This window comes from Hyla sarda, chromosome 4 (assembly GCF_029499605.1).
Source record: "Hyla sarda isolate aHylSar1 chromosome 4, aHylSar1.hap1, whole genome shotgun sequence".
Lineage (NCBI taxonomy): Eukaryota > Metazoa > Chordata > Amphibia > Anura > Hylidae > Hyla > Hyla sarda.
Genome location: NC_079192.1, coordinates 87,307,080 through 87,379,168, shown reverse-complemented (window position 1 = coordinate 87,379,168; position 72,089 = coordinate 87,307,080). Strand labels below are relative to the sequence as shown.

Below are 72,089 nucleotides of genomic sequence, written 5' to 3'. Positions count from 1 at the left end.
AGTGGTCAGGAGCTGCATAAAGCAAGTAACAGGACATTTCATCTGAATCGCTGCCCTGACTATGAAGATTCTCCTAAAAGCTGCAGTGCCCAGTCATTGTACCCCTCAGCCAGAACCAGAGATAGAGAACTAATAGAGTGAGATGGTGTGTAAAGAAAAGCTTGGTAAGTCTATAGCCGGGCTGCCATGTCTTGTGGAGGAGCAGATGATACTATCTATTCATAAGTAGGCACAGAAATGTGGGCAGAGAGGAGACAGACAAAGCTCCATAATGCAGGACGTCATGGCAGCAGTCATATTAGTTTGCAGGTATATATTATTATTAGAGATGAGCGAACTTACAGTAAATTCAATTCGTCACGAACTTCTCGGCTCGGCGGTTGCTGACTTTTCCTGCATAAATTAGTTCAGCTTTCCGGTGGGCTGGAAAAGGTGGATACAGTCCTAGGAAAGAGTCTCCTAGGACTGTATCCACCTTTTCCAGCCCACCGGAGCACCGGAAAGCTGAACTAATTTATGCAGGAAAAGTCATCAACTGCCGAGCTGAGAAGTTTGTGACGAATCGAATTTACTGTAAGTTCGCTCATCTCTAGCTGCTATCATTCACTTTATTATTATTAATGATTTTTGCAAAATCTTGCCAAAACAGTATTCTGTTCCGACTTGTCAAAAATGGTAAAACCCCACAATATGACTACAACCTGTAACTATACTCTCACTGATGAGATGACATGGGGGGCAAGAACACTGTTATTCAAGTATACCCGGCTGAGAACAGATACTACAGCACAACTATGATCACAAACTTAAGGCTCGTTCACATTACTGAGATTCCGAGCAACCTCCAACTGCTGCAAATGGGATTCCGCTCCACAGTTTACAAGTGGAAAGTTCCGCAGCAGAACTTCTGTCGCTGTATTGAATTCCACCAAAAGTTTGAACATGTTTATTCCTTTGGTGAAATCTGGAACTGCACTGCAGTCTGTGTGATAGCGCTTAAAGGGGTTATCCAGGAAAAAACTTTTTTTTACATATATCAACTGGCTCCAGAAAGTTAAACCGATTTGTAAATTACTTCTATTAAAAAATCTTAATCCTTCCAGTACTTATGAGCTTCTGAAATTAAGGTTGTTCTTTTCTGTCTGAGAGTTCTCTGATGACACCTGTCTTGGGAAACGCCCAGTTTAGAAGCAAATTCCCATAGCAAACCTCTTCTAAACTGGGCATTTCCCGAGACATGTGTCATCAGAGAACTCTCAGACAGGAAAGAACAGCCTTAACTTCAGAAGCTCCTAAGTACTGGAAGGATTAAGATTTTTTAATAGAAGTAATTTACAAATCTGTTTAACTTTCTGGAGCCAGTTGATATATAAAAAAAAAGTTTTTTCCTGGAATACCCCTTTAAAGGGGTACACCGGTGGAAAACAATGTTTTAAAATCATTTAAAACTGGAGCCAGAAAGTTAAACAGATTAGTAAATTACTTTTTAAAAATCTTAATCCTTCCAGTACTTATCAGCTGCTGTATACTACAGATCCACTTTTCTGTCTGACCACAGTACTCTCTGCTGACCCCTCTGTCCATGTCAGGAACTGTTTAGAGCAGTATAGGTTTGCTATGGGGATTTGCTCTTGCTCTGGACAGTTCCTGACATGGACAGAGTTGTCAGCAGAGAGCCCTGTGGTTAGAAAAGAAATTGAAAAGAACTTCTCCTGTAGTATACAGCAGCTGATAAGTACTGGAAGGATTAAGATTTTTAAATAGAAGTAATTTACAAATCTGTTTAACTTTCTAGCACCAGTTGATTTAAAGGGGTACTCCACTGCCCTGCTTCGGAAGCTCCGCTCCCCAGCGTCTGGAAGGTTATTGTTCCGAACGCTGTGTGCGGGCTTCCGTGTTCAGGGCCGCCCCTCGTGACGCCACGAGGGGCGGGCCTGAACACGGAAGCCTGCACGCAGCGTTTGGAACAATAAACTTCCGGACGCTGGGGAGTGGAGCTTCCGAAGCAGGGCAGCAAAGTTCCCCTTTAAAGGGGTACTCCGGTGGATAATAATTTTTTTTTAAAGGAGATATCCAGCCAAAAGCTCACCATGACTCCACAATGCATCCCAGCTGATTTGTTTCAAATGCAGACCCCATTGCTCCCATAAACAGCCTTTGAGAGTCAGCAAAAAAAAAAAAAAAAAAACAACTCTACACACTGGGCTTTTTTCCTGTGTGAGCTGCAGGGAGGGACTGCTGTGAGAGTGAGCAGGGAGGGGTGTGTGTTGCCCTCCAGCCAATCAGTGACACTCAAAGAGGGCACATTGAAGCGGTCAGCTCTCTTTTTTGGGGAGAAGGGAGTGTGAAGTGTAGTCTGCAGTAGAGCTAGTCATCAGTGTGATAAGGTCTCCTGGACTTCCTGCCTGGAGAGAAACAGGGTATGTGCTCAGTAAAGATTGCACTTCACATTGCAAAGTTATATAACTATCATTTGCAGCTATATAAAAGGTAATTTCATTTGGCTGGGGTTCTCCTTTAATATCATTAAGCGCCAGTTCCAAAAGTGGCAATTTTGGGTGAGCCATAGTGTCAACAAGCCCTAATGCTGAAAATTCCAGTACACAAATTTTTGTTGACACTGGAGAAGGTTTTTTTTTTTTTTTATTAACTGGTGCCACAAAGTTAAACAGATTTGTAAATGACTTCTATTAAAAAATCTTAATGCTTCCAGTACATATTAACTGCTGAATACTACAGAGGAAATTCTTTTATTTTTGGAACACGGAGCTCTCCGCTTAATCACGAGCACAGTGCTCTCTGCTGACCTCTCTGTCCATTTTAAGAACTGTCCAGAGTAGGAGAAAATACCCATAGCAAACATATGCTTCTCTGGACAGTTCCTAAAATGGAAAGAGATGTCAGCAGAGAGCACTGTGCTCGGGATGTTAGTAGAGAGCACTGTGTTTCAAAAAGAAAATAATTTCCTCTGCAGTATTCAGCAGCTAATAAGTACTGGAAGGATTAAGATTTTTTTAATAGAAGTAATTTACAAATCTAAAAAAAAATGGGGTATGTGCAGCTCACAATATAAATTAATCGAGGCTAAATGGAAAGTATTTACACCAAAAAATACCAGTACAAAATAATATATAAGGAAAAAAAGGGGGGGTACCAAATGCCTCTAGACTAATACCATAAAATGGTACATGATGATGAAATTACAGAAAAAATAATAAATGATAAATCGGACTGTGCTTCACTTTAAATGATGTACAAATTTAATATAAAAAAATACAAATAGGACATAAAATAAATAATACAAATCTAATACAAAAATGCCTCCTACCACAGGGCCCTTGTGGGGAGGTGAGATAATTAAATACAAAGCATATATTAAAAATATTTTTGTAAAAATTATAGCATGTGAATTACGTTCTACCGCTATCTCAATATATTGTAAACCGACATAGTATACTTTAGTGCGGTATACTCCGTTCCCATGTGATTTAGAACAGTTCACAAAGTGATATAGTTACCAACTCCTCAGGATGGTTTTGGCTGGACGTCCGAGAGATAAATATATGAGGACTGTATTCAGCGCTAGCGTGCGCTTACGGTGACGGGCCCGGATGCCACAGGCCAAAAAGGTCACCGGTCACGGAATAATGGCAGGCTCGATGGCAGATGCAATGGAGGCTTTATCCAGCGCTGGCATGCGCTTGCGATGACGGGCCCGGTTGCCGCAGGCCAAGGAGAAGTCACCGATCGCGGAGTGGCTCCGGAGATGTAGATATACTCGGAGATATATGGATCTTGCTCCGGAAACAGAGAAAGGAAAGCCTCGTGGAAGATCTCTCGGCGTCTGGTGGAATGGCGGATGGATTGTAGCCAGGTGTACAATCAGCAGGTGATGGAGTTGTATCGGAGATAGATGATGGCGGTTTGTAGATTGCGGTAGTCATGCAATAGGTATTTCTAATAGAAATACCTATTGCATGACTACCGCAATCTACAAACCGCCATCATCTATCTCCGATACAACTCCATCACCTGCTGATTGTACACCTGGCTACAATCCATCCGCCATTCCACCAGACGCCGAGAGATCTTCCACGAGGCTTTCCTTTCTCTGTTTCCGGAGCAAGATCCATATATCTCCGAGTATATCTACATCTCCGGAGCCACTCCGCGATCGGTGACTTCTCCTTGGCCTGCGGCAACCGGGCCCGTCATCGCAAGCGCATGCCAGCGCTGGATAAAGCCTCCATTGCATCTGCCATCGAGCCTGCCATTATTCCGTGACCGGTGACCTTTTTGGCCTGTGGCATCCGGGCCCGTCACCGTAAGCGCACGCTAGCGCTGAATACAGTCCTCATATATTTATCTCTCGGACGTCCAGCCAAAACCATCCTGAGGAGTTGGTAACTATATCACTTTGTGAACTGTTCTAAATCACATGGGAACGGAGTATACCGCACTAAAGTATACTATGTCGGTTTACAATATATTGAGATAGCGGTAGAACGTAATTCACATGCTATAATTTTTACAAAAATATTTTTAATATATGCTTTGTATTTAATTATCTCACCTCCCCACAAGGGCCCTGTGGTAGGAGGCATTTTTGTATTAGATTTGTATTATTTATTTTATGTCCTATTTGTATTTTTTTATATTAAATTTGTACATCATTTAAGCACAGTCCGATTTATCATTTATTATTTTTTCTGTAATTTCATCATCATGTACCATTTTATGGTATTAGTCTAGAGGCATTTGGTACCCCCCCTTTTTTTCCTAATTTACAAATCTGTTTAACTTTCTGGCACTAGTTGATTAAGAATATTTTTTTTCTTCCCCTGGAGTACCCCTTTAATTTTGTTGCCCCCTCCCACCCTGCTACCCCCTCTACATCTCCTTTGCTCTGTCCCCATCTTGCTGTTTTTACCCTGATTTACTATGATCAATCTTATCCCCATCTCTCCTGCTTTGTCCAAATGTCACCTTGTCCCCCATCCAGCATCCCCCACTTCCTTAGTGTATGTTGACATGGGACAGATTTGCCTTAGGTAAATAACTGTGGATTCTGCATCTAAAGATGAAAAAAAAAAAAAAAAAAAAAATATATCACTTTCACTTACATTATCATCGGATTAGTGGCAGATTGCCACATGGCCTTGGGAATATAGTAGTACCCATCAGTCACCTCTGGCTAGAGTTACTTTTTAAGATAGTGTTTCTCAACCAGTGTGCCTTCAGCTGTTGCAACACTACATCTCCCAGCATGCCCGGACAGCCTTTGGCTGTCCGGGCATGCTGGGAGTTGTAGTGTTGCAACAGCTGGAGGCACACTGGTTGAGAAACACTATCTTAAAGAGTATAGGCATGAGTCACAGTCATGGCCTTTACATGACAATGACATTTGGAGTGTATCAGTATTCACAGGTTCTGTATATTTAAAGGGGTACTCTGGTGGAAAACATTTATTTATTTAATCAACTGGTGCCAGAAAGTTAAACAGATTTGTAAATGACTTCTATTAAAAAATCTTTACCCTTCCAGTACTTTTTAGCAGTTGTATGCTACAGAGGAAATTCTTTTCTTTTTGAATTTCTTTTTTGTCTTGTCCACAGTGCTCTCTGCTGACACCTGATGCCCGTATCCGGAGCAGGAGAAAATCCCCATAGCAAATCTATGCTGCTCTGGACAGTTCCTGACACGGACAGATATGTCAGCAGAGAGCACTGTGGACAAGACAAAAAAGAAATTCAAAAATAAAAGAATTTCCTCTGTAGCATACAGCTGCTAAAAAGTACTGTAAGGGTAAAGATTTTTTAATAGAAGTAATTTACAAATCTGTTTAACTTTCTGGCACCAGTTGATAAAAAAAAAAAAAAAAATAAATATGTTTTTTCCACCGGAGTACCCCTCCGTACCTGAGCAGCTAATACTTACAAAAAAGTCTAAAGCCCCAAACCAATAAAAAAAATTATAAAAAAGGAGCAATACATCAGCCAAGAAATGGAGAACTGTGTATCCTCCTGTAAAACAGTAACAAGTCCAATAAACACTGCTGATCGAAGGGAGATTCCCATCTTAGGGTATGTTCACACTACGGAATATGAACGGAATCTCCGCTCGCAGAATTCCGCAAGCGGAGATTCCATTCTGGCGGCCGCCTCCGCAATACTTCGGCGGTAGGACCGCGCGGCACTGCGCCGTCACCATTGACAGCTATGCAGTGTTCGCGGACTTCCGCGCAAAGAATGAACGTGTTATTTCTTTGCACGGAACAATTTCAGCAGTGGAATTGTTCGCGGCTGAAATTCCGCAGTGTGAACGGGTCTCGCCGAAACACATTCACACTGATGATCATGTTCACAGCACCTGATTCTGTTCGCGGAATTCCACTGACGGAATTCCGCAGTGTGAACATATCCTTATACAGCAGTGACATATCACGTTATGATCAGTGGTGGCCCAACTTTTGAGAACCCAACCAATCATGAAAATAAAGGGGACTCGGTGTTGGTTTAGTGGCGCCCCCAGTCACCTTGCTTTGCAGGGAACACTGAGGGCCCATTCAGACGGGGGAATATCCGGCTGGACATTGCATGTGTGGCAAGTGCCGACTCAATCAGCCGGTGCTAGGACCGCTCGGACATGCGCCGTCTCCACTGACGGCAATGCATGTCATATTAGCGGAAAAATACTGCACAATGGGAGGCTGGTGCGCCACAACTTTCCACTGGATTCTGCTTGGAAATTGCGTTGTGTGAATGGGCCCCTACACATGACTCTTACAGTGCCCCGATACGGTCATTTGTCCTGGAAAAGAACAATTTGTCTTTCTAAAAACACATACAATACATACAATAGTTTTTATAGTTTAATATGATCCTTTGGTGGAGGAGACAACATCAACATGTGAGAAAATATATTATTCACATTAACTGAAATGGATGAGTGTTTCTGTAAGCGTCCCCTATTATGGGATACATCTATACACCAGCTGGATATTAGCAGCATTATATCTAATGCACGGAGTAGTGGATCATACAGGCTTCATTTATTTCTTGGAAGCCGGCTAGGTCATGGATTCCTTCCTTATACAATTGTCTAAATGTAAAACTTTAATCATAACATAAAACATAACATAAAAAAAAAAAAAAAAATCCTAAAAAGAAAAAATAACACTTCCCTTTGCAGCTTTTTGATTCTGTGTAGTTTTTGTGGCTGAAAGGGGAATTTGTACAGTACTGAGTGTTCTATTCTTCCCATGGCATCATGGTTCAAATTTTACCTCCTTTGGGTATATTTTGTAATAGTAACATTTTTGTAAAAACTGCAGCAAAAACTAAAAAGGAGACGCAAACCGTCAAAAAGACAAACATAAAAAACCAACATAAACCCCCTCCCCCAGAGAACAGTACAAGAATCTTAAAGGGGGTTATCCAGGAAAAAACTTTTTTTTATATATATCAACTGGCTCCAGAAAGTTAAACAGATTTGTAAATTACTTCTATAAAAAAAAAATCTTAATCCTTTCAGTACTTATAAGCCTCTGAAGTTGAGTTGTTCTTTTCTGTCTAAGTGCTCTCTGATGACACGTGTCTCGGGAACCGCCCAGTTTAGAAGAAAATCCCCATGGCAAACCTCTTCTAAACTGGGCGGTTCCCGAGACACGTGTGTCAGAGAACACTTAGACAGAAAAGAACAACTCAAATTTAGAAGCTCATAAGTACTGAAAGGATTAAGAATTTTTAATAGAAGTAATTTACAAATCTGTTTACCTTTCAGGAGCCAGTTGATATATATATATATATATATATATATATATATTAAAAAAAAGTTTTTTCCTGGATAACCCCTTTAACACATCACATGACACCTCAATACACATGCTAAATCCCAAGTCCATACAACACAATCCACTATCGGCAGGCATGCTCTCCTGGCGTTTATGGATAAGAACATTCAGCCGGCGGAGTCGTACATGTGCAGACTCATAGACGGCAACACATTCCGCTAAAAGTATGAATGACATACTCTCCATAGGCACAACTGTGCTGCGTAGATTCCACAGTCTGATTAGAGCAGAAGAATCCCATTGAAAACAACAGGATTTCCGCCAGGAGATGTCCACAGTGTGGATAAACCCTTAGGCTGGCGTTTCCCAACCGGGGGGCCTCCAGCTGTGGCCAAACTACAACTCCCAACATGCCCGGACAGCCAACGGCTGTCCGGGCATGCTGGGAGTTGTAGTTTGGCCACAGCTGGAGGCACCCTTGTTGGGAAACACTGCCTTAGGCTATGTTTACACACCAAAATTTCCTGAGCGGAATCTGACGGAAAGATTTCTTTTGGAAATTCCATTGCAGCAGCGGCCAATTTTTTTCTTCTGCACCGTGCACAAGGCTGAATTTCTGCAGTAGAAACATCTGCCGTGAACGTTGTGCGGGTGCCCTCTGTCTGCGGAACGTCCGCCCAGGTAGCCCTAGGCCTCATGCACATTGGGGGAGGTAAGGAGTAGAGTTGAGCGAACTTACAGTAAATTTGCTCGTAGCTAGAGAGGAGTGAACTTACGGTAAATTCGATTCGTCACGAACTTCTCGGCTCGGCAATTGATGACTTCTCCTGCATAAATTAGTTCAGCTTTCAGGTGCTCCGGTGGGCTGGAAAAGGTGGATACAGTCCTAAGAGACTCTTTCCTAGAAATGTATCCACCTTTTCCAGCCCACGGGAGCACCTGAAAGCTGAACAAATTTACGCAGGAAAAGTCATCAACTGCCGAGCCGAGAAGTTTGTGACGAATTGAATTTACTGTAAGTTCGCTCATCTCTACTCGTAGCGGACCTCGCAGCTCGGCTGTTGATTACTTTCGTCTGCATAAATTAGTTCAGCTTTACAAGGGCTCTGGTTGCCTGGAAAAGTCCAGGATGGCAGTCTTAGGTCTTCTAGGTGTGTATCCACCTTTTCCAGGCAACCGGAGCCCTTGGAAAGCTGAACTAATTTACGCAGACTGAAGTAATCAACAGCCGAGCTGCGAGGTCCGCTACGAGCCAATTTACTGTAAGTTCACGCAACTCTAGTAAGGAGGTAGATCCATAATAGAAGCGCTGCTGTATAGTACAGCCTTGTAGAAGGGGGTTATTTAAAGGAACATTTAACAATTGTAACTGAAATTACAATTGTTAATTGTTCAAATTCTGTAATTTGAAGACCAAAAGTGCCACATATGTCTATGGGTAATGTATTAAGAGTTGTGCATTGGTCATACTGTTACCTCTCAAATAAACGTAACATCAGGAAAAGTTGTAGTGTTATGTGGAAAGAAATATTAGTGACAGATAATGTTGGTGGCTCGCTATCAGCCCTAGCTTCAGTCACTATTAGAGATGAGCGAACTTACAGTAAATTCGATTCGTCACGAACTTCTCGGCTCGGCAGTTGATGACTTATCCTGCATAAATTAGTTCAGCTTTCAGGTGCTCCGGAAAAGGTGGATACATTCCTATGAAAGAGTCTCCTAGGACTGTATCCACCTTTTCCAGCCCTCGGGAGCACCGGAAAGCTGAACTAATTCATGCAAGATAAGTCATCAACTGCCGAGCCGAGAAGTTCGTTACGAATCAAATTTACTGTAAGTTTGCTCATCTCTAGTCACTATTCGTTCTCTTGCTTTCTGTCAGTCTCTGTTCACAGTTTTTACTATATTTCTAACGTTTTTCTTCTACCTTTCTTTATCCCTCTTAAAGGGGTACTCCACTGGAAAACATTTTTATGTTAAATCAACTGGTGCCAGAAGTTAAACAGATTTGTAAATTACTTGTATAAAAAAAAATGAATCCTTCCTGTACTTATCAGCTGCTGTTATGCTCCACAGGAAGTTCTTATCTTTTAGAATTTCCTTTCTGTCTGACCACAGTACCTCTGTCCATTTTAGGAACTGTCCAGAGCAGGAGAGGTTTACTATGGGGATTTTCTCCTACACTGGACAATTCCTAAAATGGACAGAGGTGTCAGCAGAGAGCATTGTGGTCAGACAGAAAGGAAATTCAAAAAGAAAAGAACTTCCTGTGGATCATAACAGCAGCTGATAAGTACTGGAAGGATTAAGATTTTTTAATAGAAGTAATTTACAAATCTGTTTAACTTTCTGGCACCAGTTGATTAAAAAATATATATATATGTTTTCCAATGGAGTACCCCTTTAAGGATAGAGCTGAAGAAGGCATGCGCTCCATTAATTTCTATGGGAGCACCGGAGATGGCCAAATACAGCATTTGAGTGTATTCAGCACTCCCATAAAAATGAATGGAGCGCACGCCGTCTGCAGTGCAGGACCTCTTTAGAGTGTTGGGGTCCCATTCATGAGATTGTGGGGGGATCCCAGCTGTAGGACTCCCACTGATCAGACACTAAAAGGGTGATGGGGGATAAGTTGTCTTTCACTGGACAATCCCTTTAAGGGCATTTTCTGGTTACAAGTTCTGCAAAGCTCAATCAGCCATTCACCTGTAACCAGCAGCACCTAATGCTGCACAATACTGTGGGACAAAAAAAAAAAAAAAGATTATCAATCTGCCAAAAACTGTTTGGCTTTCCCATAATAACCAATCATTGCACAGCAATTCTAAAAAGCTCTGATAAAAATGTAAGCAAAGCTGTGATCGGTTGCTATGGGAAAACCAGACAGTTTTTGTCTCAAGACAGATTGATAAATCTGGGCCATTGTTTTTAGTAAGTCATACGCAGATATTGCTACGCGCTTCGCCCTCTACATTGCAAAGAGTGCAGTCTGCTGTGAAAATGTGCTGCAAATCTGCAACATAAAGATGCTGCAGATATGAACGTCTGCAATGGAAATAATTCCTATTCATGAATAGGGCATTGGAAAACACAAAAAAAGTCTGAACATACTCCAAAAGGGATTCTACAGTGAAAACCTGTTGTATAGTAGTCACTAATGCAATATGGTCTCTATCAACAGAGCAGCTGAAATGTACACAACTTCGGGAATACTGAAAGGGGCACTGTCGCTTTAAATAACTTTTGACATGTTGTAGAGACAAGTCTAAATAAAGCTTTGTTCGGTCGGGGTCTGAGTGTTCAGACCGCATTCAATAGCTAGAACTAGTTGGGAGAAGAGCGCGCTAAGAGAGACAATCTTACAGTGTAAGTCTATGGGATTGTCTTGCTCAGCCATCGTTTTAACAATTGGTCAGGGTCTGAACACTCAGACCCTGACTGATCAAAACTCTGGATATATCTCTAGGACACGTGGCAGGTACACTTTAAAAAGGGGGTTGTCCCAAGATTATCCCACAGGATAGGTGACTTATCTGATGGGTAGGGGAAGTGGAATTCTGCAGCCCCATCAATCATAAAAACGGGAATCCTGAGACCCACAGAGTGCCATAAGGAGTGAATGGAGCAGTACCACTTAATTCACCTAGGGGATAAGGGACCTTTGTTCTCAGGATTGGTTGGGGTCCCAGCCGTCAATCCTCATGAATCTTGAGCTACATAGGCATCTGTGTCTCCAAGAGAACAAACCATACTTTATATGCAAGTCAGCGTTTCCCAATGAGGGTGCCTCCAGCTGTTGCAAAACTACAACTTCCAGCATGCCCGGACAGCCTTTGGCTGTCCGGGCATGCTGGAAGTTGTAGTTTTGCAACAGCTGGAGGCACCCTCATTGGGAAACACTGTTTCAAGTCATCAGACCCTCACGTAGGCCCAGAAAATTCAGTCACGTGAACCTAAACTCAATTTATGGATCCCTAGTAAGTACCCCAATGGACACTGATCCAAATATTGGACTTCTATTTCATTGTAGAACATTTTGGACTTCACAAAAAGGAAACGTATGTTGGTCCCTAATTCTATACTGTATTTTGCACATTGAGGAGGGAGATTTATCAAAACCTGTGCAGAGGAAAAGTGGCTGAGTTGCCCATAGCAACCAATCAGATCACTTCTTTCATTTTGCAGAGGCCTTTTCAAAAATGAAAGAAGCGATCTGATTGGTTGCTATGGGCAACTCGCCACTTTTCCTCTGGACAGGTTTTGATAAATCTCCCCCTGAGATTGTAAAATGACATCTGCCCATGTGCTGTAAAGACTTCATGGGATGCGCCAAAGTGCATCAGTCCGCGGTCAGCGACAGTGTGTTTTACTAATAGCGTCAGTAGATAGAAAAAAAAATCCACCAAGCGTCCTGAGGATCCAAATACTTAGTTACAAATACTTACATTCATATTGTGACCATAACAAAATGAAATCACCTAGAACACCTCAATGCTTATTTCTGAGGCTGCAAACCTATTATAAAAATCGGAAAAACCAAATAATATTTCTATCATTTTTCTTCTATTTTTTTTTTTTTTGTAAAAACAGATTTCTAATATCCTCACGATTCAGCTTCATCTGATGGTAAAACAGAGTCTTTAAGATGAAGGGGGTCTTCCAAGTGTAGGTCACCCGAATGGGTGTGGGTGTTTGTGGTGCTGTCCATAAACATGTTGGGGATTTCATTCCCGAAATAGATCTTACTGTTGGCAGCGATTGCTTGGTATTTCATAAGCTGGAGGTATTCAGGGGTTAATTTTACCTGCAAGAGAAATATAAATGAGTGAGATGGCAGGAAGGGAAAGGAAAGAACCAAGATAAAGGTTTAAAGTGTATCTGTTATTTAAAGGGGTACTCCACTGGAAAGCATTTGTAAAAAATCTTAGAGTAAGATCTAATGACACTGAGTGCCTGTCTTTTAGTTCTTAGGTGCACTAACATCCTGATCTATGCAGGTTCTTCTGGTTCTTATATTTACTGGATAGAAAAGATGTGCCAGGAAGCTGGCCACAGATATTAAAGGGGTTATCTGGATTCAAAAACATTTTTTTATAGCTCTGCAGGGTATAACAACTGTGTACGAATAATGTATTTAAGGCCTATGTGGATCTCCAGACTGAATTAAAGGGGTATTCCAGGCAAAAACTTATATATATATATATATATCAACTGGCTCCGGAAAGTTAAGCAGATTTGTAAATGACTTCTATTAAAAAATCTTAATCCTTCCAATAGTTATTAGCTTCTGAAGTTTTCTGTCTAACTGCTCAATGATGATGTCACGTCCCGGAAGCTGTGCATGATGGGAGAATATCCCCATAGGAGCTGGACAGCTCCCGGGACGCGAGTCATCAGAGAGCAGTTAGACAGAAAACAGCAACTCAACTTCAGAAGCTAATAACTATTGGAAGGATTAAGATTTTTTAATAGAAGTAATTTACAAATCTGTTTAACTTTCCGGAGCCAGTTGATATATAAAAAAAAGTTTTGGCCTGGAATACCCCTTTAAAGTTGCAGCGTGAAGTGAGGGGTAGGCTGGGGTGGCTGGAGATCCCCACTAATGCTATTATGGAATCGCCTGTCACTAATTCGGATTCTGCTGGGGTTATTTCATGGCTTTATGGGGAACGGTTACACTCTTCTCATAAGAACTTTACCTTGTTGGTCGGAGGTAAGTGGGAGGGTGACTTGGGGCCCTTGTTGCATGTGGAGTGGTACAATAATTTGTCCTATACTCCCCTGCTGTCCCTCTCTAGCTGCAGCTATTCCTTCTATACGGGGTGTACAAAGCGCTGGTGCTCCTGCATAGGATGGGTCTTAGATCTGACTCTTCAGGATTCGGCCAGTTGGGGGCTCATCTGTTTTACATGGTGTGGGAATGCCCCGTCTTGACTAGCTATGCTTCAGTCTCCACACCAGTGGAATCCGCCAGCCTAGCATCTTTTTACTGAAAACATAACTTCTGGGCTTAGCCTAATAAACTGGTTTAGGTCGCTTTTACACAAATGTAAAATGAGGGCAGTTCTGCGTACATACTACAAGTCTCTTTTATAACCTGAACTGACAGTATACATCTACCACAGTAGTGCACCTACATTTCTGTATAATAGGCATCACACACTTGGGTGACACCGGCTTCATTGTACAATAGGGGTAGATAGATAGCTATTGCAGGTCTACAACTATATACAGTACAGTTAAAGAAATAACCTCTTTAGTAGTAAAAAAACAAGATGCACACAGACAGTGCTGGAAACATAAGTTATGCAGAGATAACCAAGCAGATAGTGTAGGGGGAACTGATAAGGAGGAATGTCTTCATAGTACACTGAATAAGTATAGAAAGGAGAATTTAAAGGGGTACTCCAATGCTCAGCACAGCCGTCACGTCCCCTCCCATAGACTTGCATTGAGGGGGCGGGGTGTGACGTCATGAGGGGGGCGGGCTATGACGTCACAAGCTCCTGGTGCCGGCTCCAGCGTCCCAGAGCAGCGGAGTACCCCTTTAAGGAGTGCAAAATAATGTGATGTAAAGAATGAGAGTCTATACCAGTGTTGTTCAAACAACGGGTCTCCAGCTGTTGCAAAACTACAACTCCCAGCATGTCAAAGGCTGTCTGGGCTTGCTGGGAGTTGTGGTTTTGCAATTGCTGCAGACACACTGTTGGCAAACAATGGTCTAGACAAGTGTTTCTCCACTGGTATTCTACCAGCTAATAATACATTTTATTTATATAGCGCCAACAGATTCAGAAGCACTTTACAATATTGGGTACATATAAAGACAAGTATCAGACATCATATTACACACTAACTATTCCAACAGAAGGAGTGAGGGTCCTGCTCGTGAGAGATTACAGACTATGAGGAATGGGGATGAGACAGAAGGCAGAAAGTGTTTCATTGATACAATGGTCCAGCCATGTTTCATAAATAGGTTACATACAGGAGAGTGAACCAGTCTCTAGCTAATCTCTGAATGTCTAAAGTACATAGAGGGTAGGGGGAGACTGTCAAATATGAAGACAGATGAGGGAGGAGATGTAGTTGTTGCTTGGACAGCAGAATGCTGGGGAGTTTTAGTTCTGCAACAGCTGGAGGCACACTGGTTGGGAAACACTGGTCTGAAAAGATAAAATTTGCTACTTTTACCTTATTGGCATCTGCTAATCTCTGCGCTGTGTAAAATTCTGCATCGGCCTTCGCCTTCTCTCTAGCCAGAAAAGCAAAATCTGCAAAACAAGAACATTTTATAAGCTAAAGCGCTGTAACACTATCCGGCAACTGTTATTCAAACATTTTCCAGAATTACAATTCATGATATCAAAGTTTAGTAGTCATATGAATTAATACGCTGTCTTTATTTTTACCTTATTGGGCACTGCAGCAAAAAGTAACTTACCCCCTATATACAGGATAGGTGATAAGTGTCTGATCAAGGGAAGTCCAACCACTGGGACTCTCTAGGAGCGACGAAGAGACCGAGTGCTGTACTCAGGCATCTCCGGTGCTCCCATAGAGAATGAATGATGTGCGTGCACGATCAGACCCCAAAACATGCTCCTCTCAGAGAACCAGGGCCTGTTCAGGAGATCGCGGGGTGGTGGGGTCTTAGCAGTTGGACCCCTCACGATCTGATACTTATCCCCTCTCCTGTGGATAGGGAATAAATTACTTTTTGCTGCAGTCCTCCTTTAATCACTGCTCGGCACACTTGTATTTACAGTCATACAAAAATTATAATATATAGCATAGTCAACCATACAATATAACTCATATCATAAACAAAAACGAAAGAAGGCATGTACAGATCAATTTATAAAGCTTTATTGAGAAAACATTCATAAAAACATACATATTAAAAAAAGATGACCCATAGTTCACCATATGGTGGAGAACATGGAGTGGAGACACAGACAGGACACTGAAGATATGGCAGTGGGCACTCTATCAGCTTGAAATAACACAATGAATAAAAGACAAAGTGCGCATAAGATGTAACAATAATTAAAGTGCTGATATGCTGTAAATACAGTCCTGTACCAAAAGGCCTTAAACCTCTGGTCCAATGTAGAGACAAAGTGCATAAACATCACAGACATCAAGGCAAAGTGCATTACATAGTTACCAGACAGTACAGGAGAGCATATCCACACTGCCACAACCCGACGTTACGCCACGGAGGCTTTGTGGCGTAACGTCGGGTTGTGGCAGTGTGGATACGCTCTCCTGTCTTTTATACATTGTATTATTTCAAGTTGATAGAGTGCCCACTGCCATATCTTCAGTGTCCTGTCTGTGTCTCCACTCCATGTTCTCCACCATATGGTGAACTATGGGAAATCTTTTTTTAATATGTATGTTTTTATGAATGTTTTCTCAATAAAGCTTTATAAATTGATCTGTACACGCCTTCTTTAGTTTTTGTTTATGATTTGATTCAATGCGTGGGATTTTCTTCGTTATTTGGGGACCCCTGAGGTTTATTAAATATAACTCATATATGGTCTCACGGGATGCCTTCAAATGAAAAAAAAAAAAAAAAACCTTCTTTAATACTCAAGTAACATTGCCCGCGACGGTACACTACAAATCAATTAAGCAGTATGTAGTTGTATTGCACAATATTTCATTATAAGAGCCTGGATTCCATAAGAGAATTAAAGGGATAATCCGGCTTTATACATCTTATCCCCCATCCAAAGGATATAAGTTAATACACTGCCTACCACGCTCCTTCATTCATGTCTATGGGAGGGGGCGTGACGGCAGTCACGCTCCCTCCCATAGACATGAATGGAGGGGCGTGACATCACTAGTGGGCGTGGCTGTGACGTTTACTTCCCCATCTCGGGGGCAGCACCTGGAACAGAATGCTGGGGGCTGCACCGAGATCGCGGGGGTCCCCCGCGATCATACATCTTATCCCCTATCCTTTGGCTAGGGGATAAGATGTATAAAGCCGGAATACCCCTTTAAGCAAGGGCACAGATAAAGCTACGCATGGCCAAAGACATGGACCATATTACTAGACTATATACAGTGCACCACACCATGATCACATCGAATAGTCACCTTCAATCTCAGAAATCTTCTTCTCTGTTTCCTTCTCCATAATCTTCTGTCCAAATTTAATTTCTGCAACTTGGGCCACTTTCTCTGCCTCTGAGAGAGGAAGACAGGACAAGATGAACGATGTGTGAACATGCTGCAACGATTTCTAGGCACATTACTACATACAAATATACGTCATTAAGGAAGCAAATTATAGAGGTTCTTACATGTGGCGGTTCCACTTCCCTCTGCCCCATAGCAGGTAATAATAATTTAATCTCTTAAGGACACAGGGCGTACAGGTACGCCCTGACTTTCTGGTACTTAAGGACACAGGGCGTACCTGTATGCCTGTGGGAATTCCGGTCCCCACTGCTCTCCGGGCGGGGACCTGACTGGGATACCCGCTGAAATCATTCAGCAGGCACCCCATGTAAACCCCTGGGGGTCCCGAGACTCCCCATTCAGATCGGCGATTTGTGGCGATTCTGGGTCAATCGGGTCACCGGTGACCCGGAAAAAAGGGTAATAGGTGCTGTCCGAGACGGTACCTATCAATCTTTAGCAGGAGTGTGGTGGCACTGGTGCCACCACACGAACGTCCTAATTCGTCTGCCATTACCGGGTGAAGAATCAGGACTCCTTCTGTGGGGGTGTCCCTAACGGCACCCGCTCTGCCCCTGTTCCGGAGGGTGAGAGCAGGTGTGGGGAGTATGTACCTGAGGCTGGGGCCCCCCGATCCCCGGCGGCGGGATTGGGGCTCCAGGAGAGGAGTCCGCAGCGGTAGGCAGGAGGTAAGGCTGGCCTCCTGCTGTTGCTTAGCAACAGCTCCAAGCATGCACAAAAGGGCATGCTGGGAGTTGTTGTTTTGCAACAGCAGAAGGCACAACTACAACTCCCAGCATGCCCTTTGATAGTTTGTGCATGCTGGGGGTTGTAGTTATGCAACAGCTGGAGGCACATTTTTTCTATGAAAAAGTGTGCTTCAAGTTTTGCATAACTACAATCCCCAGCATGCACAAACTATCAAAGGGCATGCTGGGAGTTGTAGTAGTGTGCCTCCAGCTGTTGCATAACTACAAGTCCCAGCATGCCCTTCGGTTGTAAGAACATGCTGAGAGTTGTAGTTTTGCAACAGCTGTAGGCACACTGGTTGCAAACTCAGTGTTTCGCAACCAGTGTGCCTCCAGCTGTTGCAAACTACAACTCCCAGCATGCACTGAGAGACCGTACATGCTCGGAGTTCTAGATTTGCAACAGCTGGAGTCACACTGGTTGCGAAACACTGAGTTAAGTAAGAAACAAAAATGCAAGAACAGCCAAAGGGCATGCTGGGAGTTCTAATTTTGCAACAGCTCTACATATACCCCTACACAGTTAACACCCCCCCCACCCCAATAAAAATAAAATAAAAACAACATCTGGTATGGCACCGTTTCCAAAATGGAGCCTCCAGCTGTTGCAAAACAACAACTCCCAGTATTGTCAGACAGCCATTGACTGTCCAGGCATGCTGGGAGTTTTGCAACAGCTGGAGGCACCCTGTTTGGGAAACACTGTCGTTGGGTAGTTTTGGTATTGGAGGCAAGTGTAATTCTTGCATCGGGGTCCGTCCCTATGCAAATCCCTAATTTAGGCCTCAAAAGCGCATGGCACTCTCTCTCTTTGGAGCCCTTACGTATTTCAAGGCAACAGTTTAGGATCACATAAGGGGTATTTTCGTACTCGGGAGAAATTGCCTAACACATTTTGGGGGGCTTTTTCTCCTTTTACCCCTTATGAAAAGGTAAAGTTGCGGTCTACTCTTGCCTGTTATTGTAGAAAAAGTTAATTTTTTACACTAACATGCTGGTGTTGCCGCATACTTTTCATTTTCACAAGAGGTAAAAGGAAAAAAAAAAATAACCCCAAACGCAATTTCTCCAGAGTGCGGAAATACCCCATATGTGGACGTAAAATGCTCTGCGGGCGCACAACAAGGCTCAGGAGTGAGAGCGCACTATTTACATTTAAGGTGATTTGCACAGGGGTGGCTGATTGTTACAGCGGTTATGACAACCGCCAAAACTACACCCCTTATGGAACATAAGGGGTATAGTGAGCCTTCCCACCCAAGAGGTGTTTGAAGACTTTTTGTTAAATTTGGATGTGAAAATGAAAAATGCCCCCCCCATAATTAGTAACACCATTTCTTCTGAGTGTGGAAATGCCCCATGTGTGGAGGTAAAATGCTCTGCGGGCAAACTACAGGTCTCAGAAGAGAAGGAGCGCCATTGGGCTTTTGGAGAGAGAATTTGGCTGGAATTGAAGGCCATGTACATTTACAAAGCCCCCATGGTGCCTGAACAGTGGAACCCCCCCCCCCATGTGACCAATTTTGGAAACTACACCGCTCAGCAATTACATCCCACAGGTGTCTGACAGATATTTGAACAGTTGTCCATGAAAATGAAAAATTAAGAATTTTTAATTTGCACAGCCCACTGTTCCAAAAGTCTGCCAAACGCCATTGGGGTGTAAATACTTACTGCACCCCTTATTACATTCCGTGAGGGGTGTAGTTTCCGAAATAGGGTCACATGTAGTGATGGGTCACTGTTCTGGCACCACGGGGGGCTTTGTAAACGCACATGCCCCCCCCCCGACTTCCATTTCAAACAAATTCTCTCTCCAAAAGCCTAATGGCGCTCCTTCTCTTCTGAGCCCTGTAGTGCGCCAGCAGAGCACTTTACATCCACATATGGGGTATTTCCATACTCAGAAGAAATGGGGAAACAAATTTTGGGGGCATTTTCTCCTATTCCCTCTTGTAAAAATGGTAAATTTGTGGGGAAAAAACAGCATTTTAGTGAAAAAAAATAAATGTCATTTGCGCATCCGAATTTACCGAAAAGTCGTCAAACACATGAGGGGTGTTTAGGCTCACTGTACCCCTTATTACGTTTCTTGAGGGGTGTAGTTTCCAAAATAGTATGCCATGTGTTTTTTTTTGCTGTTCTGGCACCATAGGGGCTTCCTAAAAGTGACATGCCCCCCAAAAACCATTTCAGCAAATTTCACTCTCCAAAATCCCATTGTCACTCCTTTCCTTCTGAGCCCTCTACTGCACCCACAGAGCACTTTACGTTCACATATGAAGTATTTCCTTATTCGAGAGAACTTGGGTTACACATTTTTGGGGGCCTTTTCTCCTTTTACCCCTTGTAAAAATTCAAAAACTGGGTCTACAAGAACATGTTAGTGTAAAAAATTGAGATTTAGAATTTTCTCCTTCACCTTGCTGCTATTCCTGTGAAACACCTAAAGGGTTAATACACTTTCTATAATTTGAGGGGTACAATAATGGTGTAATTTATGGGGTATTTTTAATATGGAGGCCCCTCAAATCCACTTAAAAACTGAACTGGTCCCTGAAAAATTCAGATTTTGAAAATTTTGGAATTTTTCACCAAGAAAGGATGCAAGTATCGATGAATTGTACCACTATGTTAAAGAAGTATATATCACAAAAAAATTATCTCGGAATCAAATTCATAAGTAAAAGCATCCCAGAGTTATTAATGCATAAAGTGACAGTGGCCAGATGTGCAAAAAATGCTCTGGTCCTTAAAAAGGAGTAAGGATAGGGGATAAGATGTCTGATCCTGGAGGTTCCGCTGCTTGGGATCCCCGCGATCTCTCTGTGGCACCTGGTGTTCGTTTAGAGCTGTCAAGGCCACGCCCCGCTCGTGACGTCATGTATTTTTGTACATTATTTGCTAATTAAGATTAAAATTTCATTAAGAATATTGTTGTTACTGATAAGTGTCCGTTGCACTTTAGTATATCCACTTTTTCTAACTTTTGTGTATATTTTGTGGCTCAATTGGATTACAATTAATATGCAATTTATACAATTTTTCTATTGCTTTACCACAAAAAAAAATAAAAAAAGTCAAACTTTTTAAACAAAATCAGTATAGATATAAATCATTGGATTGCATTCCCTGTTTAATGTTATGCTATTGCATAGCATTGAACAGCCAGATCGTCTCCCCCTGCCAGGCTGCATCACTGGATTGCCGATCCGGCGTCTGGAGACTTGTAAGAGGACCACCGCTGCCAATTTAAGTCATCAGACCTCTCATATGATCGTGTATCGGGGGTTCGATACTGGCACTTGCATTTATTACCTTTAAAGGCCATGATCAGCATTGATCTCCATCTAAAGAGCTAATGACGGGCAGTGGCAGGATCTCAGCTGCCTGTCATAGTGGTGCCCGGATACTCACAATATGAACCTATTATGTGAGCACAGCTCCTTCGTTTGCTCCATAGTCACTTAACGCTCCAGGGTGTACATGTACATTCTGTGTCGCGAACACCCAGATGGCAACGGGTTAAAACTTCAGCTTTTGTATTTTAGGTGTCATATAAACACATAACAAAACAAAAACCTTTTGAAGCTATCAAGTTTATACTGCATACCAAGTAAAAGTTATGTTTTGCAGTCATGGTGGCACCCCTGAAATTTTTCTCACAGAAAAGGATTGCAGTAACACATGATTTGCTATACACATGTTTATTCCCTTCATGTGTATTGGAACTAAACCAAAAAAGGGAGGAGAAAAGCAAATTAGACATAATGTCACACCAAACTCCAAAAATGGGCTGGACAAAATTATTGGCACCCTTAACCCCTTCATGACCCAGCTAGTTTTGGCCTTCATGACCCAGTATGTTTTTTCAAATCTGACATGTGTCTCTTTAAGTGGTAATAACTCTGAAGTGCTTTTACCAGGCAAAGTGATTCAGAGATTCTTTTTTCGAGATATATTGTACTTTATATTAGTGGTAAATTTTTGTTGATACATGAAGCGATTTTTGTGAAAAACTGTAAAATATTGTGAAAAATTGGAAAAATTTTCATTTCTCTATGTTTGAAACTCTCTACTTGTAAGAGAAATAGTCATGCCAAATACATTTAGTTATTAATTCACATCAACAACATGTCTACTTTATGCTGGCATCATTTGTTAAACATTCCATTACTTTTTTACGACATTAGAAGGCTTATATTATCATGAGCATTTTTTAAATTTTCTACAAAAGTTAAAAATCTATTTTTTTTTGTGAACAATAAAATTTTTAATATATGTGTGTGATATACACACACTATATATATATATATATATATATATATATATATATATATATATATATCTCTATCTATATCAATATATATCTATATATCAAAATATATATCTATATCTATATATCCACGTGACACGTGTATGTATATAATCAGCAGCTCGGGAATGGTAAGGGACACCGGGGGAAGGGGGACAGGTAGAGGGTCACTGGGGTCTCCTAGCAGAGCAGTGTGTGTGTCCCGATCCCCGTGGGGTTCGGGGTAACTTGTTACGGCCGTAACAAAGATATTGTTTTCAACACAGGGTGCCTCCAGTTGTTTCACCACTACATCTCCCAGCATGCCCTGACAACCAATAGATGTCAGGGCAAGCTGGGAGTTGTAAAGGTGAAACAGCTGGAGGCACCTTGTATAGATGAACTAAGGGCGGAAGTGTCGGCCCCAGCAGGCATCAGTGATGTTGTGCCTGCTGGGGAAGTCTGCCTGGTAAGTGAGCTCACTACCAGGTAGACAAAAAGTCATTTTTAATATAGTAAAATAAAAATTAAAGGCAGGGAGGAGGTTAGGGATAGATGGGCAATAGGCAGGGACAAAAAAAAAATATATATATATGGTGGGAGCTACTCTAACTTTTTTTTCCTACTTTTATATATTTTTTGCAATGTTATAGCCCCCATAGGGGGTTAGAACACTGCACACACTGATCTCTTACACTGATCATTGGGCACAGCGTGGCCCTAAGTTATAGAAAGGGAGCGGACTCAGGACGTACAGGTATGCCCTTGGTCCTTAAGTGGTTAAATGTCAACGGATAGTTTGCACTGACAATGATGCTCCCTGAGCATGCAGAACAGCTTGAAGATCTTTGGAACTTGTTTGGGGCTGCTTATCCACCATCAGGACAATCCATCCACGCCCAGGGAGATTAGCTACAGTGCCATGGATTGCAAACTTATTGATAATGTTGCACACTGTGAACAAAGGCAAATCTAGATCTCTGGAGATGGACTTGTAACCTTGAGATTGTTGATATTTTTCTTCAATTTTGGTTCTCAAGTCCTCAGACAGTTCTCTTCTCTTTCTGTTGTCTATGCTTAGTGTGGCACACAATGCAAAGACTAAGTGAACTTCTCTTCTTTTTATCTGCTTTCAGGTGGGATTTTTATGTTGCCCACACCTGTTACTTGCCTCAGGTGAGTTTAAAGAACATCACACGCTTGAAACAATCTTATTTTTACACAATTTTGAAAGGGTGCCAATAATTTTGTCCAGTCCATTTTTGGAGTTTGGTGTGACATTATGTCCAATTTGCTTTTTTTCCTCCTTTTTTGTTTAGTTCCAATACACACAAAGGGAATAAACATGTGTATAGCAAAACATGTGTTACTGCAATCCTTTTCTGTGAGAAATACTTCATTTTCTTTAAAAAATTCAGGGGTGCCAACATTTACGGCCATGACTGTATATGACAAAGCTTTTTGTTGGATAATGTTGGCTTTTTTCTATCCTTTCCTTTATACTGTGATTTGGTCTTTTCTTGGCTTTGTATTTAATAATAATTACAATAACATAATCTGAATGTGTAAACACACCCTTATAATAGTACGTACACTGACAAGAAATGTCCTATACAATATCTGTGAGGAAAATAAATTGGGATAATAACTTTCGGGTTTCGTTTTGAATAGACATAGCCTGACTGGTTTATTCCATGTCCCTGATAACTAAGAACCACCCTTTACTGCAGGGATTTAGGTGACCCACCGATCACAGCCTTTTTCCTCTCAGTTTCCGCTTCCTTTTCCACCACCTTCTGTTTCTGTGCAGCAATGAGGAGCTTGGTCTTCTCACTCTCCCTGAAAATTTAAAGACATGTGCCACACGCTGACATGAGACAATCATTGCCAAATTTTACCTAGGTTCAGATATTACATGCACTTTTTAGGGGTTGCTTGAGGCTTCTGTAGGACATACAAAGGGTGTAAGGAACTTCTCAAAGTGCTACGCCGCTTCCAAAAGCTGGAGCTGGTGTCGGCAGCTCGTGATGTCATAGCCCCGCCCGCTTTATGATGACACGCCCGCCCCTCAATGCAAGTCTATGGGAGGGGGCGTGACGGATGCCACGCCCCCTCCCATAGACTTGCATTGAGGGGGCGGGGTGGGACACCGTGAGGGGGCGGGGCTATGGCGTCACGAGCTCCCGACGCAGGCTCCAGCGTTCAGAACAGCGAAGTACCTCTAATAAAGGTGTAATTTCTTCATGGTTTGGGGTTCGCAATTATAAATATAATGGGGAAGTGCCTAATATTTAACTTTTATTCGGTATAAATTAAAAACCACCAAATTGGTGGTTTTCAATTTATACAGAATAAAAGTTAAATATTAGGCACTTCCCCATTATATTTATAATTTTCTATTCTGGGAACTTTATTTGTTGACCTGGGTTGACGTAGAACCTATATCTATCTATGATTCTTGTTTGGGGTCGCAATGTCACAGGAAACGGGAAGAATCCAAGGACAGGGAGCTGATGAGACTGCAGCAGCGGAGGAGCTGGACAGGTAAGTATACTTTATTATTTTTATTTCATCCCCAGTCATTGGATATATCCCTGGTATGTCCTGCAGACGTCATATGGAGAACTGAAAACAACATGGATGATCTGCAATGGTGAGAATTACTTGTGATAACTAGATTACAGCAGATGCTGCAAGCGTAAGATGTCATTTTATTATCCACTGTGTATGACCTCGTGTTTGTACAGTTCTCATTTTCTTATGACCTATGTGCCTTAGGCAGGCAGAACTTACATGAGCTCATAGTTTCTGCGGATTGTTTCTGGGATATTTGGCTTTGTGACTCGGACAGCCTAGACAGAGAGGAGATAAAGAGGAGCATAGAAGATCAACAGCCACATCTATTATAACATGCAAACAAAGGTTTCATTCCTATTCTCAACCTTTAAAGGTTCCAGGAAAAAACTTTATATATATATATATATATATATATATATACATATACATATACATACATATATATATATATCCACTGGCTCCAGAAAGTTAAACAGATTTGTAAATTACTTCTATTAAAAAATCTTAATCCTTTCAGTACTTATGAGCTTCTGAAGTTAAGGTTGTTGTTTTCTGTCTAAGTGCTCTCTGATGACACGTGTCTCGGGAACCGCCCAGTTTAGGAGCAAATCCCCATAGCAAACCTCTTCTAAACTGGGCGTTTCCCTAGACAGGTGTCATCAGAGAGGACTTAGACAGAAAAGAACAACCTTAACTTCAGAAGCTCATAAGTACTGAAAGGATTAAGATTTTTTTAATAGAAGTAATTTACAAATCTGTTTAACTTTCTGGAGCCAGTTGATATATATAAAAAAGTTTTTTTCTGGAAAACCCCTTTAAGGTGTTGACATATCACTAAGCTATGCCATTACTTTATAGGAGTCCAACCTCTATTATTTTAACATTCTATTGGCATTTGGGCAAAGCTGGCTAAAGCTTTACTTCCACAACAAAGCACAAGGGGCCTCCATACTCATGATCGGTGGTGTCCCAACAGATTTTTAACTTTTTATATAGTTATCCCCTATCCTGTGGATCGGCAATGACTATTAATTTTGGGATAACCCCTATAAAACAAAGCATTTTCTAGAAAAACTAAACAAAAAAAAACAAGCTCTGCTCTGATAAGTCACTAGCTGACAATACCTGGATAATCAATCCTGGCGCCATCTCATTGAGGTCTTGCTGAAGCGCCAGCTTGAGGTTCTCATCTATCTGATCTGTGGAGAGGCCACATAAAATCACGTCAGAAACTAATCCCTTACACCGGCTAATCACGTGCAAAACTTGGGATCTATTTACACGGCAGAATTTTTGCTTGCGGAATTCCACCTCAAATTAAAGCCTATAGACTTCTATGGAATTCCGCACTCCCAATCACACTTCTGAATTTCCGCTTGCGGAAATTCAGAAGTGTGAATGGGAGTGCGGAATTCCATAGAAGTCTATGGGCTTTAAAGGGGTACTACGGTGGAAAACTTATTTATTTATTTTTATATCAATTGGTGCCAGAAAGTTAAACAGATATGTAAATTATTTCTCTAAAAAAAAATCTTAATCCTTCCAGTACTTATTAGCTGCTGAATAATACAGAGGAAATTATTTTCTTTTTGGAACACAGTGCTCTCTGCTGACATCATGAGCACAGTGCTCTCTGCTGACATCTCTGTCCATTTTAAGAACTGTCCAGAGTAAGAGAAAATCCCCATAGCAAACATATGCTGCTCTGGACAGTTCCTAAAATGGACAGAGATGTCAGCAGAGAGCACTATGGTCATGATGTCAGCAGAGAGCTCTGTGTTCCAAAAAGAAAATAATTTCCTTTGTAGTATTCAGCAGCTAATAAGTACTGGAAGGATTACATTTTTTTATTAAAGTAATTTACAAATCTGTTTAACTTTCTGGCACCAGTTGATTTAAAAAAAAAAATAATTTCTACCAGAGTACCCCTTTAATTTGAGACGGAATTTCTGCTGTATGAATAGACCCTTAGTTCTGATCGGTCAATATCTTCTGTCTCTACTATGGGCTACATGTTTAACCTCGGAAATGTGCCTAGAATTAAGTCTACTAGGAATTTTTAAGCTAAGAATTATTCTGAAATGATGACCAGGAAGAATCCAGGAGTCACATTATAGTCCCTCCTGTGTTTCGACGTGTATCAAAAAGCAACTCATAGACAAGCTCTCCCTACCTGATAACACAGGGTGGTCTCTCACTAACTACCCATACCATACAGTGCCAGTGGATAAGACTGTGAAACCTGTGATAGAGGTATCTGCGAGAGTCTTGTCAAGAGGCACGTCATCGCCAAATTCTATATACTCTCATATCCAGACAGGCCTTGCCGGTTACTATCTTTCCTGCTGAAGGCATCTCAGATTAAAGGGGTACTCCGGCGCTTAGACATCTTTTAAGATGCCTGATCGCGGGGGTCTCGCCGCTGGGGACCCCCGTGATTTTGCACCCCAGTTAAAATCAGTACCCGGAGCATGTACGCTCCGGGTCTGATTACCGGCGACCTCGGGGCAGGCGACGTGACACGACACGCCTCCGCCCCGGTGTGACGTCACGCTCCGCCCCTCAATGCAAGCCTATGGGAGGGGGCGTCACACGGGGGCGGAGGCGTGACGTCACACGCCGCCTGCCATGTGGTCGCCGGTAATTAGACCCGGAGCGAACATGCTCCGGGGACTGATTTTAACTGGGGTGCTGCATGCAAGATCACGGGCGTCCCCAGCGGCGGGATCCCCGCGATCAGGCATCTTATCCCCTATTCTTTGGATAGGGGATAAGATGTCTAAGTGTCGGAGTACCCCTTTAAGTCGCACAAGCTCTACATGTGGTTGGTTGGATAAAGCTTGAAAGTAGTCCACCTCCACATGGTGGTCTCTGAGTCACTTGATACACTACATCATCAAGTGGTCGAGAATCTGCATAAGAATGACTTTCTGCACAATTCAAGGCACATTTCCAATGTTAAATATGAAGCTCATAGTGAAGATAGAAGATGTTTACCGAATTTTGCATGCAAGTTACCCTTATGGGTGGCAAGTATTAGGATTCGTTCAGAGGAAAAACAAGCCACCCCAGTTTGTAACCCCATTTGCATATAAGTGATTTCTGATATCATTGCAGTAAGCAATAATCATTACAGATGTGTATTACCACAATGTTATCAAGACAAGCAAATTGTTATTATGTTTCCATAACCAATTATTCAGACAATTAACATGTGGTTTATTCCTAGTCGTTCAATGGCGTCCCCTACTTACACCAGAGGAATTGTCCAGGTTTTTAAATTTGGTAACAAATACTTAGGATAGGCCATCGATACAAGGTTGGTGGGGGCTCAACTCTCCGCGCCCCCAAAGATCAGCTGTTTGGACGAAGCTCTGTGAGAGCTTTATTGTTTACCTTTATCAATGTCGCACAACACCTTTTAGCAGCAACTGCGCTTGGTAATGCAGCCTTGTCCCATTAATGACCGGCAGAACCAGTCTGTGGGTGCTACTCACGATGATCACATGAAAAGGATGTGTAGGCAGGAAAACCCTGTCTAGTATGAGTACTTTTAACTCTTTATGAACATCTTACAGATGCTGTTCTTTAAAGCACCATTATTTGAGGACAGCAGCACTTTAACCTTGCTACTCATTTAGTAACCATTGCAGGATGTATATATGTACCTGTTGGGCTGGGGTCACACCGCTGTACATCCCAGCTATACCTCAGCATTCCTTCAAGAAAATGAATATCGATGTCTAGTACGGTGCATAGCAGCAGGTAAATGTACTTCTAGTGTACATGTTATTCTGTCATACTTTAAAGCAGATCATGCTATTGGGTCTAGCAAAAATATGTGTAGGTGCAGGAAGGGGCCCCAGCGTAGTCACTAGTGGACTGGGTTTGGGCCATTTAAGGGGTTATCCAGGAAAAAAAGTTTTTTCTATATACATCAACTGGCTCCAGAAAGTTAAACAGATTTGTAAATTACTTCTATTAAAAAAATCTTAATCCTTTCAGTACTTAAGAGCTTCTGAAGTTGAGTTGCTCTTTTCTAAGTGCTCTCTGATGACACGTGTCTCGGGAACTGTCCAGAGTAGAAGCAAATCCCCATAGCAAACCTCTTCTACTCAGTGCAGTTCCCGAAACTGAGAGAGGTGTCAGCAGAGAGCACTGTTGTCAGACAGAAAAGAGCAACTCAAGTTCAGCAGCTGATAAGTACTGGAAGGCTTAAGATTTTTTAATAGAAGTAATTTACAAATCTGTTTAACTTTCTGGAACCAGTTTATATTTATTTATTATATATATATATATATATATATATATATATATATATATATATATATATATTTATTATATATTTTTATTTTTTTTTTCCCTGGAATAACACTTTAAAGTGAATAGGCCTGCTGCTTTGTGCCACAGTATACATCTGTATCCCTTTTGCAACTGGATGCCAACACATAGCTGGGATGGACAGCATTTAAAGGGAACCAATCATCAGATTTTACCCTATATAATGCTTGGTAAAGCGTTATATATGGGGTAAAATTGTTGTCCTCACCATTCCCTGGGGACGCTCCTGCCTCCAGGGATGGTGAAGATATGAACTTATAAACTAGTCACCGCAACGGCCGTAATTAGTCCCCTGGGCGGGGAGCTCTTCTCACCTACTCCCGTTCTTCTGCTGGCAGCGACGCCCCCTCCGCTTGATTGACGGGCAGTGTCATTGTTCCGCTCACTGAACAGACAAAGCAGAGCGATGACGCGGCCCATCAATCAAGCGGAGGGGGCGTCGCTGCCGGCCGAAGAATGGGAGTAGGTGAGTGGAGCTCCCCGCCCAGGGGACTACTTACGGAGGCGGCGGTGACTAGTTTCTAACTTCATATCTTCACCATCCCTGGAGGGCAGGAGCGTCCCCCGGGAATGGTGAAAATAAAGATTTTACCCTATATAACGCTTTGCCAAGCGTTCTATAGGGTAAAATCTGATGATTGGTTCCCTTTAAAGGGTACTCCGGTGCTCCAGCGTTTTAGACATTTTGTTCAGAATTCTCAGAGCCGGAGGCCATGACACGCCCCCTCCCATAGACATGAATGGAGGGTTGTGTGGCGTGACATCATGAGGGGGCGTGGCTGTGACGTCAAGACCACTGCCGTAGGAACCCAGCAGTAGTTTAGGACGTCGGGTGCTGCTGCAGATCGCGGGGATACCAGCAGCAGGACCCCCACGATCAGACATCTTATCCCGTATCATTTATATAGAGGATAAGATGTCTAGCGGCAGAGCAACTTTTTAAAGCAGTGTGAACAGAGCCTTAGGTGAGTAAGTGATGCCATCTGTCCATAACTACCAATAAACACAGTATAAAAATTTACCTAACATATTTTCTAAATGTAATCTTTATTTGTTCCAAAATCCGTGATTTGGTTAACATGTGCCTTACCTGTGAATACATCTGGACCGCACACCCACTATTGCACGAGTGTAGGGTATAGATGTGAGAGGAGATACTTACCAAAGAGTTCTATATAGACCTCCTGTAGTGTGTGGACGCTGCAGAACTGGTTGAGCTCATGGTGGATCTTATTGAAGATCAGTGCCTTATCATAATCTGCAGTAAAGTTCTTCACTATATCATACACTAGAGAATGATGGAGAGAGAGAGAATGAATAGTGTTTTCTCTGGTGTTCACATCATCATGCTACACAATAAGTCATTTTTAGAAAATACAATTGGTGGTACACTTTAAAGGAAAATGAAGTTTTTATGTTAAACATTTTTTATGATGCTTTTTTTTCTCCTTATTTTCTAATTTACTAACTATAATTAATAATACTCCTGAAATCTTGCATTTTCAATTTTGGCCAAAAGGCCTTAAACTAAGCTGTTTATCAAACTTCCAGTTCTGATAATAAGGAGGAGACCCCTGGAAAGTTATCTGTAAGGAATTACAGTAAAAGGTCACACCAGTAGATAGAGAAGACAATAGGTAAATCTCACAGCCCAGCCTCCCCCTCCCTATGTAATGACCTCTTTAAAGGTCACATAGCATGCCCAGAAAGCTTTCTCATTCATGTAAATGGGACAGCTCCGGCCTATTGTTGCCTATGTCCATAGGGCTTGCTGTAAAGCATATTCCTAAATGCTGTTAAAACCAGGTCAAGCTGTATGGTTGCCATATAATAAATGTACACACTTAAATAAATAAAAAGTACAAATCAGAAAATAGACACAGATACGAAAAAAAAGAATGCTTCAGTATCTGTCAAATATCTAGGCAATACAGTCCCTTTCTTTGTAGTATCCAAAGAGTAAAATCAGGAGCTCTTTATTACGGATCAATGGATGCACACAGGAGCAATCACCAAAGCATTTCAATCAATTGGGATCCTTAATCATGGCATGATTAACCTGTTCAGGACCCAGGGCGTAATTTTACGCCCCGGCGCCCTTGTACTTAAGGACCCAGGACGTAAACTTACGCCCTGGCGGTTTCCGGTCCCTGCCGCGCGCCGGGCAGAGATCAGAAGCGGATGCCTGCTGAAATCCTTCAGCAGGCATCCAGGGCAAACGCCGAGGGGGGCCATGTAGGCCCCCCCATGTCGGCGATCGCCGCAAATCGCAAGGGAAATCGCCCTTGCGATCTGCGGCGATACCGGGCTGATCGGGTCTCTGGAACCCGACCGCCCGGTAATTGCGCATGATCCCGGCTGTCACAGACAGCCAGGACCATGCTGGAGCCTAGGAGCGAGGTGGCAAGCCTGCCACCTCCTCCGATCCCCTGCGATTCTTCGGTTAGGTAACCGACCAATCGCAGGGGGGGGTTACTTCCTACTGTCCTGCCCGGCCCCTTGAAGTCCGGAGAGGACGGGAGGAAGACCGGAGGACGTGGCGGGGGACGGGGGAGTGCTGGGGCCCGGCCCCGGTACTTACCTCGTCCCTGAAGACCCGGATCCAGACGATGAAGACGGCGGCGGCGACAGGTGAGTAGATCTTCAGCCGCGGTCGGGCCCTTTGCAGCAATGCACGTCGCCGTAAAGCGACATGCATTGCTGTAATGGGACCCTGTATACCACAACTCCCAGCATGCCCAGACAGCCCTTGGCGTCTGGGCATGCTGGGAGTTGCAGTTTTGCAACATCTGGAGGTCCACAGTTTGGAGACCACTGTGCCCTTCCAGATATTGCAAAACTACACATCCTCAGCATGCCCTTACTGTCCAGGCCCTTCAGATGTTGCAGAACTACAACTCCCAGCATGCCTGGACAGTTTTGGCATACTGGGAGTTGTAGTTTTGCAACATCTGGAAAGGCACAGATTGGGAACCACTGTATTAGTGGTCTGCAAACTGTAGTCCTCCAGATGTGGCAAAACTACGACTCCAAGCATGCTGGGAGTTGTAGTTCAGCAACATCTGGCTCTAAAGATGTTGCCGAACTACTACTTCCAGCATGCCTGAGAATGTTTGGGAGTAGTGGTTTTGCAACAACTGGAGGCACACTGGTTGGGAAACATTGTCTGTTTCCTAACTCAGTGTTTCCCAACCCGTGTGCCTCTAGCTGTTGCAAAACTATAACTACCAGCACGCACTGATAGACTGTGCATGCTGGGAGTTGTAGTTTTGCAACAGCTGGAGGTTCCCCCCTGTGAATGTACAGGGTAAATTCACATGGGCAGGGGGCTTACAGTGATTATCAGGCTGCAAGTTTGCGATGTAGCAAATTTTGCGCGGCAGCTCAAACTTGCAGCGGGAAACTCGCTGTAATCGCCCGCCCGTGTGACTGTACCCTAAAAACACTACACTACCCTAAAATAAAAAGTAAAAAACACTACATATACACATACCCCTACACAGCCCCCCTCCCCTCCCCAATAAAAATGAATAACGTCTGGTACGCCACTGTTTCCAAAATGGAGCCTCCAGCTGTTGCAAAACAACAACTCCCAGTATTGCCGGACAGCCGTTGACTGTCCAAGCATGCTGGGAGTTTTGCAACAGCTTGAGGCACCCTGTTTGGGAATAACTGGCGTAGAATACCCCTATGCCCACCCCTATGCAAATCCCTAATTCAGGCCTCAAATGGGCATGGCGCTCTCACTTTGGAGCCCTGTCGTATTTCAAGGCAACAGTTTAGGGCCACATATGGGGTATCGCCGTACTCGGGAGAAATTGCCTAACAAATTTTGGGGGGCTTTTTCTTCTTTCACCCCTTATGAAAAGGGGAAGTTGGGGTCTACACCAGCATGTTAGTGTAAAAAAATTAATTTTTTACACCAACATGCTGGTGTTGCCCTATACTTTTCATTTTGACAAGAGGTAAAAGGGAAAAAAGCCCCCCAAAATTTGTAAAGCAATTTCTCCCGACTACGGAGATACCCCATATGTGGGCGTAAAGTCCTCTGGGGGCGCACAACAAGGCCCAGAAGGGAGAGTGCACCATGTACATTTGAGGTGATTTGCACAGGGGTGGCTGATTGTTACAGCGGTTTTGACAAATGCAAAAAAAAAAAAAAACACATGTGACCCCATTTCGGAAACTACACCCCTCACGGAATGTAATGAGGGGTGCAGTGAGAATTTACACCCCACTGGTGTCTGACAGAGCTTTGGAACAGTGGGCTGTGCAAATAAAACATTTTGAACAGCCCACTGTTTCAAAGATCTGACAGACACCAGTGGGGGGTAAATGCTCACTGTACCCCTTGTTACGTTCTTCAAGGGGTCTCGTTTCCAAATGGTATGCCATGTGGGGGTTATTTTGCTGTCCTGGCACCATAGGGGCTTCCTAAATGCGACATGCCCCCGAGCAAAATTTGCTCTCAAAAAGCCAAATATGACTCCTCCTCTTCCGAGCATTGTAGTTCGCCCGTAGTGCACTTCAGGTCAACTTATGGGGTACCTCCATACTCAGAAGAGATGGGGTTACAAATTTTGGGGGGTATTTTGCTATTAATCCTTGCAAAAATTTGAAATTTGGGGGGAAACACACATTTTAGTGAAAAAAATTATATATTTTTTTACATATGCAAAAGTCGTGAAACACCTGTGGGGTATTAAGGTTCACTTTATTCCTTGTTACGTTCCTCAAGGGGTCTAGTTTCCAAAATGGTATGCCATGTGGGGGGGTTTTGCTGTTCTGGCACCATAGGGGCTTCCTAAATGCAACATGCCCCCCAAAAACCATTTCAGAAAAACGTACTCTCCAAAATCCCCTTGTCGCTCCTTCGCTTCTGAGCCCTCTACTGAGCCCGCCAAACACTTTACATAGACATATGAGGTATGTGCTTACTCGAGAGAAATTGGGCTACAAAAATAACAATCCATTTTCTCCTTTTACCCCTTGTAAAAATTCAAACATTTGGTCTACAAGAACATGAGAGTGTAAAAAATGAAGATTGTGAATTTTCTCCTTCACTTTGCTGCTATTCCTGTGAAACACCTAAAGGGTTAAAATGCTGACTCAATGTCATTTTGAATACTTTGGGGGTGCAGTTTTTATAATGGGGTCATTTGTGGGGTATTTCTAAGATGAAGACCCTTCAAATCCACTGCAAACCTGAACTGGTCCCTGAAAAATTGTGATTTTGGAAATTTTGCGAAAAATTGGAAAATTGCTGCTGAACTTTGAAGCCCTCTTCCAAAAGTAAAAACATGTCAATTTTATGATGCAAACATTAAGTAGACATATTGTATATGTGAATAAAAAAAAATTATTTGGAATATCCATTTTCCTTACAAGCAGAGAGCTTCAAAGTTAGAAAAATGCAAAATTTTCAAATTTTTCATAAAATTTTGGGATTTTTCACCAAGAAAGGCTGCAAGTTACCACAAAATGTTACCACTATGTTAAAGTAGAATATGTCACGAAAAAACAATCTCGGAATCAGAATGATAACTAAAAGCATTCCAGAGTTATTAATGTTTAAAGTGACAGTGGTCAGATGTGCAAAAAATGGCCGGGTCCTAAGGTGTAAAATGGCTGGGTCCTTAAGGGGTTAAGGATCCCATCTGATCCGAAACGCGTTGGCGATTGTTCCTGCGTGCATCCATTGATCCGTAATTAAGCGCTCCTGATTTTTTCCCATATACTGCGCTGGACATTTTGTTGGATCCTGCTTGCTTGGTCCGGGGATGCTGCTGGCCAGTAGGAGCACAGATGATTGTAGTCAGCATTGGTGAGCTGTCGTCCATACCTTGTTGTGCTTCCTTTCTTTGTAGTAGTTTCCCACATAATCACTAACTGGCCAAAATGTGATGTTTATAGCTGGTCACCTAGGGTTATTATAGGTGTTGTGCCTTAGCTTGCCGGTTGCACATGCTTAGTTGCAGCACTAGGTGTTATAGGAGGGAGAGCTGTCCGGATATAAATCAGCAGACGATGGGAACTAGGAACTAATGTGGGTGGCTCAGTAGTGGGGGAGCACAGTATGAAGTGTCTAAGAGGCTGGAGACTTGCTCTTCAGCAGCCAGGGGAGTACAGCCTGCAATACATGTTAGCAATGCATGATGGGAGATGTAGTCTGTTACCACCATTGGCTGCTGCTGAAGCTTGCCCACTCTTGCTACACTGAGAAAGAACACATAGGGAGCAAATGTGTGACTAAGAGATAGTTGTACATGTTTCACATGTATTATACTACTGCATTATGTGTAATGTCCCTGCAGTCTGCTTTCAAGTTATTTGTCCAAACGCTGAAATGTCCTTCACTTACAAAATTCTCAGCCTTTGATTTGCATAAGATTCCATTAGAAAAGTTCTTTATGGAGACAGAATATGACACTGGGGGTGGTTCATACAGATTGTACCGATAAGTCGTGGTCTATGTAATGGCCTCTAATAGTCCAACATGTGATGATCTACAAAGAATAGCATAGAAATTCAAGCCGAACATTACTGACCTGCACTAGAGATGAGGAAATTGACCACTTCTATCCGATCAAAATATATCATGACACCACCGCTAAAAGAAAATAACAAAGGAACAGTCAACTCATAGCAACAATAAAAACAGGATTACACAGCAATAACATACAACATTATCTGAGTTCATGTTCCTCTCTAATTTAGCATCAATCATTATTTGCTCCTTAAAGACAATGCAAAGGGACAATGCAAGACAAAGGGCTAGTATTGTCGTAACTTTATTGGTGTAAGCAGTAGATGTAAAGGTACTAACAACTGTCCCGGAATATATAACCTAGTGGCTTTTTTTTCTATACTCGGAGCCAACAGTGTGAGTGTGGATGTTCTCATTAACATGTGATATACAGTAAATTTGACCTGTATCACTATTTGTTATGATGGGCGACACAACCTCATTGTATATTGTGTCCTCTAGGCATTGCACTTGTTTTGTGTCAAAAGATTAAAGGGGTACTCCACCCCTAGACATCTTATCCCCTATCCAGAGTCGGGAACCCAGTGATCCCCCTGCTGCCCCCGGCGTTCGTTTAGAGTGTCGGACGCTCGTGACATCACGCCCCCTCCCATAGACTTGCATTGAGGGGGCGTGGCTGTGACATCATGAGCGGGGCATGGCCGTGACGAGCCTCCACCCCGCATTGCCAGTCATCCGGCATGGAGCGACGTTCGCACCGTGCACCGGATTCTGGGGTGCCGCAGCGATCAGACATCTTATCCCCTATCCCCAATCCTTTCATTTAGAGCGTCGGGTGCAGTGCCAGAGACTCGTGAGGTCACGGCCATGCCCCCTCAATGCAAGTCTATGTGAGGGGGCGTGTCGAACGAACGCCGGGTGCAGCAGGGAGATCGCGGGGGTCCTGACACTGGATAGGGGATAAGATGTCTAGGGGTGGCGTACCCCTTTAATCTTTTGACACAAAACAAGACTTGCATTGAGGGGCAGTGGCTGTGATATCACGAGTGGGACGTGGCCATGACGAGCCTCCACCCAGCATCGCCAGTCCTCCGGCATGGAGCGAAGTTCACACCGTGCACTAGATGTCTGGGGGGCCGCAGCGGCGGGACCCCCGCGATCAGACATCTTATCCCCTATCTTTTGGATGGGGATAAGATGTCTAGGGGTGGAGTACCCCTTTAAGGTTGTATTTGAACTGCTATGTCATCCACTAGCAGGTCAATGTCCCCCCATCATTGGTTTGTGAGGAAACTTTTGACTAGTCAAACTTGGGATCCCAATGAAGATAATGATGGAGCCTCTGTAGTCACTATTAAACTGAATTAAAGTTAAAGGAATTGCACAGAATAAAAAAAACACATGGGTGCTTTCTTTAAAAGAAAAAAAAAAAAAAAGCGCCAGACCTTATCATGGGTTCTCTGATATTTTAGCAAAAGGGCTAGAACTAAAACCCCACTCATGATGTGTGAACACAAGTACTGGTTAGGATTCCTATAAACAAATGGCTGCTGCCCGTTCACCATCCCAGACTCATACTGCATGCCATAGATCCATGTGGCATTCACTGTTGACTGTGTTCACTAACAAAAAGTCCATCATGTCATGGTGTGCACCTACTCACCTTGTGCCGCATGGGACATTCTTCACCTCGTCTGTCTGTAATGTGCTCTAAAGAACAGATGGGGCATTAGAGTAATTCTATATTCACATCAGGAGCTGTAATGTCCACTAATCTATGGTAACACGATCATCACAAATGAGCTGCTAAAATAATGTCAACCAAATCACATTATGAAGCTTTTATCCAATAATCGTAAGACTGGGCAAACGTTAGAGATCCCCTTATCTTTATTTTATTTCCTGTTAATATGCCTATTAAGTTCTGGTTATTTATCTATTAGGAAGGAAAGGAAGAAAGTAGAAAGCTTACACAGTGATCCCTCAACCTACAATGGCCTCAACATACAATAGTTTCAACATACAATGGTCTTTTCTGGACCATTGTAAGTTGAAACCAGACTCAACATACAATACTACAGACAGTCCAGATCTGTGCAACGTTTCAATGGCCGGAGGAACTGACCAATCAACATGGGCAATTTACTGGTAAAACATCTGAATTACTGAAGCGTATGCACTGACTGATGTCTTGTAGCGCCCCCTACAGTACAGGGAGGTATTACATGTTCTGCACACTTTACCTGTACCAGGGTTACCTGCTCCTTTGGACACCAGGTGAGGGCGACTCCATTTTACTTTTTTAGGGCATTGCATGTACTGTACAGGACCCAGAAGAAGCTCCTGTCCTCTACATAGGCCAGTGTTTCCCAAGCAGGGTGCCCCCAGCTGTTGCAAAACTACAACTCCCAGCATGCCTGGACAGCCTTTGGCTGTCCGGGCATGCTGGGAGTTGTAGTTTTGCAATAGCTGGAGGCTCCCTGCTTGGGAAACACTGACATAGACAGTGATTTACAGCTCCCAGCAGATCTTTCTTACTTTTATATGTAAGGACTTGCTTTATCTATATTAGTTATCTACTTATTTTTCTTTAATCCTCACTTTTTTTCTATTTTTGGATGACATTTTGGTGGCTTCAGAACCAATTATCAGGTTTCCATAGAGTTCTGGTCTCAAAATACAATGGTTTCAACATACAATTGTTGTCCTGGAACCAATTCATATTGTAACTTGAGGGACCACTGTATATGGCAGCTTAATGAGAACCTGTCATCAAGTAAAACTTTTGCTATGTTATTCCTTATGTAATGCTATGCCTATTGCCATATATCTTCATAAAAAAAAAAATATCTTTCCATCAGTTTTTTACCTTTGAAAAAGTGGCCACTAGGGGTCTCTGTTCTGTAGCGTTCAGCAGGCCCTGCATAGCCCTCGGACTTGTGCCGTACTGGCACAAGTCTGAACTCCGGAAGTGCTGGTGGGGCGGGACATGAATGCGGATCTGCATATCTCTAGCTCCCTGTCTGTCAATCATGCAGGCAGGAGCGAGCGCTGTGCAGCAGAAAGAGCTCACAGACAGTGAGCAGACATTATAAAGGCATAACTCAAAAAATAATGGGCAAAATCAAAAAAGAAAGTGCGGGGGAGACTCAGGATGAAGAGGGGAACAGACAACGAAGAACATAATCCCTCTTTGGCAGGTAATCTTTAAAGCAGAACATGGACAACAGCTCCAATGTCCTACTGCCCAGACCCCTGGATTTTGGAGAAGAAATATGCACTCAAACCAATGCTACATTGTGGCCACTCTGATGCACTGGCTCATAGAAGTGTGAGTGCCAATATGCCCTGAGAGTAAAATCAAAAACGAATGACCAGGGAGTCAGGAGTCTGTCCGGCGCAGAGAGGAACCATCAGGCAGCCAAGTAAAATCAATGGATTTATTAGATGCAACGCGTTTCGCTGCGCATGCGCAGCGAAACGCGTTGCATCTAATAAATCCATTGATTTTACTTGGCTGCCTGATGGTTCCTCTCTGCGCCGGACAGACTCCTGACTCCCTGGTCATTCGTTTTTGATTTTACTCTCACCCAGGAGGGCTGCAGTGGACCTTCTTCCATATCTCTTCTGCTCTTAACCTTGTTGTGTGTGGGCGCACAACCAACTTTGGTAAGCGGCTTGGGAATCACCGTCCCCTACCCCCACCTGCAAGATCTACTGATCCCGCACATGAGGTGCCTTCCTTTCTTTCTCTGAATATGCCCTGAGAAGAACGCTATACGCAAGATGACTGCTGTGCACGTACCTGTACAGACTTGAAGGAGGTTATGAACGGGAGCATTAAATGGAAGCCAGGTCCACTTGTTGAAGTGAGCAGCGCTCCACCCCTGCAGGAGAAAGGAGAATTGTTCAGTCTTATTTTGTCTTGATCACATGCAAATCATAAGAATGAGTAAAGACCTCCTGTTCCTAAAATATGAGGGTTTATAGTTTGACAATTGAGGGAATAAGTCAGATAGGTGTTAACTTAATTTTAGTAATGAGAGTGACTATAAAGTGATGGGTGGGGTTATACAGTCAGGGGTGCGTATTAGGCATAATCCCATAATAATCCCGCCCATCACTTTAGAGTCACTCCCATTATTTCATCTACAATCCCACCATCACATGATATTTACTTCCATTATTAAAATTGAGTTCACGCTCATCTGACTGATTCTCTGAATTGTCAAGCTATAGCACCCCTTGAGAAAGGCTTCGGTCCCAAAACGCAGTGTTGGGGTGGTGTTCCCTTAGGTCCCTCTGGAGCACTCTGTATAAGTATGTTTATTACTGCATTTAACTTGCTGGTTCTTGTAGCCCCTTTGTTGGTCACTGTTTTGATTGTAGTGTTTTACACTTTTTATAATTAGATTTAAGCATTTTTTGCCTACTTTAGCTCATCTTTGCGTCCTGAGGGGTCACCCTCGCTGTTCTTTTCCCGCCTTGGGTGGGAGTCCTGTACTTTTTATGTATTTTTTGTTTCATTGAATAAAGTATTTTTTTGTATATATTCTCTACAATGGCTCCATTTTCCTGTTTGTACCATTAAACTATAAACCCATATACACTGCTCAAAAAAAAATAAAAAATTAAGGGAACACTAAGATGACACATCCTAGATCTGAATGAATGAACTAATCGTATGAAATACTTTCGTCTTTACATAGTTGAATGTGCTGACAACAAAATCACAAAAATTATTACTGTAAATCAAATTAATCAACCCATGGAGGTCTGGATATAGAGTCACACTCAAAATCAAAGTGGAAAACCACCCTACAGGCTGATCCAACTTTGAGGTAATGTCCTTAAAACAAGTCAAAATGAGTATCAGTAGTGTGTGTGGCCTCCACGTGCCCGTATGACCTCCCTACCATGCCTGGGCATGCTCCTGATGAGGTGGTGAATGGTCTCCTGAGGGATATCCTCTGTGATACTGTGGCAAGGAAAGGGTGTATTTCCTCTGCTCATTCTGGAGAAACCTCCACCTGGGGCCTAATGAATGAGGCAGCAGAGAGGGGAGTTCTTTATAAGGAAGAGATTCAATGTAATCTTGGCTCTCCCTAGGAAACAGCAGGCTGGCTGTAAGGGGTAGACACGGGCCCTGTTGACGAAACACACAGTCGGAGCTGTGAGTGGTCCAAGAAGTGGTGTGAACTGTGAGTAGCAGGTTGCAGGAGTCACATGTTTAACTGGCTGAGGGTAGCTCACCAGTTATTAGTCAGGGTATGCTGATATGTGTAGTCAGTGACCAGACGGCCTAGAATTTTATTTTGTTCCTGCGTTATGTTTGTGTTTTCCTGCAACCTGTCTAAATAAAGCTGGCAAGGTGCCAGACTTGCATGAATAACAGTTGTCTGCCAATTTATTGAGAGGAAACGTGTCCCGTGGCAGTGTCCAGGATGATCCCAGAGCTATCCCCAAGAAGGAATATCCTTACACCTCCCAGACCTGGAATAAAGCACCCGCCAACTCCTGGACAGTCTGTGGTGCAACGTGGCGTTGGTGTATGGAGCGAGACATGATGTCCCAGATGTGCTCAATCGGATTCAGGTCTGGGGGACGGGCGGGCCAGTCCATAGCATCAATGCCTTACTCTTGCAGAAACTGCTGACACACTCCAGCCACATGAGATCTAGCATTGTCTTGCATTAGGAGGAACCCAGGGCCATCCGCACCAGCATATGGTCTCACAAGGGGTCTGAGGATCTTGTCTCAGTACCTAATGGCAGTCAGGCTACCTCTGGCAAGCACATGGAGGGCCCCAAAAGAAATGCCACCCCACACCATTACTGACCCACTGCCAAACCAGTCATGCTGGAGGATGTTGCAGGCAGCAGAACGTTCTCCACGGTGTCTCCAGACTGTCACATGTGCTCAGTGTGAACCTGCTTTCAGCTGTGAAGAGCACAGGGTGCCCGTGGTGAATTTGCCAATCTTTATGTTCCCTGGCAAATGCCAAACATCCTGCAGGGCGTTGGGCTGTAAGCACATCCCCCACCTGTGGATGTCGGACCCTCATACCACCCTCATGTAGTCTGTTTCTGACCGTTTGAGTGGACAGATGCACATTTGTGGCCTACTGGAGGTCAATATGCAGGGCTGTGGCAGTGCTCCTCCTTGCACAAAGGCGGAGGTAGCGGTCTTGCTGCTGGGTTGTTGCCCTCCTCCACATGTCCTGATGTACTAGCCTGTCTCCTGGTAGCGCCTCCATACTCTGGACACTATGCTGACAGACACAGCAAACCTTCTTGCCCCAGCTCACACTGATGTGCCATCCTGGATGAGCTGCACTACCTGAGCCACCTGTTTGGGTTGTAGACTCCGTCTCATGCTACCACTAGAGTAAAAGCACCGCCACCATTCAAAAGTGACTAAAACATCAGTCAGGAAGCATAGGAACTGAGAAGTGGTCTGTGGTCACCACCTGCATAACCACTCATTTATTGGGGGTGTTTTGCTAATTACCTATAATTTCCACCTGTTGTCTGTTCCATTTGCACAACAGCATGTGAAACTGATTGTCAATCAGTGTTTCTTCCTGAGTGGACAGTGTGATTTCACAGAAGTGTCTGACTTGGAGTTACAATGTGTTGTTTAAGTCTTCCCTTTATTTTTTTTGAGCAGCGTATCTCAGGAAGAGGGTGTATCAAGAAACTGTAAAAAGGTGTGTGATCAGGGCACCCTAGACTATGAAAAAAAAATTAAAAAAAAATCAAAATTTTTTGTGATGGCGACGGGTCCTCCTCAAGCAATGCAAAGCTTCCACAGATTTTCCTTGCTTAGACGCACTCCTTGTCACCTCCTGTGCAGGAAACTTCTGCATTGTCCTGAAACGAGATGTGTTGCAGAGAGTGTCCGAAAGTACCATGGTCCAGGGCACTGTTTCCCAACCAGGGTGTCTCCAGGTGTTGCAAAACAACAACTCCCAGCATGCCTGGACAGCCAACGGCTGTCCAGGCATGCTGGGAGTTGTAGTTTTGCAACACCTGGAGGCACCCTGGTTGGGAAACACTGGTCCAGGTAGTATCCACTTTGATAGTAAGGCTATATGAGTGATGCATGCAGTTCACTAAAATATTAGAAAGCTTCAAAACAAAAAACAAACTCCAGATCTTCATATTTCCGAATATCACTACTACACAAAGGCGACTTCTATGTCACTTAGTTGCTTCGTTTTTCCATTTAGTTTGGCTGCGGCCTTTGTAAATTCCATCCCTCCATCGTTGGGTGAGGTTAGCCATGATTTACGGCTGTCACGTATAGTCCTCACTACTCCTCTGGCCGCACCACTGTTATTTTAGCTTTGTTTGAGGACATGCAAATGAGGGCAAATAATGACAGCATCTTCTTGGATGTGTTACATGTCATGCCAGAAAGTGAAGAACCCCGGCCAATATCCTGCCGGATCTGAGCTGTAAATCTATTCCCCCCGCACTGTTTATGACACCTGACTAGAAGAGAAGAACAATGTTAACTGTTTCAGGACAACCAGGAGTAAAGAGAGAAAATAAATGATATATCATTGAAATGGTAACATTTTATGGGGCTTCCTGGATGTTCTGCCAGGTGTGGGACCAAGGTCATGTCCTGTTAAAAAAAATATAGGCACCAGTAACCCCCATTTACGAGCCCTCGTGTCCAGCCGGTGCATATCATTACCTATGGCTTTAGTAAACGTACATGGACGGTTGTTCATTTGGACAGTCACTGTTTGCTACTTCCCCTGTTGATGGCAGCCAAGCAAAGGAGGCTTTAGAAGGCACATCCGTCATGATCGTCTTACCCAGATCAAAGGGGTTAATCATTCAAGGGGTACTCCGGTGGAAAACCTTTTTATTTAATTTTTTATTTTTAAATGAACTGGTGCCAGAAAGTTAAACAGATTTGTAAATTACTTCTATTAAAAAAAAATCTTTATCCTTCCAGTACTTCTTAGCAGCTGTATGCTACAGAGGAAATTCTTTGCTTTTTGAATTTCTTTTTTGTCTTGTCCACAGTGCTCTCTGCTGACACCTCTGTCCGTGTCATGAACTGTCCAGAGCAGCATAGGTTTGCTATGGGGATTTTCTCCTGCTCTGGACAGTTTCTGATAGGGGCATCAGGTGTCAGCAGAGAGCACTGCGGACAACACAAAAAAAGAAATTCAAAAAGAAAAGAATTTCCTCTGTAGCATACAGCTGCTAAAAAGTACTAGAAGGATAAATATTTTTTTAATAGAAGTCATTTACAAATCTGTTTAACTTTCTGGCACCAGTTGATTAAAAAAAAAAAAAATTTGAAAATATATATTCCACCGGAGTGGAGAGAAGAAGGGCCGCATAGGAGTCACCATGTATAAGTCACATATTATACTCAGAGCGAAGGTTTCTCAAAAATCATGTTAAAAAAGGGGCCAGCCCCTTTAAAAGGGTTATTCCAAGATTATAACTCATCACCTATCTACAGGAGAGGTCATAAGTATCTGACCGGTGGAGGAGCGACTAGCAGGGCCCCCATCAACCTTGTCTGTCAAGTAAATGGAGCAGGGGTAAAGCATGGACCAGCGGTTTCCAATCTGTGGACCTCCAGTTGTTACAAAACTAGAACCCCCAGCATGTTCGGACAGCCAGTGGCTGTCCGGGCATGCTGGAGGTTGTCGTTTTGCAACACCCGGAGGTCTATAGTTTGGAGACCACCAGCATAGCCACTTCCTTCATTCACTTTGGGGACAAAGGATGTATTTTTTATGATCCCAACAGTCAGATTATTCTGTGCATAGGAGATGACATGTTCAAATCTTGGGGTGACCTCCTTGATGTGAATATTTTACTAAATTACCGGTATTTCTCTTCTTAGATAGAGGTCCAAAGCCTGAGGCTGCACTACTGAGATGTTAAAGGGGTACTCTGGTGGAAAACATTTTTTTTTTAAATCAACTGGTGCCAAAAAGTTAAACAGATTTGTAAATTACTTCTATTAAAAAAAATCGTAATCCTTTCAGTACTTATCAGCTGCTGTTATGATCCACAGGAAGTTATTTTCTTTTTGAATTTCCTTTCTGTCTGACCACAGTGCTCTCTTCTGACACCGCTGTCCATTTTTGTCCAGAGTTGGAGCAAATCCCCATAGAAAACCTATTCTGCTCTGGACAGTTCCTGACAGATGTCAGCAGAGAGCACTGTGGTCAGGAAAGGAATTTCAAAAAGAAAAGAACTTCCTGTGGATCATAACAGCAACTGATAAGTACTAGAAGGACTAAGATTTTTTTAATAGAAGTAATCACAAATCTGTTTAACTTTCTGGCACCAGTTGATTTATAAAAAAAAAATAAAAAAAACAAGGTTTTCCACCGGAGTACCCCCTTTAAGATGAGAACATTTCCAGTTCAGATTTCTGTTCTGTTGGGTAAAGCGTTATTAGGAAGGAGAGGATCATAAATCATCACATGATATCAACTCCCGCCTACTGGCAGACATCTTTGTGTAGGTTGGAAAGAAGATGTGGATCAGCACAAAACCACACTGCACCTGACAGAAATTAGGACTGGCGTACCAGTGTCATACCAAAGGGGGGGGGGCGCGGCCCGCCCCGGGTGCCACTCAAGGGGGGTGCCAGGGGCGGACTGACCCGCCACTGCTGAGGTCCAGGACGCTCGTTCCAGATCCCCAGCAGACAGCGTAACATTCTAATGTATGCGCGATACACGCACGTACAGGAGAAGGTGTCTACTCTGTGTGAGCCGCATCTGCAGCTTACACAGAGGAGACGTGACCTCCGCCCCCACGCAGTACAGGCGCCGGTGACGTCACTCATTGGCGCCTGTACCGTGGAGGGGAGAAGACGCGGGCCCTGCAGCTGAGGAGATCGCTGCGTGGGATATCAGGTGAGCATGCTTTTTTTATTTTATTTTTTTTAACCCTGGGAAGGGGGGGAGAGGGCGGGGGGGGTGCTCTGCATATACCTATAGGGAAGGGGGGGGGTGGAGTACTCTGCATATACCTATAGGGAAGGGGGGGGGGGGGGGAGTGCTCTGCATATACCTATAGGGAAGGGGGGGGGGGGAGTGCTCTGCATATACCTATAGGGAAGGGGGAGAGAGGGGGATGCTCTGCATATACCTATAGGGAATGGGGGAGAGGGTGGGGTGCTCTGCATATACCTATAGGGAAGGGGGGAGAGGGTGGGGTGCTCTGCATATACCTATGGCGAAGGGGGGGGGGAGGGGGGGTGCTCTGCATATACCTATAGGGAAGGGGGGGGGAGGGGGGGTGCTCTGCATATACCTATAGGGAAGGGGGTGGGAGAGGAGGGGTGCTCTGCATATACCTATAGGGAAGGGGGGGTGCTCTGCATATACCTATAGGGAAGGGGGGGGGAGTGCTCTGCATATACCTATAGGGAAGGGGGGGGGAGTGCTCTGCATATACCTATAGGGAAGGGAGGGAGAGGGGGGTGTTCTGCATATACCTATGGGGAAGGGTGGGGTGTAGCTCTGCATATACCTATGGGAAAGAGGGGAGGGGTGTAGCTCTGCATATACCTATGAGGAAGGGGGGTGTAGCTCCACATATACATATGGGAAAGAGGGGGGTAGCTCTGCATATACCAATGGGAAAGAGGGGGGTAACCCTGCATATACCTATGGGAAAGAGGGGGGGTGTAGCTCTGCATATACCTATGGGAAAGAGGGGGGGGGGGGAGTGTAACTCTGCAAATACCTATGGGAAAGAGGGGGGGGTGTAGCGTAGCTCTGCATATACCTATGGGAAAGAGGGGGTTACCTGGCTACCCACCTACCTGCCCTTTTACTGTGCAGGACACCAAGGAGGGCATTATTACAGTTTGTGGGCCTATAGATGGAAAGATTGTGTAGAGGAGGGCACTGAATATATGCAGAGTCTGACATTTTTCCTGCAGATGTTAAGAGATCCACATGGCGGTCTTATCCGGACAGAGAAGAAAAGGAAAGAGGACGCCGCTGATCAGAAAAGATGTAATTGTGAGTCCCAAAATGTAACTGTAATCACTTATATGGTATACACATCCTGTGTACAGCTGATATCTACCGCCATATGGTCCTGTATATAATCACTTATATTGTATACAGATCCTGTATAGTATACTGGTCTGTATATAGTGGTTTTATTAAGTACAGTATGGCGGTATTATCCAGTTATTGTGTGGTGGTATATATTTACTCCTTGTATACCAGTATTATTGGTAATAGAAATTTACCTATCAATTCATTGTGTATGGGATTTGGGTGGAATAGGAGCGTGGCAGAAGATTGACGAGCTGCTGAGCCTAGCAGGGGCCCTTGCCTTTTTTTTTGTTCCAGGGGCCCCGAGTGTTGTCAGTCCGCCCAACTGTGTAATTAAGGGGGGTGCGTGTGTGTGTGTGGGGGGGGGGGGGGGTGCCAAACAAAGGGTCCGCCGCGGGTGCCAAATGCTCTAGGTACGGCCCCTGCCCAGAAGTGCTCTTACCTATAGTAGACCCCGATGTGTCCTTCCTCTATCTTGTGTATGGCTGAAAGCAGGGCTGCAGCAGTCAAAGCCACCGCAATGGCGGCTACTGCTCCGATGTGGGTCATCCTCCAAAAGTCCTGTAAAAGACACATAAGTGTCAACAGTGGGCATTATTATTATTATTTATTTTTCTTAGAGCCCTTAGGTGCTGTACATACGATAAGGGAGTAATTTACATATAAAACACAAATGCAGAACAATGAACATGAAACAAAATTACAATTTATATAACCCTATATACACTGAGGATCCAGCCTTACATTATATAGGGGGAGGAAATTCTATTTTTTATATATATATATATAACACCCATTCTGATATGTCTTACCTCTGCCATGTCCTATACAACCCATTAGAAGTAATGCCTGTGGCCGGAGGGCCTCTTTAGTCTATTTCTAGCAATGCCAGATGAGAACTAATATGGCCGTCATTACTTCTTCCATATCGTACAGCTAATTTTAGTCTAGCTAGGAAAGCAATATGTGCGCACAGCTAAGCAGATTTGTCACGTCAGAGCCTGGTAAAGCCGGATGACCAGCCATATGCCAGCGGTCTCCAAACAGTGGACCGCCAGCTGTTGCAAAACTACAACTCCCAGCATGCCCCGACAGCCAACGGCTGTCGGGGCATGCTGGGAGTTGTAGTTTTGCAACAGCTGGAGCTCCACGTTATGGAGACCTCGGCTCTATGGTGCAGGTCACTCAACTTTCCAGATCTTGTCTTGTAAACTACTTAGGGACACAATAAATAAGAGTTGTGATAAACACATCCTGCGCCTGGATAAAAGGATTAATTGAAGAATGACGCAGCATCTTATCGACAGAGAGGATGTGAACGTGCTCAGCCGGATTACGTTCTTTTATTTTTTTTACAACCACATGCTGAGAAAACCCCAAAAATCAATAGCAGAAGCGTCGGTCCTATTGATTGTAAGGAGAATAAATAAGGTGACCATAAGGCCGCCATCCCCACTTGTCCTCACGGCGCAGCTCAAGCGGTATTTACAGGGGTACTCCAGGTGGAAAACTTTTTTATTTTTAAATCAACTGGTGCCAGAAAGTTAAACAGATTTGTAAATGACTTCTATTAAAAAATCTTAAACCTTCAAGTACTTATTAGCTTCTGAATACTACAGAGGAAATTATTTTCTTTTTGGAACACAGAGCTCTCTGCTGACATCACGAGCGCAGTGCTCTCTGCTGACATTTCTGTCCAGAGCAGCATATGTTTTCTATGGGGATTTTCTCCTACTATGAACAGTTCTTAAAATGAACAGAGATGTCAGCAGAGAGCACTGTGTTTGTGATGTCAGCAGAGAGCTCTGTGTTCCAAAAAGAAAAGAATTTCCTCTGTAGTATTCAGCAGCTAATAAGAACTGGAAGGATTAAGATTTTTTAATAGAAGTAATTTATAAATCTGTTTAACTTTCTGGCACCAGATGATTAAACAAAATAAAAATAAAATAAAAAATAAAAAAAGAGTACCAGAGTACCCCTTTAATAATGGAGACCTGGATAAGTTGGGTACAAAAAAAAAAAAAAAAAAACTCTACATAAGTGTCCTAATGTTCCTGTAGTCCTGAATGGGGACGGAGTGACATCAGAGTGTCATGCATATGGTGGATTATTTGACAGTAGGGTTGGGCATCATAAGGACATGACAGCTCCGTTACACCACATTGGTAGAATAGTACTGCCCATTCTGCTATTCTACTCCATGAACATAAGTAAGACCTATCATAGGTCAATGAGATTCATCCCAATTGTCATAGTCCCTCTAAAAATGGAAACCATGACAAGTGTCTGACCTGCTGCCAATGGGCTTAGACATATGGTAACGCACATTGGGCAGTGCAGTTGCAGAGCCAATATACTCTCTGGGGATCATGGCATTGCCCATTTAACTAGGGCTAGCAATTATTTGTATAAAATCGATACGTTGGACGAATATTGGTTCCATTAGTTGATTAATATGATTTAAAAAAGAATAAAAAACTGGTTAGGGGACCAGGGAAGGGTTAACGGGAGGAAGTGGGCACCACACCATGAAGAGTTGACAGGAGAAAAGGAGACGGGACAGAACCTGAAGGGTTAACAGGGGGCAAGAGATGAGAAAGCAACTGAAGGTTGAGACAGGGGACAGGACTTGAAGGGTTAAAAGGGGTACTCCGGAGGAATTTTTTTCTCTTTTTTTATGAACTGGTGACAGAAAGTTCAACAGATTTGTAAATTACTTCTATAAAAAAAAATCTTTACCCTTGAAGTACTTTTTTGCAGCTCGATGCCACAGAGGAAATGCTTTTCATTTTGAATTTATTTTTTGTCTTGTCCACAGTGCTCTCTGCTGACACCTCTGTCCGTGTCAGGAACTGTCCAGAGCAGGAGAGGTTTGTTATGTGGATTTTCTCCTGCTCTGGACAGTTCCTGATACGGCATCAGGTGTCAGCAGAGAGCACTGTGGACTAGGGGTGTGAATCGCCAAGAATTTGGCGATTCGATTCGAATCGCGATACCAGTGTGGCGATTCGATATATCCCGATATATCGCGATACCGTCTAGGTGACGATACATCGCGATATATCGCCCACCTGGGAGCATTCATAGATCCCAATAGACGCCGCTGTCAGCTTTGACAGCGGCGATCTAGTACTCCGGTGCTCACTTTTCTCATGTTATCCCGTCCGGGCTGCAAAATAAAATAAAACACACTTTCTCTTACCTGCCAACGAGCCCGCGGAGCTCCGGTACAGGTGTTCGGTCCCCGGGCTGTATTCTTCTTACTTCCTGTTAGTCCGGCACGTCACATGGAGCTTCAGCCTATCACCAGCGGAGGCGGGACATCGCTGCGGCCAGTGATAGGCTGAAGCTCCATGTGACGTGCCGGACTAACAGGAAGTAAGAAGAATACAGCCCGGGGACCGAACACCTGTACCGGAGCACCGGGGGCTCGTTGGCAGGTAAGATAAAGTGCGTTTTATTAAAAATTCCACATCCCTAAAAGAATCGATTCAAAAATATTTTGAATCGATTCTGTATCGGCAAATGAAAAATCGCGATTATCGCGAGAATCGATTTTTTCTTACATCCCTACTGTGGACGAGGCAAAAAAATTAAAAAAGAAAAGCTCTGTAGCATACAGTTGCTAAAAAGTACTGGAAGGATAAATAATTTTTTGTAGAAGTAATATATAAATCTGAATTCGAGTAGAAAACAGACATGGTGCACATCTACAATCTTGTATAATGATCTGATTGCTTCTCAGCATAATATCAAAAACTAACAGGTTGTTAGTATACATTTTTGATCAAAAAGTACAAGCCCACTCGCCACGTCAAGGCCACCTATTTAGAGTGGGTCCCTAAGGTCCCTAGCATAAATTGGCGTAGCACCGGGCGGCGACCACCACAGCCGCGACACCAGTGCCCACGGGGGGGGGGGGAGCGACCCACTGGCAGAGCGGCCCCAATGCCTCTCAAACCAGTCTATGGGCCGCACCCCCCCACAGACACGGCGCCACGGCAGCAACGGACGCCGCCCCGCACCACACCAGTGTGAACAAGGTGTAATGGCTCACTTACCTTGCTCTCCCAGTCAGACTGGGAGGCTGCTAGGAATGGAATGGCCCTTGTGTGGCTAATTACCACCTATATAGGTTTGGGCTGAGGGGGTGGGGAAGAGTGCAGCACATGTTCAAAAAAAAAAAAGAAAGGATAGAAATCACGATGGTGGTCGCCGCCCGGTGCTGTGCCATTTTATGCTCGGGACGTTAGGGACCCACTCTAAATAGGTGGCCTTGACGTGGCGAGTGGGCTTGTACTTTTTGATCAAAAATGTATACTAACAATCTGTTAGTTTTTGATATTATGCTGAGAAGCAATCAGATCATTATACAAGATTGTAGATGTGCACCATGTCTGTTTTTCTACCCGAATTCATAATATATAAATCTGTATAAAACTTTCTGACACCAGCTGATTTAAAAAACAATAAATAAATAAAAGTGTTTTCCACCACAGTACCTCTTTAACCTATGAGCCTCACTGCAGAGGAGCCATTCACAAACCTTAGTGATGGCCGCCCTCCTCCCTGCACCAGGAAGATCTGTCACTGCACAGAGGATGAAGAACGGAGCTTCTGGCCGGACAGGGGGGCGTCCGCAAAGTTAGGACTGTTGGCTTCTTGTCACCGGAGGCACCGAGGACAAGGAGGAGGCGCCGGCTTTCGGACTGAGCTCCAGGCTGCGATCTCAGAGCTAGAGGTAGGCCGCAGATGGTGCAGGCCAGCAGGATCTTCAAAAAGGGGAAACTGAGGAGGACATTTAGGGGCAAAAAAGGGAGGGAAAGTAGTAACAATAGTAGGTAGACTTGGCCCCGTCCCCTAACAACCAATGAATTGATTATGGAAATCGCCAACAACGATTCCCATTAAAGATTTTTTCGGTAATTAATCCTTGAAGCCATAAGGCCAGGGCTACACTGCATGTGACTGGTCTACGACATGCTATTGCACAACAGGTGGCATTGGCACACGACTAACATTGACGCCCATGTTGGTGAAGTCGTTGGTGATTTATGACCCAAAATCCAACAGGTTTGAATTTTTGCGCTGTAGTTGCGTTGCAAATTATAGGTGCAATATGGCGACCAAATGTCACTGTAGCGCCATAACCTGATCAGAATGATAACTTTAACACAAAATATTCTAAAATAACTCTATACCAGTGGCCTCCAAACTGTGAATCTCCACAAAACTACAACTCTCAGCATGCCCCGACATCCAACGGACCTCCAGCTATTGCAAAACTACAACTCTCAGCATGCCCAGACATCTAACAGACCTCCAGCTGTTGCAAAACTACAACTCTCAGCATGCCCAGACATCTAACAGACCTCCAGCTGTTGCAAAACTACAACTCTCAGCATGCCCAGACATCTAACAGACCTCCAGCTGTTGCAAAACCACAACTCTCAGCATGCCCGGACATCTATCGGACCTCCAGCTATTGCAAAGCTACAACTCTCAGCATGCCTGGAAATCTAACGGGCATCCAGCTGTTGCAAAACTACAACTCTCAGCATGCCCGGACAGCCGTTGGCTGTCCGGACATGTTGTGAGTTGTAGATTTGCAACTGCTGAAGGTCCACAGTTTGGAGACCACTGCTCTACGTACTCCGTCCTCTATAACACGTACTTGACATTCTCTGCTTTTGATCTTGTGGGATTCCACTTTATCTTGCAGATCTGGAAGACGCTGCACTTTGACCAAGAGACAATGCAATTGAAAAGGAAGAATACAGGACAAGGAAGATGTGCTGGAACAATCCATATTGGTTACTGCACCCGGGTATATAATTGGAGGCACAATGCGTGCCCATAGCAGTCTATATTACTCATCTGTATACAGCAGTATATATGGAGCCTAAGGTTTTACAAACTATTTTATAGTGTCCAGACTTCCATAAAAAAAAAAAAAAAAAAAATTATAATAAATATATATAAAATTAATAAATAATAATAAAATAATAATGATAATAATAAAATAATAAGGATACCACACAGTATACTATTATTCTTTTAAGTGTAAGTGAGTTGTGAACCTGCACAATGTTCAATTTTTTGCATGGGGGAAATGAAGCCCTTGTTGGGCAGTACAGTTGTCAAGGCAACCGTACCACACTGAAAGAAGTTCTCCGAAAATAAGAAAAAAACACACAAATACACTGCTCAAAAAAAAGGGAACACAAACAACACAACAACTCTCCAAGTCAATCACACTTCTGTGAAATCACACTGTCCACTCAGGAAGCAACACTGATTGACAATTTCACATCCTGGCTGATGTTTTGATCACTTTTGAATGCTGGCGGTGATTTCACTCTAGTGGTAGCATGAGACGGAGTCTACAACCCACACAAGTGGCTCAGGAAGTGCAGTTCATCCAGGATGGCACATCAATGCGAGCTGTGGTAAGAATGTTTGCTGTGTCTGTCAGTGTAGTGTCCAGAGCACGGAGGCGCTACCAGCAGACAGGCCAGTACATCAGAAGACATGGAGGAGGCCGTAGGAGGGCAAGAATCCAGCAGCAGGACCTCTACCTCTGCCTTTGTGCAGGGAGGAACAGGAGGAGAACTGCCAGAGCCCTGCAAAATGACCTCCAGCAGGCCACAAATCTACATGTGTCCACTCAAAGGGTCAAAAAAAAGACTCCCTGAGAGTGGTATGAGGGCCCGACGTCCACAGGTGGGGGATGTGCTAACAGCCCAACACCATGCAGGACCTTTGGCATTTGCCAGAGAACACCAAGATTGGCAAATTCGCCACTGGTGCCCTGTGCTCTTCACAGATGAATGACAGACAGAGCAGAGTCTGGAGACGCAGTGGAGAATGTTCTGCTGTCTGCAACATCCTCCACCATGACCGGTTTGATGGTTGGTCAGTAATGGTGTGGGGTGGCATTTCTTTGGGGGGCCGCACAGCCCTCCATGTGCTTGCCAGAGATAGCCTGACAGCCATTAGGTACCGAGATGAGATCCTCAGACCCCTTGTGAGACCATATGCTGATGCGGTTGGCCCTGGGTTCCTCCTAATGCAAGACAATGCTAGACCTCATGTGACTGGAGTGTATCAGCAGCTCCTGCAAGAGGAAGGCATTGATGCTATGGACTGGCCTGCCCGTTCCCCAGACCTGAATCCGATTGAGCACATCTGGGACATCATGTCTCGCTCCATCCACCAACGCCACGTTGCACCACAGACTGTGCAGGAGACTGCCACCTCATCAGGAGCATGCCCAGGCATTGTAGGGAGGTCATACGTAAAGATGAAAGTATTTCATACGATTAGTTCATTCATTCAGATCTAGGATGTATCTTAGTGTTCCCTTTATTTTTTTGAACAGTGTAGATTTTTTTCTGGGAAGAAAACTTTTTAACATTAACCGCATTAAAAGTAACATTTTAGGGGTTGTCTAAATAGGGGTGTTTTACCTTGGGCTTCGGCCCTGGGGTTTGATTATTTTTGTCATATGGCCCCTTACTGCTCTTGGGTAGTGGAGTATTCCAATATACGGCTAAAGGGCACAACAAATGCGGCATGAAAGGAGCCTTAGGGTACGTTCACACCACTAAAATTCCACATTGTCCCCTGTCTGCGATGTTGCCACCTCACGTATTCATGTGGTTCTATACAAAGCCAGGAGACTGGATTCAAACATCACTAGCCTTGTCTTGTTTTCCTTGTATTTGCCTCCATCATACATGGCGGGTACGTTTACGATTATTTCTATGGCGGCGCCACTTGACAGTCCTATAGGATGTAACGACTGCAGGGGATGCCCTGAGTTACACACGTTTGCCTCCACCAGACGCCACTTTTACCATTATTCCTATAGCGGCATCACTTGACAGTCCTATAGATGTTACGTCTGCAGGGGGGACACGTTGGCTTCCAGACGTCGCGGTTACGTTTATTTCTATAGCGGCCTCACTTGACAGTTCTATAGATAGGACACTTGCAGGGGACACACGTTGGCCTCCATCAGACGTTGCAGTTACGTTTATTTCTATGGTGGCGTCACTTGACAGTTCTATAGATAGGACACTTGCAGGGGACACACGTTGGCCTCCATCAGACGTTGCAGTTATGTTTATTTCTATGGTGGCGTCACTTGACAGTCCCTTGGACATTACGTCCGCAGAGGACGTCGCCGTTACTTTAATGTTTCATTCTATGGCGACACCACTTTACGGTGCTATGGATGTAAAGTCAGCCGGGGACACGCTGGGTCGCACACGTTGGCCCTAGTTCCTAGTCATCGTGTGAACAAAGTTGCCATGTTACGCAAAACCACAAAAGTCATGTGACTTTATTAACTTCCATGATAGGCAAAATAATAAAGTGTTGCTTCTCAAATTGGAGGTCAGCAACCATTGTGGGGTACAGCACACCCTTCATCATATTCAGCACCATTAACCCCCTGCAGCGCCCTCCTCTGGGTCTGACAATACATTACACCATAACTCAGTGTTTTGCAAACAGTGTGTCTCCAGCTGTTGTAAAACTACAACTCCCAGCATGCCCGGACAGCCGAAGGCTGTCCGGGCATGCTGGGAGCTGTAGTTTTGCAACAGCTGGACACATTGTTTGCAAAACACCGCCATATGGACTTTCATATACCAGAGACACCCCAAAACCCCACACACCTCTCCACAATATCAGTCCCCCATAATCTCACCCGGAACCCACCCCCTCAGGCCTAACCTTTGTCCCTGCACCGCCAGGTCACCGCCGATCTTAAGCTTCTTTCTCCTCCACCTGCTTCACTTTCTTCCTGTAGTCGCTCTCCGCTACGTCATTATCCGGCGTCACACCAACAGAGCAGCCGCCATCTTTGTTACGGGCAGCTGGTTCATGGCTGTGGTTGTAATTACGATCATCCGCCAGCAGGTGGTGCTGTAGGCCGTGTATTGGTGTGCGTACGTGTGTAAATGAATGTGGCTGTGACTGCGGAATGAGGTCACAGAGGAGCGGACATGTGTCCTCATAGGGATGGATGGGAGGGAACAGTCATATAACACTATGAGGAGGAAACAATGACAGCAAGAAGAAATCTAAAAATAATTCTATAGGGGGAGATTTATCAAAACCTGTGCAGAGAAAGAGTGGTGCAGTTGCCCATAGCAACCAATCAGATCTCTTCTTTCATTTTTCACAGACCTCTTTAAAAATGAAAGAAGAAATCTGATTGGTTGCTATGGACATCTGCACTACTCTTCCTCTGCACAGGTTTTGATAAATCTCCCCCGTGGTCTTTGCTTAAAAAGCTTCTGCATAAAGTTTTGAGAGTTCTATTACATAGAACAACGTGTATATATATATATATATATATATATATATATATATATATTTTTTTTTTTTTTTTGCTGGATATGGTCGAGCCGACTACTACGCAATTCTATTCTGAAAAAAAAAGGTATAAGACTTATACCAAAGATACATAGATACATAGGAATGTTATGAATACAAGAGTATAAAAATGTGTACATTAAACGCAGAGTGAACCGGGCCCAGACGCTATTCACGTTACATTAATGGGATCGTCCCCCCCACCACCGACTACATTGTATGGTCACTTGGGCTCGGAAAAGTCTCCTACAGCCCCCCACACAACACTAGTGCAGTGTTTCCCAACCAGGGTGCCTCCATCTGTCACAAAACTACAAATCCCAGCATGCTCAGACAGCCGGGCATGCTGGGAGTTGTAGTTTTGCGACAGCTAGAGGCACATTGCTTGGGAACACTGCACTAGTATTGTATGGGGGGGCTGTCTCAAACATAATTTCCTCTCTATATGTAAAACCGAAATTCTTGGGGGGGGGGGAATTTATCATGAGCGCACAATTTTGCACAATGCAAACTCTGCTGGCCAAGTGTGTGTTTGCATAAAATTCATCATGCAGCGCGTCACTTCATAAATTTGCGCAAATGACAGGAGGCGCCTTGATAAAGCACAATAATGAAAAAAAATTGTGAAAATGGTGAAAAGCTCACACACAGTCCTACGCCTGTAGGTCACTGGAGTATATTTACGCAAAATATAAATCCAGCACACCAACCAGCGCAACTGCAAACAAGCCCACAGAAACGAAAATGGCGAAGCCAGTGCAGACAACATGAAAATGGTACAGACTTAGATGATAACCTCAGCGCGAGTCAATGGGCAAAATAAAAACACAGCACATGGAATTTCACAGTTCAAAAATACCTCCCCCCCCCCCCCCCATTGTGTTTTCGCCATTTGCCAATCTACCTAACCCTGGCATTTCCACCTCTGTGTGTGGTACTACTATAATTCCCGGGCAGCACACTCGCTGTCTTGGAGTTTTGCTAGATCAGTGGTTCTCATCAACCTTTCTAAGGCCGCGACCCTTTAATACAGTTCTTTATGTTGTGGTGATCCCCAACCATACAATTATTTCCGTTGCTACTTCATAACCGTAGAAATTAAAGTGCGTTTCAGCTCACCCCGCAACAGGCACATGGACCTGATGTGGACTTTGTCCCAGAAATTAGTGAAAGAAACAAGGATGTCCAGCGCCCAACTCAGCGCCCAACTTTTTTTATATATAACATCACAGGAATATGGTAAATTGTGCGTTTTGGCTTTACTTGAAAGCCTTAGTCACGTGGATCTTTTTATATATGGGAAGAACAGGTGGCGCAGTCCAAAAATCAGGCTGCGTCACCGGGACCACCCACAAACAATAACATGAATGATGCACTGAATACAATACAATTGTGAATTACATCAAACATATTCATATCTGTTTAATCTTTGTATGACTAAGGCTTTCAAGTAAAGCCGAAACGCGTCACAATTTACCGTGTTCCTGTGATGTCTCTCATAACTTTATAATAAAGAACCATTCCTGAGTTGGGCACTGGACATCTTTGTTTCTTTTACTACTTCATAACTGTAATTTTGCTACTGTTGAATGAATCGGTAGGCAGCAGTTCCCCCCACATTAGGTATAGGCAGCAGCAGTTCCCCCACATTAGGTATAGGTGGCAGCAATTCCCCCACATTAGGTAGGGGCAGCAGCAGTTCACCCACATTAGATATAGGCAGCAGAGCTCCCCCACATTAGGTATAGGCAGCAGAGTCCATTGCCCCCTCTCAGCCCTAACAACCCCCTCCCCAGTTTGGCAAAAAAAAAAAAAATCTCCCACAATTCGCAGCAGGGAGCGCGTCTTCCATCCTCCACAGTGCAAGCGCCAATGAGTCACGTCAAAGGTGCCTGCACTTCGCAGCAGGGGCAGAGGTTACGTCTCCATTCTGTGTAGGCCGCAGATGCAGCTCACACATAGAGGAGGCTTTCTGCTGTATGTGTGTGAGCAGCGCATACAGCAGAAAGCAGCGCTGTCTGCTTAGGGATCCAGGACGAGTGTCCTGGATCCTCAGTAACAGAGGCAGGCCCTTTACCCTGCCAGGCCCTTGGACAACGTCCTAAGGGACCGGCCAGTCAGTACGCCCCTACTGGAGACAGATAGAGTAGCGGTGTCTCGGTTACTAAGACCATTGAAAATATGTGTTTTCCTATAGTCTTAGGCGACCCCTGTGAAAGGTTCATTCAACCCTCAAAGGGGTCACAACCCACAGGTTGAGAACCGCTGTGCTAGACTCAGATTTGTCTTTCACTCCCTATATTCTACCCCTTCTCCCTATATTCAACAACATCTCCAGAATGACAAAGGCTCATCCTTTGAGCTGAAACGCGTCACCTGTGTTTGCTGTATCCATGTTCTCTGGGTTTTAATCAATAAATTTGATACGTTGGACCTATCCTGCAGATTTTCTGCTGCTGAAATTCCACCATGGACTTGTCCGCTCAGCCGACATTGCCGTCTATGGAGCCTGCAATGTCTGCACGGTCCTAGCACCAACTGATTCATCATATAAGCCTAGCTTTACTCCAATGTTTTTTCAGCAGTGTCTCCCTACATTTTTTGCACTTTATATCTGTACACACAGAGACTGGCTGGTGACTGGTTCACCCTCCTTTATGTGCTCTACCCTATTTATTTGTGATGGCTGGACCAATGTATTAATAAAATACTATCTGCCTTTTGTCTCAACCCCTTTCCTTATATACTGTAAGCTCTTGTGAGCAGCGCCCTCACTCCTGTTTGATAAATAAGAGTGACATTCTGTAATGTCTGACTGTCTTTTTATGTACCCCCAAAATTGTTAAGTGACGTGGAATATATTGGTGCTATATAAATAAATAAATAAATGAATATTTTTATTATCATCATCATCATTATTATTATTTTGATATTACGCAATTCACAAGCTTAGCAGATCTCAGTAACGAGTACTTAGGTTCTGTAACTGGCAGTCAGGGGTGTAACTATAGGGTGCAGAGTTAGCAGGCAAACCGGAGCCCTGTGACTGAGGGGGCCCCAAGGCTCTATAAGAAGACACTAGTAGTATGAATGGCACATGGTAAACACAGACCCTATTACAAATTTTGCATTGGGGCCAAGTTACGCCTCTTCTGACCATTGCTGCCCTTGTGTCGCTATTCAATCTGCTCTTCTTGCTGCTCACTTCATAGTCTCTGCAGAGCATCTCGACTCATCTTTGTTGCAGGCCACATGGCTATCTCTAAAGTTGTGGTCCTTTGTTTTTTTTTAAGATTTTTTTTTTAGGCTAAGTTTCCACTTGTTTTTTTTTCTGGCAGTTTTTGGAATTTTTTGGCAGTTTTTGGAATACAGTTTTTGAGCCAAAGTCAGAAGTGGATCCATAAGGGAGGAGAAGTGTAAGTCCTTCCTTTATATGTCCTATTCCTTTTGAATACACTTCTGGCTTTGGCTCAAAAACTGCAGTGGCGGTATTCCAAAAACTGCCAGAATACAAAACAAGTGGAAACTTAAGCTCACACTTCTTTTTACTTTATACTTTTGGCCTACCTAGGGCAGAGGTCCCTGATCCACGTCTCTAGGTCCACCAACAGTCCAGGATGTGATGTTTTCCCTGTTCTATCCCAATGGAGTAACTGAAAAAAAAAAAGGAATATTGGTGGGCCTTGAGAACTGGGTTGGGGACCACTGACCTAGGGGGTTGAACAAGAGACTGAGGGATCGACTGTATGCTGCAATACTCTGGGAGTGATGTAAACAGCGTAGCTTGCGGGGCTCCCGTTAACATCAATGGGAGTTCTGCATACCCGCATTGGCTTTTTGTGACTTCCCAGTCACCTCAGGCGATGGCCAACAGACCCGAAGGGAACGGAAATCCATTAGATGGGATGGGAACACCCTTTAACAAAGATGGCAAACTAGACACCCCTGTTAACCGTTTGCTATCTGGATCTTCCAAAGCCTGCATCATCATATTGGATTGCTCGCTGTTGTTTGTAACCTCCATGTCTGATTCTTGTCAACTGTCCTCCAGCACCTCCCACAACTGTTACAGCTGTCACATAGATCAGTGGTCTCCAAATGGTGTTCCTCCAGCTATTGCAAAACTACAACTCCCAGCATGCCCGGACAGCCAAAGGCTGTCCGGGCATGCTGGTAGTTGTAGTTTTGCAACAGCAGGATGTCTGTTGGTTGTCCGGACATGCTGGGAATTGTAGTTTGGCAACAAGCGGAGGTCCGTTGGCTTTCCAGGCATGCTGGGAATTGTAGTTTGGCAACAGCTGGAGGTCCGTTGGCTGCCCAGGCATGCTGGGAGTCGTAGTTTTGCAACATTTAGAGGTCCACAGTTTGGAGATATTTCATAGCTTTGTATTAGTTTCTGGCACTTTTTGTTTGGCCCAATGCATCATAGCTGTACTCTATATATAGTGGGAATTCATAACTCATAGACATAGACTAATAGTCTTCTCAGAAAATAGATTACAAGACATGTTGAAAGAGTCGTCTAATTTAGAATAAAAATGTCATTCGGCACTTCCAGACTGTCTCTCAGCGCAGCCACCCAAACCGGCCGTGGCAATTAGTAATGTGAGGTGACGGAAGGCGCTGAACTAATGTGACACGTAGGGAGTGATAGAGATCATTAACACAGGCAAAGGCATGTTGGGTCTGCTCTGTTGTTAGATACGGCATAGATAAGTGTATAGGAATATAGACAAACCGCTATCATTTACGTCCCCAGTGTGATATAGTGTTAGCAAAGCAATTTACTGCAAGCACCGGGCGCTGCTTAACACAACCAGAACAATATGTCTGTTCCTGCATGTTAGTCTGCAATGGAAGACATCAGGAAACCCAATAAATGGACAGATTTTCCTTTTTAATACGCATAATGACTCGCATTCTCAAGGAAAAATCATATAAAAGATGGCTTTAAAGTGGTTTCTCTATTACATTTTATTTCCTTAGATTTATCTGATCTGATTAATAAAGCAGGCGCGGGCGTTGAATGGAAGTCATAGAGTAGACTGCCAATAAGACTCAAGCTTTATTAGTCGTCCTAAAAATCTTCACACTGTCAAATGCCAAACCAATTAAAGGGGTACTCTGTCGAAAAACAACTTATCCTCTATCCAAAGGATAGGGGATAGGATGTCTGATCGTGGGGTGCCGCCAATGGGGACCCCCACAATCTCCGGTGCTGCACCCCAGTCATCCGTGAACGGAACGAACTCCACTCCGTGCCGGATGAATGACGACTACAGCCGCCATGCCCCCTCCAATTATGTCTATGGGAGGAGGCGTGAAAGCTACGTACTAGCCCTCATGCCCCCTCCCATAGACATGAATGGAGGGGGCGTGGCCTGACATCACGAACATGGAAGCTTCAAACTTCCGTGTTCTGGACACCACCATTGCCAGCCAGGATATCTCGTGATCAGACATCTTATCCCCTATCCTTTGGATAGGGCATAAGATGTTTTTTGGCAGAGCACCTTTTTAAGTAGCAAAAGTGGGAGTAAAAGAAATAACAAAGGGATAAGACAGCTATAGCGGGATAGCTGATCTGATCAGTGCTCTGTAACCTGATACACATTGATCCATAACAACAATGTGGAATACCAAGGAAAAACCTACTAGAAGAAAAAACATTGGTAAGATATGGAAAAGGTATGAGGGCAGCTAGCCTGATTCATGTTAGGTTAGTTTTAGAGTATGCTCACACTTTGTAATTTTTTACGGAATGTCATCAGTCGGCACTTGGACCACTGGGAAATTTGCCGACTCCATAAACGGCAATGCATTTCCGACCAAAGAATTAACATGTAAATTCTTTCTGCAGAGGCCGTAATTTGAATGTCAGGTGTGACATTTTTCCATCGGATTCCACTTTACAATTCGTTAAATCAACAAGGCCTTAGGGTGTTAAGCAGGGATAACTAAACTTTTGACTCATGGCTGGGCTTTAGACAGTAATATAGACAAAACCAGTGGTAGAACCAAAACACGGAAAGCCTACATTCACACTACAAATGATCCGCCTGGAGATATTCTTGGCGGATAACCTAGTGCAGCGACCACCTTCAAAATCCAATGGTGCTAGGACCACGCAGACCTGCGCCCTCACCATTGACAGCAATGCAGTCTGTGTGGATGTCCACTGCAGAGTTTGGAATTTGAATTTCTGCAGTGGAATTATCTGCCGTTGAAATTCTGCAGTGTGCTTGGTGTAACAGAATCCCATTGAAGACATTGGAAGGCTGCTGCATCAGAATTTCCGACCTGGATTTCTCAGCTCAGAGATTCTGAACTGAGAACATACCCAAAAAAAGGTGCAAATCTTTCCATTGCTGTCATTTTTCTCTGCGTCGGTTAGAATAAATGAGGACCAAATACTAAGCAAAATGCTAAATGTAAACCTTGCCTTACAAGAAGCCACGATTAGGCTATGAGTGGCGTATGACAGCCATGTGTATGAACCCTATTTTTTGCAATTCTATAGGCCAGGCCTAGCAAGGAAAAATCTAAATTGTAGGGTAGGTCATGGAAACATGGGATAATTATTGAGAAATTGTGAGAGTACTGCTATATAGGATCTTATTACCACTTCTGTACCTCAAGTTTAATTTCTTGTTGAGTTAAACTATATGAGACAGGCTGGCAGCACCCAGGTTTTAAGTGGAATAGGAATTGATAACTGAGATCCCACTCTAAAACCTGGCCTTATATACAGGTGAAACTCGAAAAATTAGAATATCGTGCAAAAGTCCATTGTATTTCATTAATGCAACTTAAAAGGAAAGGAAGCATGAAGGGCTCCAAAATCTCCTGGTAGACGGATACGTTGACCCTGGACTTAAAGTGTACCCATCAGATCCAACATTTTTTTTAATGTATCACTCAGTACCTAATCCTGACCATGTACATCTAATTTTTATGTGTCTATCACCTTTATTTCTTTTTTTATCACACTTTTAATTTAGCTCACTAGTCTGAATTCCTCTCAAAGGGAGAGGGCGTGGCCTCACGGTGCAGGTCTCCGCCCCCTTCCTCAGTATGCTGTCTGCTCACATCTCCCCTAGCATTAGCGAAACTACAACTCCCAGCTTGTCCTCACTGACAGTAGCGGGACACAAGCTGACAGTGGGAGGATTTTTCCTCCAGCTCTGAGCCCGGCGCTCACAGCTGTCAATCAAGGAAGTGTGTCCATGACATAGGTGATGACGCATGGACACAGCAGGACTAGTATGTGTCCAAGCAGGGGGGGGGCAGTTGTTTGACAGGCTTTTTCAGTATGAAATACTGAACATTTTCTAATGAAAGCAATTGCAAAACCTTTTGCTTTTGCATGCTTTACAACATATCAAAAGTTTTTGTATCTGACAGTGCCCTTATAATGAAGCACAGTGGACCAACACCAGCATATGACATGGCTCCCCAAATCATGGATTCATCATGGATGCCCAAGCCAGGGGGTCTTTTGCCCAGGCCTGGGGTCCTTGCTGTTATGTCCTGGGGAGAGGGGGTTATCACTGCCGCTGCCATTGGGTGAGGGGTTAAGTTAACCCCTCACCCCATGGCAGCGGTAGCGTTAACCCCTCACCCCGCGGTAGCGCTAACGCTGCAGCGGGGTGAGGGGTTAACGACTCCGCCACGTGAATGAGCTACTAAGCCAGTGGTTTTCAACGTGCGGACCTCCAGATGTTGCAAAAACACAACTCCCAGCATGCCCGACAGCCGTTGGCTGTCCGGACATTCTGGGAGTTGTAGTTTTGCAACATCTGGAGGTCCGTCACCGCTGCCGTCCCAGGGGCTCCCGATGCTGTCCCGCTGCTCAGGGTCCACTTCACGATCCTCCTGCGTCTTCTGCATGTTCTCCGGTGTCCGGGTCTCGCTTTCTGGTGACGTTATTACGTGCGCAGGACGTAATAACAACGCGAGAAAGCGAGGACCGGACGCTGGAGAAGATACAGAAGATGCTGGAGGATCGCTAAGTGGACCCGGAGCAGCGGGGGTAGGTAAGTGAACTTGTCCGGGATGCTTAAACTGCTATCCGACAGCAGCTTAAGCATTTTGCACTGTCAGATAGCAGTTAATGCGATGGCCCCGACATATAAAAGCATCGTATGTCGATGCTGACATCGACATGCGATGGCCTCTGAGAGACCATCGTATGTCGATTTGATCATATGTCGGGGCCATCGCATTTTGGGGGGTTACTGTGTTGTAATATATTGTGGATTTGGGGTTTTCATGAGCTGTAAGCCATAATCATCACAATTATGGTAAATTACGGCTTGAACTATCTTGCTTTGCATGTAATGAGTCTCTCTCATATATTATGTGGTAAGCCTCAGGGGTAGGGGTAGTGTAGTCAGGGTGTTGCTTCAGTATATCAAGGGTTAAGGTTAACCCTGTTGTTCGTGACGCCAGGCTGAGGGCTAGTATGCTGAGGTAATTCTCAGGCCTATCGTCGCCCTTCCCAGTAATGATAGGTGCATATAATGACTGAAGGTCCACAAGGTAGTTGAACTTGAACTTGGATAAACTTTACTTAAAGACTTGCGGTACATCCAATGAACAGTAACAGTCTCATTAATACAGTCTCCATACACTTCAGTGACTGACAGTTGTTGTGGACCTTGACTTTTGAGTCTCAGAATTTAGGGTAATTTGCAAAGATCCGTCCGGATTTAGGGGTTAGATATGGTCCGGTGATCTTGCAGAGTGCTTAGGAATTGATAACACTCACAGCCCTGTAAATATCAGCCATCGCCGCAACGCTCAGGCCTAACTCACTGATGACAGCAGCACAGATCCTTCTCTGTCAACAGCCCACGGGGAAAAAGAGAGAGTAATGGCCGCCGCTCCCTTATATGGGCAGGGCCGTTTTGGATTGGTCCAAGTCAGCTGTCACTCACCGTTACATAGCCTGATGGATAAACACCTGACTTCCTCCAAAGGTCCTTGAACTACAAACCATAGAGTCTTTGGAACGCATCACGTGACCCGCAGGTCCTGCAACGCTAACTAGGTAAGTACACTTACTATATAAATATATACACATTAAATTTGAATAATTTTAATTACAAAAGGGGTGACAAGGGGCTAAATAAGGATGAGGACCCCACCTACACCTAGGGACTCTGACTTTGGGGACCTCACCACAAGGCAACGGATGCAATCCGGTGCCGGGACACCACAAACCCCCTTACTTAAAATAGGTCGACCCCGACGCCTGTCCCCTAAGGCAGAGGAACTAGGACAGACTTAAGCAGGATCTCTAACTAGACAGAATCTATACCCTAACAAACTTTTATACACATTAGGTACTTTTAAACCTGCCGGACATTTTCTAGGCATTTTAAACATTTTATAGACTAGTAATCCTACTAGACATCTAAGAAGGCTTCTAAGACATTTATGAAGTTAACTAAGCAATTATGAAGCTACCTAAATAATTATGAAGCTATCTAGACCTTTAGTTTCTAGCTTCTAAGACATTTTATTAAGCTTACTATACATTTTAAAACTTACTAGACAATTAGGCAGCTATCTAACATTTAGTTTCTAGCATTTTATTAACTCTCTACACATCTTTATGAGGCTAACTAAAGATTAGCACAGCTCTTTATACCTTTAGTTTCAAGCTGACTAAACAATTTTATTATCTCACACATTTTATTCGCCAACAATGAGTTTCCTGTTAGAACACATAAGGTATACTGGCTAGCCGGAAGCTAGGTCACAGTAAGATTGGCTGCTAGGGTCTATTGGCTACACGCTACTTACCCCTAGAGCACTTCACATAACCTACCTAGGTTACTTTAAGAATTACGTGTTTCATTTGTTAGCTCACAAGAGCACCTACTGGCCAGGTAGAGCATCTCACACACGCAAAGAAGGAGAAGAAGAAGTGTACCTAACAGTGGCAGGAATTGAGTTTCAATAGGCTACAATCCCTAAAGTGTTTTCTTAAGTGAGATATTTACTTTGGTGTATGTACTAGAGAAACTTGAAGTAGTACATTTAAGTCAGTTAGTTAAGGTACTATGTGTGCAAGTACTATTTTAAGGGCAATCTTCCCTATTTTTTTTTTCTGTGGAGACAGGTGCTAGCGATTGGAGACAGCAATACTACTACCCTCAGAGGAGCCGGGGTGTTACCTATTTAGCAACTACTAAACACCTTTAGAACTTTTTATACATTTGTATGTACAAGAATCATTTACGTTTTTAGTGTTGAGTGTACACGTGCAGCACACTGACATTTTTCGTGTACAGCTCTGAGTTTTATGTACATAGACATTAGACTATATTTCTATGTACAACCCTTACCTATTTTTTTTTATGTACACAGACACGAGGATACCTTCCTGTGTACAAGAACCATATACATATTTACTACACAATTTACACAATTATCAACACTCCAACATGGTTCAGGCGCATTCACCTGATAAGTGCAACATTTAGCATAAGAGTTCTTATGAAGCTGCTGGTATATACATAAAACAGACGTGTAAGGATCAGCAGTCCACCTACACTAGGAGTCCAACTAAAGGGAAATATACAAAGTGGCGTGTAAGGATCAGCAGTCCACCTACACTAAAAGTTCATGGAAGGGAAAGGTAAACACGGCCTTAACCACAACTCAGCCGGGTACAGTCCTTAATGAATCTCCTACTGGCTAGGAGTCTCTTGACTTAATAGTCAGGCACAAGCTTAGTGCTTACGTTGCTGAACTTTGAACTGGAACAATCTTAGCACAGTCCTGCTAGGCACAATTCTTGAACTTGGTTGCTGCAAAATAAAAGTGGTTAACACAAGAAACAATAGGACATTACTTTAGAGTCTCTTTAGTGGATGTTCTTCTTCACTCTTCTAGTGCCTCTCTGGGTTCCTCTGTGTCGGCCAACATCAGGGGCAGGATTGGAATTAACATAGCTCTGCCACACCACATTGGTAAGGGTGGAGTGGTTGATGGTAGGATTAGAAGGGGACACAGGCTTTCTAGCCGGGATCAAAGTGGGGCAATAGGGCTTGAGTACCATCTCCAAACTAGGATGGACCCATGACCCTTTTGTTGGTACCTCAGGAACAGGCAAACTCTCCATGTCAGAAGAGGGCCTTGGTACATACGTTGGTATCTGTGCAGGAGGCAAACTCTCATTGCTCCGAGAGGGCCTAGGTACTGACTTTGGTGGCCGCAACTTTGGCCTACTTTCTTCATCCTGTGCAGAACTTGACTCTCGACGGTATGTAGAAGATGAAGAACTTGACTCTTTGCTGTACATAAAAGATGATGAACTTGGCTGTTGAGGCTCCTCCTCCTTGGGTACACTGGTGGAGGCTTTAGGAGCGGACCATTTCGGCCTCAAGTTGAAGGGATCGGAGTCCCAATCAGTTGACGGAAAATATTTGAAGGGAAGTTGTGTTGGGGCTGTTGGTCTGGTGACCGCAGCAGCCCATTCTCCACGAAGGCTCTGGACAGGGGTGTACTCTACAATTTCACCCACCTCCAAGGTGTAGAACTTCTTATGGAGATATGGCCTTTGCACTGATCACCGGTTTACGAGGATGGTATGCCCAGTGTGGCAGTCAAGGAGTGTCCCATAACCTCTGACCTTGTCGAACTTGGCCACAGTTGCTCTTCTTCTTTCTAATGGCTCCTACCCTTCTCGGGGGGTGATCCCATTTACGAAATGCCTCCATTTCTTTGGTGTTTTCTTGCCACCGTACTTTCTCTTCTTGGGGCAAATGCACGTGCTTGGGGGTGTAAAGTTCTTTATGTTGGGCCTTTAGCTTTTCCATCAATTCGGCCAGCTCGGCTTCTTGACGGGCCCTTTCTTTTTCTGCAGTTGGGATTGGTGGGAGTGGCTTCCCAGGTAATGTTTGAAGTACTCTGTGCATGTACTCGATCAGCTCCGGCTCATCTCCGAACACCCATTGCGGTAATTTTGGTGAGCACGGTCGTGCACTTGGCAAGCTTGATCGAGGTATGACCTCAGGGCTGGAGGAGGAAGAATAGGCCACCTCTGGCAGGGTACTCCTCCGATGGGATCTTGGCCCACGAGCCCCAAGTTCTGTGGTGAGGGGACAACCTCACCGGCGATGCACCTCCAGGTGTCCCTGCGCTCTCCGCTGGAGGTGTGTCTGACCAATCGTCGTCATCATCAGGCAGTGGGGGAAGAGTGCAGGCCCCCTCTTCGTCTAATGACAAGCGCTGCAGACGGTCAGCAAGTTATTGGAAAAGTCGGGCTGCCACAACTTTTACCAACTTCACCACGTGGAACGCTGCTCTCCGCCATGTCTGTACTCTCCGGCTCTCTGTGCAGACTGAAGAGGATGCTGTGCGTGGTGTCTATTATAGTGGGCTTCCCCAAAATGGCGGCCGGTAGGAAGGACGTTATCGGTGCAGCCCCGACTTCCGGTCCCTCCAGAGACGACTCCTGTATCTCCAAGTTCCCTTTTGGCTGTGACAAAGCAACTTGGCAGCCACGCCCAGGGGCGCAGCGCGGGCTTTCTTCACACGCTTTTCCGGCAGCAGTTCGGCTCCGCCTGTGCCAACCGGACCAGAGGATCGCAGCATGAACTCATTGCGCAGTTTACACATCTTAGTTGTAGATGAATTTTCGCCTCCCCCCTTACTTTTCTCGTGGCCCCCTTGTATGGTGCACCACAAACACCGCTCCCGTACACAGCAACACGGTTTACAGCACATGAATAAAGTTCATTTTCTGGGGGGGAGTACACTTTCACTAGTGGCAACTGTAGTAGGCACACACCCGAATCCTGTTCGTGCAACGCCAAAAAGGCTTTGTGGTAGGCCCAGGGGTAGGGGTAGTGTAGTCAGGGTGTTGCTTCAGTATATCAAGGGTTAAGGTTAACCCTGTTGTTCATGATGCCAAGCTGAGGGCTAGTATGCTGAGGTAATTCTCAGGCCTATCGCCGCCCTTCCCAGTAACGATAGGTGCATGAATAAAATGACTGAAGGTCCACAAGGTAGTTGAACTTGAACTTGGATAAACTTTACTTAAAGACTTGCGGTACATCCAATGAACAGTAACAGTCTCATTAATACAGTCTCCATACACCTCAGTGACTGATAGTTGTTGCGGACCTTGACTTTTGATATAAGTCTCAGAATTTAGGGTAATTTGCAAAGATCCATCCGGATTTAGGGGTTAGATAAGGTCAGGTGATCTTGCAGAGTGATTAGGGACTGATTACACTCACAGCCCTGTAAAGATCAGCCGTCGCCGCAAGGCTCGGGCCTAACTCACTGATGACAGCAGCGCAGATCCTTCTCTGTCAACAGCCCACGAGGAAAAATAGGGAGTAATGGCCGCCGCTCCCTTATATGGGCAGGGGCAGGGCCGTTTTGGATTGGTCCAAGTCAGCTGTCACTCACCGTTACATAGCCTGATGGGTAAACACCTGACTTCCTCCAAAGGTCCTTGAACTACAAACCATAGAGTCTTTGGAACGCATCACATGACCCGCAGGTCCTGCGACGCTAACTAGGTAAGTACACTTACTATATAAATATATACACATTTAATTTGAATACTTTTAATTACAAAAGGGGTGACAAGGGGCTAAATAAGGATGAGGATCCCACCTACAACTAGGGACTATGACTTTGGGGACCTCACCACAAGGCAACGGATGCAATCTGGTGCCGGGACACCACACAAAATTTTTCGTGTTTCACCTGTGGAAACATGGGGGAGATTTATCAAGGGTGGTGTAAGTGGACAATTTTTTCTACACCTTTGTCTGGTGGTATTGTGTATGTGGTATGTGTGCCAAATTTATTAACTTGTTGCATTGCATGTGATAAATATGGTGCTAGTACACATTTGTTTGAAATAACCTGTCGAGCCAAAATGTAAGGCAGGTCTGGGCTGATGTAGATCTACACAAGCATGAGAAAATCGTCTACACAAAAAGTCGCAAAAAAAGTTCTGCAACAAATTAAGAAACACATTTAGGCAAAAAATATAGTCTAGAAACAATTATAAATTCCCACCATAGTTTGTAGACAAATGAAATATGTGCATCCAGTTCAGCCTATTATCCTACAGTGTTGATCCAGAGAAAGGAAAAAAAAATCCCCCATGAGAAGCGACCGTTCCGAATACTAGGTAGAACATTTCTTTCTGGCTCCAAATCTGGCATGTAGAACAGTGTTTCCCTACCAGGGTGCCTCCAGAGCAATTCCCAGTATGCCCAAACAGCCTTTGGCTGCAGTTGTAGTTTTGCAACAGCTGGGGACACCTTGGTGGGGAAACACTGATGTAGAATATGAAGAAGAGAGGACTTAACACACAGAAGACATCAATAAGATGCATGATGTATCAGGGCAGCCATCCTGCTTTAGGTAGGACTCTGGCAGGGATAGCTGTCGTTCCTTTGTCAGTACCTGTGCCCACTTTTGTCATTGAATTTTGTCATTTTGTAATTGAGTTTGGATTGGAACGTGGTGGGTCTTTAAGATTACTAATAAAGGTTACGTTTTATTGGCAGCCTACTCTGCGACTTTTGTTGAATCTCTGACTCGCAGTTGATGTATATTGGCTTTCTGACAGCTGCTAGGTCAGTACTGTGAATTCTGAGATGGAGAATGGCATAGCGTGACTGCTGCCAAGCTTTAACCCTTCCCTACTGTCAGCACCCTGCCAGTCTATCTCTAAAGTGCTTGTCCAGGATTACAGATAAGGGTTTGCTTTTTTTCCCCAAGAAACAGTGTCAAATCTGTCCAAGGGTTGAGTCAGATTTTACCTGCCTTAATTTAAGTATATAGGACTAAACTGCAATAAAGGATACCATAAATGGACAGATGTGGCAATGTCCCTATACATAGGATAGGCAATAAGTTGCGGGGCTCCGATCTCTGGGACCCTTGTTATCTCCAGAATGAGAGCCACAATTCTCCGCTCTGCATGGAGTACCGGGACGGCACACGTTTCTTGCATTCTCTATAGGAGTGCTGGAGATACCAGAGTACAGCACTAGTGTATCTTCGGCACTCCTATAGAGAATGCATGGAGCTCTTTCTCATCCTGCACTCCACGCAGCAGGGAGATTCAGGGCCCCATTGTGGAGATCGTGAGGGGTCCAAGAGATCAGACCTCTTCAATGATCAGACACATCTTTAATCCTGTGGCTGGGGGATACATTTTTTTTTTAATGCTGAAGTATTCCTTAAAATCTGGAGCACTTCCCTTCAGAATAGACCTTATATAAGCATTGGCATTGGCTTGCTTATGTAGCTGTAATTTAGTAACTAGTGACCTTGGACTCTATGGGTATAAGTGAAGACATTTACACTATTGTGGTGGCCCAGTATGGGATGGTGTTTCCCCGTACCTTCCCTGCCCTGTCAGGCAGTGTCCCTCAGTGTCATCAGGGCCCCCTGCAGTTGTTCCCCCCATGTAAATAGGTTATGTGTTATATTGTGTATTGTACCTTTAATAAATGTACCATGTGATTGTTACCCAGGAGGTACTAGTGACCAGCTGAGCCCAAAGGTGACCTATGGGCTCCCTGCTAGTCTCCCCTATATAAGTCCTGGGAGGAGCTAGCCTCTCTCTTTTTGTGCTGAGGTCCAGTCCAGTCAAGTCGTGCCCAGAGTGTGTGTCCAGAGCAGTGGAGGCCTCAAGTCAAGTTCTGCAGCCACAAGTCAAGCTCTGCAGCCTCAAGTCAGGTTCTGCAGCCTCAAGTCAGGTTCTGCAGCAACAAGTCAAGTTCTGCAGCCACAAGTCAAGCTCTGCAGCCTCAAGTCAGGTTCTGCAGCCTCAAGTCAGGTTCTGCAGCAACAAGTCAAGTTCTGCAGCCACAAGTCAAGCTCTGCAGCCTCAAGTCAGGTTCTGCAGCCTCAAGTCAGGTTCTGCAGCAACAAGTCAAGTTCTGCAGCCGCAAGTCAAGTCCTGCAGCCTCAAGTCAAGTCCTGCAGCATCAAGTCAAGTTCTGCAGCCACAAGTCCAGTCCTGCAGCCTCAAGTCAAGTGCAAGTAAGCTGAAGTTACTTTCCTGTCAGTCAAGTCAAGTCTTCTGTCTACTCAGCGTGGCCTGCACTAAATTATCCTGTCTACTACAAGTCCCAGCAAACCTGCAAGGTCTCTGTGTCACTGGTCACATCCTTGGGCCCTGGCTGTACTGTATAGACTGT

General features: G+C 44.1%; 1 protein-coding gene across 2 annotated transcripts; it reads right to left on the bottom strand.

The window, feature by feature from the left end:
- Positions 1–12,341: 12,341 nt before the first annotated feature.
- On the bottom strand, positions 12,342–59,483 carry ERLIN2 (ER lipid raft associated 2). Of its 2 annotated transcripts, none has more exons than XM_056571525.1 (12): positions 59,464–59,483; positions 46,952–47,070; positions 39,250–39,331; positions 37,108–37,154; positions 35,506–35,567; positions 30,120–30,245; positions 25,742–25,815; positions 24,833–24,891; positions 23,787–23,878; positions 16,913–17,002; positions 14,990–15,069; positions 12,342–12,599 (listed from the first exon to the last, which is right to left on the bottom strand). In XM_056571525.1, exons 2-12 carry the CDS (start codon positions 47,056–47,058, stop codon positions 12,399–12,401), a joined length of 1,020 nt encoding a protein of 339 aa, XP_056427500.1. In that variant the 5' UTR covers positions 47,059–47,070; positions 59,464–59,483; the 3' UTR covers positions 12,342–12,398. The 2 variants fall into 2 exon arrangements, with proteins under 2 accessions (XP_056427500.1, XP_056427499.1); XM_056571524.1 differs by lacking the exon at positions 59,464–59,483 and adding an exon at positions 55,252–55,579.
- Positions 59,484–72,089: the final 12,606 nt, after the last annotated feature.

Coding starts and splice junctions, on each gene's coding strand:
- ERLIN2 (XM_056571525.1), bottom strand. CDS start 47,058: ATGACCCACATCGGAGCAGTAGCCGCCATTGCGGTGGCTTTGACTGCT. Junction 15,070..16,912: donor GAAGATTTCTGAGATTGAAG/GTGACTATTCGA, acceptor CTTGTTTTGCAG/ATTTTGCTTTTCTGGCTAGA. Junction 12,600..14,989: donor GATTAGCAGATGCCAATAAG/GTAAAAGTAGCA, acceptor TTTCTCTTGCAG/GTAAAATTAACCCCTGAATA.